The 72,089-nt window shown below is 39.9% G+C and overlaps 3 protein-coding genes across 5 annotated transcripts; 2 read left to right on the top strand and 1 right to left on the bottom strand.

Moving 5' to 3' along the window:
- Positions 1 to 1,190: 1,190 nt before the first annotated feature.
- On the bottom strand, positions 1,191 to 1,819 carry LOC117549285 (translation initiation factor IF-2-like). The gene has a single exon (XM_034221054.1). The coding sequence runs from the start codon at positions 1,722 to 1,724 to the stop codon at positions 1,203 to 1,205; it is 522 nt and encodes a 173-aa protein (XP_034076945.1). The 5' UTR covers positions 1,725 to 1,819; the 3' UTR covers positions 1,191 to 1,202.
- Positions 1,820 to 14,216: 12,397 nt separating this feature from the next.
- Positions 14,217 to 21,081, top strand: scamp2l (secretory carrier membrane protein 2, like). The gene is made up of 9 exons (XM_034221043.1): positions 14,217 to 14,401; positions 15,152 to 15,229; positions 15,334 to 15,420; positions 16,080 to 16,209; positions 16,322 to 16,450; positions 17,002 to 17,161; positions 18,152 to 18,253; positions 18,789 to 18,906; positions 19,795 to 21,081. The coding sequence occupies exons 1-9, from the start codon at positions 14,345 to 14,347 to the stop codon at positions 19,948 to 19,950; spliced, it is 1,017 nt and encodes a 338-aa protein (XP_034076934.1). The 5' UTR covers positions 14,217 to 14,344; the 3' UTR covers positions 19,951 to 21,081.
- A 551-nt stretch (positions 21,082 to 21,632) lies between these two features.
- bbs4 (Bardet-Biedl syndrome 4) lies at positions 21,633 to 34,914 on the top strand. 3 transcript variants are annotated; one of them, XM_034221033.1, is made up of 16 exons: positions 21,633 to 21,692; positions 22,864 to 22,906; positions 26,042 to 26,121; positions 27,547 to 27,610; positions 27,833 to 27,944; positions 28,199 to 28,271; positions 28,524 to 28,577; positions 28,670 to 28,797; positions 29,704 to 29,758; positions 29,882 to 29,950; positions 30,147 to 30,299; positions 31,268 to 31,439; positions 31,682 to 31,751; positions 31,857 to 32,001; positions 32,685 to 32,889; positions 34,171 to 34,914. In XM_034221033.1, exons 1-16 carry the CDS (start codon positions 21,633 to 21,635, stop codon positions 34,323 to 34,325), a joined length of 1,638 nt encoding a protein of 545 aa, XP_034076924.1. In that variant the 3' UTR covers positions 34,326 to 34,914. The 3 variants fall into 3 exon arrangements, with proteins under 3 accessions (XP_034076924.1, XP_034076925.1, XP_034076926.1); XM_034221034.1 differs by lacking the exon at positions 26,042 to 26,121 and having other exon boundaries at positions 21,667 to 21,692; XM_034221035.1 differs by lacking the exon at positions 21,633 to 21,692 and having other exon boundaries at positions 22,810 to 22,906; positions 32,685 to 32,907; positions 34,171 to 34,285.
- The last annotated feature ends 37,175 nt before the right edge of the window (positions 34,915 to 72,089 follow it).

Below are 72,089 nucleotides of genomic sequence, written 5' to 3'. Positions count from 1 at the left end.
CTCATCCAGCTGAGGTTTACAGGTATCCAACTCTGCTTCTGTCCTTTGCAGGTCTTCTAGAGTTTTCAAAGTCTCCAGTTGGGATTGTCCTAGCTTATTCTGGAGCTCGTTGTAACCTTGCTGCAGCGCCTTAGCGTCTCTACCCATCTCGCTGATCCTCTCCTGGTACTTGATGCAATCCCTCCCTCAGCAGTAGTGCTGGGGGGGAAACGATTATTTTGAAAACGATTAATCGGGCGATTATTTGATCGATTAGTCGACTAATCTAACGATTATTTTTCTGTTGTTCAATTCATAAAAAACGTAATGTAAAAAAATATTTTTTCACGATACTGTGTCTCAGGGGATCTTAATATTTAAGAACCTATTAATGTGTTATACCAGATTAACGGAAATAATCTCAGCTAACTGACGATACAAACCATGTTTACCAAAACAAAACACAAGTCTCATAAGAAGCATCTAAATGACCCCTGAGCGAAAAATGCTAACGGACATTGGCACATAACTCAAGATAAAAGTACCCTTATTACTTATCGTAGCTGCACATACAAGATATCCGATTAAAGCTGAGACTCCACAGATTATGTAGGTATATAGTATCATCACTGAGTGATCCGGACTCGCGACAGGGGAAGCAAATACAGTCATCACAACACGTACCTTCACAGAGCTTCTAGGGAGATCGTCTCACCGCCGTAGCTGTCAATCTGATCAAAAGACGTGTTCAATGGCATTAAAATGAGAAAAAACGCGGCTGAATCGGTTAATCCATAGGTTTTTAACGTCTATGTATAAAAAAATGATTGAATTTATAATCCATAATTCCATTTTTATGTAAAAATCGGAGAGCAAATGCCAGCTGCTAATGGTAGCCACCACAGCTAGCTGCTGCTTCCGGTCTAGGCTATGCAGCAGTCTCAGTGAGATATAAATATATAAATATCTTTGCGTTTTGGACTAACTTTAAAATATTCCCATGCTTTTGAAGACCTAGGGCGAGATGTTTTCGTTTCGGGGCTTCGTGCGCAATCCTGTGAGGAGGAGTTGGTAGCCGTTTCAGTCTCCATTGTGTTTGAAGTGCGATTGCGAACTGCTTGTTGCTTTGGGTGACCCACGTGTGTGTAGCGACGCGTCGACGCGGAAATATGTCTCGACGATATTTTGAAGTCGATACGGCACTACTCAGCAGCTCCTCCTGCTTACCAGACTCTGCTTCTGCTCTCTCTCTGTGCTTGCCTCATGTCCTCCTCCAGCCTGGCGGCCCGGTCGCTCTCGCTCTGCGCCTCAGCCTCCAACTCGGCCCGCTCCCTCGCCAACCGCTCCACCTCCCGCTGCAGCTCGGCCAAGTGCTCCCGGTTGTCCGCCGCCTCCTGCTGGTAGTCTGCGATGCTGCCGTTGAGCTGGGACAGCTGGTTCGTCAGACGCTCCTCCAGGTTGTCCTTCTCGGCTTCCAGGCTCCTGAGCAGCTCTTTGAACTGCGCCTCCCTCTTGGCACCCTCCTCCACCAGGCTCCTTTCTCTCTCTTTGCCCTCTTGGAGGCACTTCTCCAGAGAGGCCACAAGGCTCTCCTTCTCTTTACTCTCCTGGAGATCTCGCTCAAGAGAGGTCAGCTCCGCTTTGAGTCTAGCCTCCTGTTGCTGCCGCAGTTCCCTCTCTGCATTGACAGCTGCTTCCATCTCCCTCATTTTCTCCTCTAATAAAACTTGAACACTTTCAGTCATTTCGGTAACCCATACAGGCTTCTCCTCCACTCTGCAGCTCCTCACAGCCGGTGGTACCGGCCTTCCGTTGCTCCTCGCCGCTACACTCCACACAATCTCTCTCTACAGCCATCTCCAAGGCCGCCTGCAAGGACTGTGGATGCTGCAGCTGTACCCCAACCCTCAAGTCCGCAGGGAGGAGAGCCCTGATGAATTAATCACGTGCCAGCTCACTCTGCACTCCGGGTGGCATGTGTGCATATGCCCGCCGCGTCAGGCTCTCCACGTCGTTAGCCAACGCACGCAGCGTCTCTCCAGACTTCCTACAGCGGTTACTGTTAGAGTTTTGAGGTTTTTACAACCCCACTCGGCTCCGCGTGTCGTTTTGACGAGTCCTGCTTAAAATCATAACAGGAAGGAAATCAGACAGAGAACACCCAGATACCAGTTTAAACAATCTGTTTTAATTATCAAAGGTAATAATGCAATGCAATATAATACATTACAATACAATATAATACAATATACTACAATTATATTGTAATGTTTAAGAAGTAGCCGGCCCACTTCTGCCCTGTTCGCGTGCTGCGGAGATCCTTCTGTCCTGACAGCATGTGAAGAGAGGCCGAACTCAGGAATCGACAGGAGATATACCAGAACAGAGAAGGAAGGGTTTAGGTCAGCTGGTCATCTTTTCAGGTCCTCTCATTGGCAGACGCAAAATATGCTTTGTCACAGTGACCCAGCGCTGGCCAGCAGAAAACCAAACAGGCCCATTTTACAACAAAACACATCTTATCACCCAAGTCATGTGTTTCTTTATGAAAGCCATACTTGTTGGAAATAAACAGTCATTATCCCATGACATCCTCAGAACTAGCTCACCAACAACGCCTAACTGTCTTCATACCCCCCAATTATCTCTGAACTTGTATTCACCCGAAGTCAGCTCACCCATAATCTAGAAGGACCATTGTCTCTCTTAACTGTGTGACTAAATTCTCAAGGCCTGCAGGATGCGCATAATTAACTTAGGACGAATTTAGCCACTATATCTAATGGTTAACCAAGAAAAACACTCAAAAGGGTAATCTTTTCACTCAAAACAGAACTCACAAGTAATTCTGCATTTTACCCCTCAAAAATAGCCTAAAGCACCCTTTTGATGAAAAGGGTAAAAGTGAAAGAAAAAGACTATTGCGCTAATCTACTTTAAAGAAAAAGGGAACATTGTTTCAGGAATCTATAAAAAAAACTCTATATTTAAGAGGAAACATGTATTTTGTTCCTTCAACTATTAATACACAGGAATGTATATACCCACACATATATTAGGGATAACATGATAAAATACACCTCTTATATATTGGTGAGATTAAAATGAATATACCAAAAATATGCTGCATCACATCTTCTGCATAATACTCTTCATAAACTTCCACAATTCCCCCTTTTTATCTCTTTCTCCAGAGATAAACTTTAAACAAGGCACTTGAAACATATACCCACTGTCATTCTTTTCTACTGTGTCCGTCCCCCAAACATTGTATAAATCCATCCGAAGCTGGTATTTAGAGTACTTGAAACCTTCATGGAGACAGAACACCACTTTCCATGGCAGTGAAGGAACCATGAGGGGGCAGCTGGGTGCTAGTGCAGTCTCCTTGTGTGGTGAATCATCAGCCCCCCCCCCCCTCAGAGGAATACGCCAACAAGGGGCAGCTGATAGGGAGGGGGAGATGCGGCTAGCCCTTCACGGGTGGAACTGATCAGAGAAGTAGACTCCTCTGCTGCCTCGACAAGTCCCCTGTGCCGTCCTGGCTTGTCGTGTCTTTGTCCCCCCGATCCGCTGACGGCAGTTTCTGGGCTGCCTGCTAGAGAGATGTCTTCCTCCTCCTCCGGGCCGCTGATGGCGGCTTCCGGGTCGATGCTGGAGAGATGTCTTCCCGATTCTCCTTCTCCGGCCCGCTGATGATGCCTCCCGGGTCGACTGCCTTGACGAGGGCCAGGTCTGTCCTGATGTCGTCTAGGGTCCTCGCAGGTGTTTTCCCGACCGCACACTGGCTCCAGTGGTACCAGTTGTCCCCCTTTCCTTCTAGGCGGACGGCATGGGAGGTCCTCTGGGTCACTCGGTCGGGGCCGGAGAGCCTGGGGTTGAGCCACTTTGTCCTGATGACTTTCAGCCAGACGAACTCTGCTGTGTCGGCCTCGTGCTTCTCGGGTCCCCCTTTTGGCACCAGCAACCTGTGTGGAGAAATCTGATACAACTCCCTCAAGCCTACGCTCAGCTGTTTTGACCCACTTGGAGCCTGTTGGTGGGGTGTCTTGAAACAACAGCCGTCTGTGAACAGGTTTTCTAAATTAATTGTAGACCTCCTATCTGCCAGTACAGCTTCAGAATCTTAGTACTTGGATTGTGCCAACTAAATAAGAACCCCAACATCTTTAGGTAAACTAAATAACATATTTCAATAGCTCTGAATTTCTGACAAGCATCTGTGTTTATTTTTAAATGAAATCCTTGAGATCCTATTTAAAATCCAAATATAATATGAACTGCTAATGTTTCTGGTAAAGAAACACATTAATGTTATGGATTCAAAAACAACCAAAATCACGATGCTAACAAAGTGAATGATTTCCTGGTGATACTGCTTCTACCTGTCAGTGCCTAGATATTATCACGCTGAAAAAATGAATACAGAATTCCAACAAACTGTCATCAAATGTCTTATAAATTGAGATGAAATGTATATCCTCATAATGACCTAAACAATAAAGTCTATGGCTTTTACTTCTTCACCAGGCTAGTTACATGATGTTGTCTAAATTAAATGATGTCTCATTACACTACTATGTTTTAGTTTTAACTGTAATATGTTCTTTCTACATTTCAAACCTCAGTTACTTTTATACCTGTTGAAACATTACTCACAGGTCAACTTCTTCAGTATTCCATTCTGGAAATCACATCTCTCACAGTAGCCCCTTGGCCACTTATTCTGCATCTGTGTTACCTGTTATAACTCAACCAATATTAGAAACATGTCAACATTCATCAAACAGTATCTTATCCCCAGATATGGAGCAGGTCAATTCTAAAACCGTCAATCAATGGTCAGATTGAACAATCGAGTTGGGGCAGCCGTACACTCCCCCTTTTTACACATGACTCATGTGTAACCAAAATCCTGTATGGGAAGAAAACCTTCAGGTAATAATGGATTATAAGAAAATATCAAACATTTTTACCCAAATGTACATCCATCATTTCCACAGTAAACACTCCAGTGAAATGAAGTGTTTCTCTCCATCCTTCAGTCCTAAAAGAAACAGAATCTTCATGTTTTAGTTTGAGTTCCACATTCTGCAAACTGCCACCTCCTGTGGGAGTGCACAAGTGAGGTTTTCCAATTCTGTGGAATGTTATTGAGGCCCAGAAAAATGTGTTAGTCCAAAAACATGCTTGATTAGTCATTGTTTTAAATCATGCAGTTGCACTGATCACATGCAGACATACACTCACATTCACACTCACACTGTCAGGTTGTAAAGTCAAGTTTGGTCAGGTTCACCCCAGAGTCAGTCATTCACAGTGCCTTGTCAAGTTACACTGTCGGTCAGGGTCAAAGGTCAGTTGGTCTCAGTCTTTTTTGGCCATGTGTCGTGCTCTGCAGAGACTTTGACATTTCAGCATAGGCCAGTATCCTTTGTCAACACAAATATGTATATATGGAGCGCCATCATTTATTAATTCACAATTACAACTATAATGTTCAAGATATCTCTAACTTTTCATTGAGACAGCTGCTTCCCACATTCCCCGAAAAGTGTTTAGCCAAAAAATGTCACTTCCTTATTGTACTACTACTGCAGTTTATCAACACCTAATCTATATTCAAATGTCTAATAGATCTATTTCAGAAACTTGTGCACATAATTATCATCTTGAGTCAAACCATTACTATGATCTGTAAAGCTCTGCTATGTATTTCATAACTCATATTCATTTATCTTCAAATCTGGTCCACTTAAAGAACAATGTTAACCTCTTTAACAGTGCGTGGAACCTTGGGTTTCCGAATATGTAACAATCACTCCTTCCTTTATCAAGGATTCTAAAAACAGAAGTCATTTCATCAATGGTTTGTAGCTAAATTTAGGAATTATCACTTATGGTAGGTATGTTTTTACTCTTTAACATCTCTAAATGTCAGTTAATTACTAACTGAATTAATGTCCATTAGGAGGTGGTGACGCTAGTCTTCCAAACTCATAATCTGGTGCCGTGCGCTTCCTGTGAAGCTGCATAAGATTTTAAAAACCACTGCAGGGTGGGTCGAGTGACCCCTCCTCCCTATTAGTCGTCAATAATATGCACCATTACAATGGGTGATTGAAGGCCTCACATTATGTCCAATTACAGCATCAGTCTTCTTTACTCTAAAATGACTTTTTAAATAGGAATATTTAGAAATGGAACAAATATTCAATCTTCAGAAAAGTTCTTAACCAAAGTCTATCTAGTGAATAGCCAACATATTTGAAAATGTCAGATGTATAAAAATAAGCCTAAATACTCCCTTACCATCAAAGTCCAAATCTAGACATAAGGTGAACAGTTTTGGTAATGGACAATTTAACCTAAAAACAAAACTAAATTGGACTTGTGTCCTTGTTATTTGTTCTTCAAAATACATTAGCAAATACCTTGTGAAGTATTCGCAACATAACCAACCCTCTCTAGGATATAAAATCCATTCATCTTTTTACTCATAGTTAGTTTATATGTCAAGATTATTAGGTGTGACCTAATAATCAGATGTGTTGTTTGCTAAACAAGGATATTAAACTTTAATCTTTTCAGTATTCCAGACCATCGTTTAAACAATCAGCCTCCCTTCTCAAACACTAAACCTATTGTTGTACACCACCCTCTGGAAAACTCTTGCACAGTTATGCTGTAAAATCATCGCATAATTTCTTCAGAGTCTGAACGATCTGAGACAAGCCCGGTCATAATGTGAACAGTCAGTGATGCGTTGTCTTCTGCAGCTGTAGTGAATTGGATCAATGAAACTCTTGTTTGGCACTGGGATGTCCTGAGGGGGAAGGAACCTCTGGATCAATGTGGTACAATCAGCAGACACACGTTGTCCTCTGCACAGCAGGAATCCCCAAAAACTGCAGTTCCTCTTCACACCACTGTTGCCTCGGCAACAAGGCCCAAGCAAAATGTCAAACCCTCCTCAGAGATGCGTTCTTTGCACAGTTCTTCTGTTTCTGTAGTGAGCAACTCTTCACCAACACACTGATTCAGAGTACAACCCAAAGGTGGCGCACATCTATCCAGTGCTGCTGTAATCACAGCAAATCAGCAACTGGAGAAAAACTCAATTTAAATCTCTCCCCCAAAGGGTTACAAAATAAAACGGCTGAGTGTCTCTATGGTCAGGAATGCTGAAACATGTGAATGTTAAAACAAACCAATGGCAGTAGTCTACCCAGATTATTTACTCCATTAAAAGTAGTAAAACCACATTGTAAAATCTCTTGTCTAGTTTCTAGTGTCTAGTTTAATTCTAGTCAGAAAAAAATAAAATAAACTTCATCTTTAAAATCTTCTTTAATTTGAAACCAAAAAAGGTCTTCCTTCTCCACCCCGATCCTATTTCTACATCAAAGTCCAAACAAACTGATGATTTATCTTTAAAAACCATGAGGAATGACAGTTCTCATAAAACACTATTCTTCCTTACTTGATTTCCAAATCAAATGAGCCAAACAGGAAAACCTCCTTAACCACTTGCTTATTATATTATTTTTTTAATTGTTTATCTAAGTTGTGTTACAAGCAGGTTAGATTTGTAACAGAACACAAAACTAACTGTATTTAGCGCTATATTTGAAAAACAAGTAATCTGATTACAGTTAATGAATATATATTTTGAACACTTATTATTTGTGGAAAAGTTTCCTCACAAAATGTAATCTCCATTACTAAAGCTAAAACCTAAAGAAATCATCACGGAACAGTTTTTCTGTCCTTATCACTTAATTGTTTCAATACAAACTAAAAAGCGTTGTGAAAACTCCCACTCTTGAGAACATCTCAACACTTTATTCCATCTGAGCACGAATGTTTATGACAGACACGCCCTATTAATCCAAAACGGCCTTTAATGGTATCAATTGTGAACTTTCTTAATATGAATTGTAAATGCAACGTATGTTCTCTTTGGAACACAGATAGGACAGTAGCTGCTGAAACTAAATATATTCTTACTTCATGTTCACTCACAAAACAATATGACATTCTTCAGACTAGTAGTCAACTTTATATAAGTTTTACTCTCTCTGAACTTCCAAAACATCTACTTCTCCTGTCTCTCTCTCTCTCTCTCTCTGTGCCCTGCAGCTGCTCCTGCACAAGCTTCTCTCATCAGTCACCTCTCTGTGTTTAGCCAACAGTGTGAGATGGCTTTTAGCCTCGTGCAGCACCTCTGTCATGTTTAAACATGAACAGATCCCTCCTGTTTACTTTCTACTCTTTCTTCATAAACTCAAAAACACAATTAATGTCTACTAATGATATTACAAAAACTCCCTAATGACAAATACCACACAATTCACAATGCAATGCAATAGTAACAATCAGTTCTCAAAACTTCTCATGAAAACCACAATGTGACGTAACTGCATCCCACAAAAACTATGCTAAAAACGACAAATTATAGTTTCTTATTTATTTAAATATCTACGACACATTGATCTATTAATTGTCAATGTTATTCACTCCAACTTCAGACCAGTCGTTGATTATTCACTCCTTGTTTTAAATTCAACGCTCAGCAGCCATTTTTGAGGCATTTTGAGAAGAAGCACAAGCAGTCGCACTTCGGGCTGCTGCTTCAGCAATTAGAGGAAAGCTGTGAAGAAAAAGGGGGGCTTTCTTTAACCCCTGGTGACCACGCATTTCTTTATCTGACTTTTCTCCCTTATCTATTAGTAATTATTCCCAGAAAATTATTCCCCGTACAGTCTATCCAGCTTTATGGTGCGATGTTTATTTCAACAGATAACATAATCTCTTTATCGTCACGTTTGGCTAGATAGATTAACCCCACAGAACAAGAGAACGAGATTCCGGTCCTTTCAAAATGGTTATTTGAAATTTGCGTATCTCCCCTTGGATTCACTTATAATGCAACTGCAGCTCCTATGAGACTGGAAAACATTATTCAATTTAGTTCTGGATGGAATCATTAGAAACCACTGAACGCCCCCGACGAGTTAGCCGTATCGATTTCTGAAAAAAACGCACGGGGCCTTTCACCTTCATCTTACAGTCCTCATCGCTTCACGTGGAGCTAACGAGTTAGTCGTGCGATTCTGAAAAATCCACGAGGTTCCTAACCGTTGCTTTATTAATCTTATTATTCTTAGTTAGTTACCTACCTATGCTAAAATATGCATTGCATTATCTTTAGCGTGAAGACTAGACACTGAGAAATATTCCTGACAACTCTAAAAAATTTGAATATAGCCAAATCACAGATTTTGAGTGTAACGGGTATCCGTACTTACCTGATATTTTGTATAGAGCTCTGTTTTTAGTTGTCAGAAAGTATTTCGAGGTGTCACCCCTGGACAGCTTAGTCCGCTGGCTGCTGATGTGACTCCCTCTGAACGCCCACTCGTAAACGTCGGGGTCACCACTTTGTTGGAGTTTTGAGGTTTTTACAACCCCACTCGGCTCCGCGTGTCGTTTTGACGAGTCCTGCTTAAAATCATAACAGGAAGGAAATCAGACAGAGAACACCCAGATACCAGTTTAAACAATCTGTTTTAATTATCAAAGGTAATAATGCAATGCACTATAATACATTACAATACAATATAATACAATATACTACAATTATATTGTAATGTTTAAGAAGTAGCCGGCCCACTTCTGCCCTGTTCGCGTGCTGCGGAGATCCTTCTGTCCTGACAGCATGTGAAGAGAGGCCGAACTCAGGAATCGACAGAATATATACCAGAAGACAGAAGGAAGGGGTGAGGTCAGCTGGTCATCTTTTCAGGTCCTCTCATTGGCAGACGCAAAATATGCTTTGTCACAGTGACCCAGCGCTGGCCAGCAGAAAACCAAACAGGCCCATTTTACAACAAAACACATCTTATCACCCAAGTCATGTGTTTCTTTATGAAAGCCATACTTGTTGGAAATAAACAGTCATTATCCCATGACATCCTCAGAACTAGCTCACCAACAACGCCTAACTGTCTTCATACCCCCCAATTATCTCTGAACTTTTATTCACCCGAAGTCAGCTCACCCATAATCTAGAAGGACCATTGTCTCTCTTAACTGTGTGACTAAATTCTCAAGGCCTGCAGGATGCGCATAATTAACTTAGGACGAATTTAGCCACTATATCTAATGGTTAACCAAGAAAAACACTCAAAAGGGTAATCTTTTCACTCAAAACAGAACTCACAAGTAATTCTGCATTTTACCCCTCAAAAATAGCCTAAAGCACCCTTTTGATGAAAAGGGTAAAAGTGAAAGAAAAAGACTATTGCGCTAATCTACTTTAAAGAAAAAGGGAACATTGTTTCAGGAATCTATAAAAAAAACTCTATATTTAAGAGGAAACATGTATTTTGTTCCTTCAACTATTAATACACAGGAATGTATATACCCACACATATATTAGGGATAACATGATGCAATACACCTCTTATATATTGGTGAGATTAAAATGAATATACCAAAAATATGCTGCATCACATCTTCTGCATAATACTCTTCATAAACTTCCACATTACTCAATTCGTTCCGGAGCAGCTCTGGCGGGAAACACTGTCCAAACCGCCTCTTTAAAGCCCCTGCTAACGCTTCATAGCTGTGTCGGTCCTCAAGGCTAAGTAGTAGCAGACATGAAAGAGCCTCTTCTGTGAGGCACAAAGCTAGCTGTAGTGCTTTAGTCTCTACTGACCACCCCCCGGCATGAGCAAGCAGTTCAAATTGGGCATGGAAAGCCTCCCAGTCTGCCTTACCCGAGAATTTGGGTGTTTTCACTGACCCGGCGGCGGCTGCTGCGATGGGCGCCGCCATTGTTGTTTACCTCCAGCTTGGAAATGGCGCGAACTGCCGCAGAAGACGGAGACATTCCCGCGTCTCTAGCCATCCTCACCGCCGACTCTCTCAAGCGCTCTCTCACCTCCCGTGCACTCATGAACTCCTCTCTCATGTCCTTCGACCACCCGCATGCTCCATCTTCCTCTTCATCACTACTGTGTTCCTGCTTCACTCCCATCTTGCTGAACTTATTCATCCCCGCTAGCTTACCGGCTAGCTCCGTGACGCAGTTACGACTCTCGTCCGGAAAGACGTCCCTTGTTCGAAAAGTTCACTTCTGACACCAATGTAACGTTCCCAAGATGAGTCGGAGACAGGCTTGTAGTTATTAGGCTTTAATAACTAGTATTTGAAGACAGATGATAACAGGTCAAGTACACTTCGTGGGTTCTACCGCACACTCCAATATACAAGCTGTTAATAAACTTTTCAATCAATCAATCAATCAATCCACTCATCTAACTTAACTTCTACAAATACCCATATATAGCACCGTCTACGTCACAACTCCCCGCCCTCCCCCGTCCGCTCCACCAACCACAGGCCCGCACCTCAGACACCTGCCTAAGTGACACCCTGAGTAGCCTATCAGGATCGCTACACTATTAATGAAATAAATAACACTATTTATGAAATAAATAATAACCAAATAACCCTCTCTGGGTTCTTCACAGAAAAAAAGTCCATTGAAAATTACTGTAACTTTCTGTTGTGCCGTGCACAATCTTAACAGGTAAAAGTTTAGCTTAGTTGTCAGAGCAGAATCTCTCAAAAATAAACGTGGATTTACGTAAAAAAATATATTTTTTCGGGATTCGGGTGTTTTGTTTGATTTTAAACAAACAAAGTCTTGGCTTTCAGAATATGAAACTTTTATTTCCTATTTATTTCTCACTCGCAATCTGCTCTTCCGCAGCGCCGCCCCCTCCTCACTCCGCTGAAATTATGAATGTAAGAGTATAGTAATCATAGATAACACTGCAGGGTCCGTTACAGTTTGTTTTCATCTGATTTCAATTAAACAAAGTCTTGGCTTTCAGAATATTAAACTTGTTTCGGCAAATTCAGATGATAAATACAACTTTGAAGCTTCGGCATAATTACAAGCGGAGAACGGCAGGCATAACAACAGCCGGTGTTTCTCGTGAGTGTTTTCCCCGGGAAACAAACACAATACACACAAACGCAAAATCACACAAGCACACACACTCGCGAGCTTCCCCTCCAAACGAAAATATCTTCCCTCGGTAGTATTTTTGATAATTTGCTCCGCTAATAATCAATCAGATCGATGGATTCCAGAGAAGAGACAACTTTGAAGGCCTTTTTCTCAAAATGATGACTCGGTGACAGTCATTATATAATGTGACATATTTCGCTTAATATTTGAAGTACAAAAACAATCCTGATATCATTAGAAAGCTAAGAATATCCTCTTTCCAACAGTGTATACAACTCAAAAGGTGTCTTCGGGTCAATGCGAATGATTTCGATAGAGCGGGTCACAACATTTTGACAGGGGCTAGTCTAGGATTCGCGTGGCCAGACTGAAAAAAAATAAAAATAATAATAAATAAATAAATTAAAAAAAAAAAAATTAAAAAAATCATAATGCGTCTCTGGTATTGTTCAGGGGGCCGGGCCAAATGTGGAGGCGGGCCGTACCGCGGGCCTTAGTTTGGGGACCACTGGTTTAAGTCATACCATGTATGCTTTCATGGAAGAAATATCAAAGTATTTGTCTTTATAGATGAAAAACTAAGTTTATAGATATATTAAAATATAAAACACCTGTGTTTTGAATAAGTAAACACAATAATAGGTTGACATGGAATGTTCTGTATTTCAATCTCATTGCACCTCTAACTGCACAGTTGAGTTCTTAAGGGGCATATTATAATTATTTTTGGTCAATGAAAAAGGAAATGACACCTACCTAGTCTTCATCCTGGCAATACAGTATACCCTTTCAGTGCTCCTGTCCTCCAAAGTATTTGAACTGTTCAATTTAGAAAAGCAGCAGTTAGTCCGGATCATATATTGTTAATTTTAACAACGGATTAGGGCCTAGTTTTCCCTTGGGTGTAACCCGAAATTGTCTTTGCAATTACAAACCTATATTAAACTGCTCCTGGGAAACAGCGATTGAAGCTCTGCATACCTCACGTGTGGTCTTAGGATTGCAGATTTAGTTTTCATTCACATTCTGCAAAGCCCATGTGTTTAATTGCCTTCAGATATAAAGGCAATACATATAAATAAAAGCCATAAGGAGGCATTTTCAACAAGTAAAAGGTCAAACAACATGAAGTGTAATGCATCAATGCTAAGTCCAACAGGTGTTGTTAAAATCCTCCAACGTTAATGATGGTGAAGGTTATTGTTTTAGTTGTACTTATACTTTGAAAAAATAGTACATTTGATTTTGTGAGAGCAAAACCAAGACAAATTTACTCTGTGCAGCAGTTTTAAGTTGATTGCATCCATGAGTACTGTTATGACACTGATGTATGATATGTTTGTCATTTGTGATGTCCAAACATGTATTTACAGACAAACAAGGATAACAGTAGTAGAATGCAACATTGAACATTAACTCAAGCACCACACTTAAAATGTTGAGGTATTGTAATATATTGTTCAAATATAGCATGATATGTCCCCTTTAAGTATTTAATTTGTATTGTACTTTTACTACATTTATTTTAAAGTTTTTGTTTATCACAGACTAGGAGCATTAAAGCAATATATGAAAAAAAGTATTTTTTATAAAATATCATTATAGACTGAGAAACCCAGAAATACAGTAATTAAAATTACCTTCACCAGCTGAAGATTAAAATGCAGCAATGTGTCATCTGATTCTGAAATGGGCCATTCTGTATAATAGGTTGTTGGTACTATATATATGTATATGTGGTACTTTTGCTTGTAACAGAATATGTCTACCCTTGTATTGCTACTTTTACTTAAGTAAAATATCTGAGTAGCCTTCTTCCACACCTTGAAGTCAACCACTGGACATACACCTTGAAAGGGTTGCAAACAATTCAAATAATAACTTAAATACATTTGCGTCAAAATAAATAAAACAACCTATAATTGGGCATGCCTTTTAATATCCCTATTTTTCTGTAGATGACCCTTTACTGCGACATCACTTAAATGCAACAGTATGGCCCTAAACACAAAATCCGGTTTTAAAAATACCTCTTGTTGTACAGTGACCACAAAACATCTAATTTCTTGACACACGTGAGTGGCCTGAATTCATACTGTCACGAAAACCGCATAATTGAAAGCAATTGCCATCATTTCTAAAGGTAAAGGTAGTTTAATGTATCAGACTACTCAGGGACAGCCTCCTAGTGACGTCAGCCACGCATGCGCAGACACGCAGCGTCACAGCACCATCCGCAGGAGCAGCAGCAGCCGCCGCCGGGGACACGGGAGCTGTCGTGTTGTTTATTCCACACAACATAAACTTTTATCCACAATGTCGGGATTTGACAGCAACCCTTTCGTGGACCCAATGGATATTGAGCCCTTCCAGGTGAGTGTGTGTGTTTTTGTTTTCTGTGTGAAGTCTTTAAGAAGCTGTTTTCGTGTGAAGTGGAGACTGAAAGAGATATGCTGCAACACAAACCTGTTTGGTTGGTTGCTGGGTTTGGCCTCAGTATTTCCTGAGTAAGAATGTTAGGTATTAAGTAAGCCACATTGTATATTTAATATAATCTATTTATAAAGTGTATCTGTAAAATAGTGTGGTAACGCTGTACGTGGGCTGCTAGCTCACCTGCGCAGGTAAGCAGAGACACACAGGAGCAGGTGCCTGCTGATGTTTAGCCATCAACTGTGACTCCTTCACTACGCCATTGAAGGAAAAATGTAAATGTTGTAACCCTGATCCTCAAGGGGAAATGTGGAATGTAATGGCGCACCTTTTAGGCTTATAGCAATATTATTTGGTGTGCAATTTGTTTAGTATAATTACCACATCTCTGTGTTATAGATGTTAAAATGATATTACCCAATGGTTGTAGGTTAACAAGTGACTTAGTGACATGTTTACTTAAAGAAAAAGCACCTTTTATTGTTCAAATAATTACATTTTAACTAAGACAGATGGGCTCCTGCCTTGGGCTTATAGTACATTTGGTTTGGGACAAATAATTGCTCTTCTTTGACTGGTTGATATTCTGTGGATTACTGCCTACTCCAAACATGGCAGGCACCAAATATAAAGTGAAGGGTCATGGCTTCTCAGCACCTCATAACATCAAGGTTTGCCCTTTCTTTTCAGGATGCCTCAATCACACAAGTCACCAGCGGAGCTTCTGAAAACACTGGGGAGTTCAACCCATTCTCTGCAACTGACATGGTTAGCTCCTCTTCCAATTTTTTATTACGCTGTTGATGTCATTTATAGTTGTTTCATCAATGAAAGAAAATGAAGTTAATAAAAAAGCCATATTTGTTTCAAAGGGAACCCACACTGGTACAACCATCCCCATCTCAGCTGCCTCCTCTCAACCCGCCATCCTACCGACTTCTGTGGAACAGAGCGCACAAGTGAGTCAGACACAAACACATTAACACATAGAAAAAAACGTTAAATAAGCTGGTGTCAAATCTTATTTCAGCTATTTAGGAATTTCATTTGAGATTTACATAACCAAAGTGCATCCAAATGTTGTATTGTATGTTCCAAACAATAGATTAGGGGAATAATAAAACACAAAGCTTTAAGCTAACAAGTGCTTTTTGTCAGCAGTAAGTAGAGCAAACCAATTCTCTTTTTTTAGGCTGATATTGATATAACATTAAACACATATTATAAATTAAGTGGTGGATAAAGCATTCAGATCTTTCACTAGATTAAAGTAGAAATAAGAAAGCCTTAACTAAAAGTACATAAGTATTATAAGAATAATCTACCTAAAACATTTCAAAATTAAACGTACCAGTTATTCAGAATGCCTCATTTCTCAGTCTTACATGGCTGAAGTGTGGGTCCTCATTACCTGTAGTTGAGCTCATACATTTTGCATCACTAGATAGAAAAATCCTGCAGTTGGTTGTAGTGATGCAGTAACTATATTTTTCAAGATTCAAAGGTTTTAATGTCATATGCACATACGCTACAGTGTAGAAATGTCGATGAAAATCTGATGACCCAAGCTCCTCCACTTGCTAGCAGTGTTAAGAGTAGCTCTTCCTTCACCCACCAGGCTAATGCAGTAGCTGGCCAGGCTAACCTGCTCAAACAGCAGGAGGAGCTGGAGAAGAAAGCTGCAGAGCTGGAGAGGAAGGAGCAGGAGATACAGAACAGGGCTGCAGGCAGAGGGCTCAACACTGGCTGTAAGTATTTATTTAAGAAGTTGCAAGCTAACTTAGCTGTTGTACACGCAAACTATAACACACCACAAGCGCTCACCGTGTTTAACCACTTGTTGTTTTTTTCGTCTGTCAGCTAAAGAAAACAACTGGCCACCGCTTCCCAGTTTTTCCCCTGTAAAGCCGTGCTTCTATCAGGACTTTGAGGAGGACATCCCTGAAGAGTACCGCAGGATCTGCAAGAGAATGTACTACCTCTGGATGTGTACGTGCCCCTGCATGCAGTATTTATCTTTACAACTGTTATCTTTCAATATAAAAGCGTCCTACCTTGATCCATAACACAGTGTGATTCTGAGAGTTTGGTATGTTAACAAGTCTCTTGTTTTCTAACGTAAGTGATTTATTCGTTTAATTTACAATGAAGCATATATTTATAGTTCTCTATAAAGTATGGATCAATAACAGGCCATCTGATGACCCTGACATTTTGTAGAATTGCATGAAGCCTTTAATGTCACAATTATATCGGATCATAGACATACTGTTGATGGTTTTCGGACTTTTTCATTATATGATGACATTTGAACAAAAATGTATTCTCATTTTGAACTGGAGCATCTGTAGATAAATGCAGCCTTCTAATGTCTGTCAGACATTGTTGACAAAGGAATACTGACAAAATGACCTCACACCTATTCATTCCTCTAAAAGGGCACTAAAGGTTTTTTTCTCCCAATTACAAAAAACTCCTAATTTGAGCTTTTCCAAAGTAGAGATGTGTGTTTGACATTGGTTTCATGTGTGTCCCCACAGTCCACAGTGCCACTCTCTTCCTCAACGTGCTGGCCTGCCTGGCTTACTTCACTGCAGACGCTGAGTACGGGGTTGACTTCGGTCTGTCCATCCTCTGGTTCATCCTCTTCACCCCGGTGTCCTTCATCTGCTGGTACCGGCCCGTCTACAAGGCCTTCAGGTACACTGTTTTGCTTGCCTCGTGCTCACAAGGAAATGTTGATTGTTTTCCGTGACTTACAGGGCTTAATGCTTTTATTTCTTTGTACAAGTAGAAACGGCACATGTAGACGAGCTAATTAGCAGTGTTGTTCTTATCTTTCTCTATTTTACTTTTTAAAAACTTGGCAGCCTCATCATTCAACTCAACTAGAGGGGTTTGAGGTTAATGTGGGCCACCCTGTACTCCATTTAAAATATTAGACGTTGCTAAAATTAGATTCTCTGGTTCATAGCTCATTGCTTTGATTAATAAAAATACTTACAATCTTTTCATAGGATAATCATCTTAAACAGCATTACATCTTAACAAGATTCCAAAATAACTTCCAATTGGAGAATTATCTGCATTTTTAATTATAATCATTAAAGGTGGGGTAGGTAAGTTTGAGAAACCGGCTCGAGATACACTTTTTGTTATATTCCATGGAATGCTCTTAACATCCCGATAGCAATGAATATCTGAAGTGCTTTGACAAAAAATCCATACAAAAATGTCATCTGTGGAAGCCGTAGTGCTGTAAAAAGCACGACCGATCATTTTAGCCGGCCCGGCTAAGTAACTGGATGGCCTACCTGCCTGTCAGCCTTCCATCTGTGCACAAACTTATCTCGTGCCCTCATTGGTCATGTGCGCGTTCGTGTGTGTTGGAGGAGGGGCTCTGTAAGGAAGTGGCAGATTTTTTCCGGCTATGTATTTTCAAATTTTAGCGATCTCGAGCTGGTTTCTCCAAAATGACCTACCCCACCTTTAAGGTATATCTAATGAAACACAAGTCTTTAATTAGATGCTAAACATTGATGATGCTCTATTGATCATCTTTGTGACTTCTACAGTTGAATGTATTTAAATGGTTTACATCTTTATCGAATATTCTTGCAGCGAACAAACCTCTTGACTTATCATTATCATGAAAACATTTGAATTGTGTTTTCTATTTTCCCTCTCTAGGTCTGACAGCTCCTTCAGCTTCTTTTTCTTCTTTTTTGTCTTTTTCTTCCAAGTGGCAGTGTATATCATCCAGACTGTGGGGATCCCCAAGTGGGGAAACAGGTCAGTGCCAACCTTTATTATTTAAATCATCTTCTGCATGTTTGGTGGAAGTAAAGGTGTGGTGTAAAGTTGTTCAACAGGTTTCTATTCTCATAACTAAGACTGAGTGTGATTTGGGTAGATCTGTAGTAAATGTGTGTATGCACGGGTCCATCTTCATTCTCGCCTGTATGTGTGTGTGTGTGTGTGTGTGTGTTTTTGCCCTGTTTCTCCTCTCTTGCATCTCTTTGACAGATTCCTGCTGCCCTAACTTGTCTGGGTTGCTGCTTTGTAAGTGTGTGGAACTTTTCTCTTTGGGTTTCTTTTCTGTGTCATGTAATATATTAGGCTTTTCAGTTTGTCATTATTCACTTTTTCAAACTTCTTGCTACTCCATTGGTCACTTGGGCAGGTTACAATGTTGGGTCATTTCTCTTTAATTCAGCCATTTCCAGAACTTTTCAAATGCTTGAAGTTGTTAAATATTTAGTAAATGCTCATTGTAGAGAGAAATGTAAAGTTACACGTGTTTATTGGTTGTCTCTGTTTCTAACAGCGGATGGATCGCATCCATCAGCATGATCGGCAAAAACTTGGCTGTGGCTGTGGTTATGATGGTGGTGGCCGGTTTTTTCACAGTGAACTCTGTCCTGGCTGTCATCCTACTGAAAATGGTATGCTAATGTAAAAAGTTTACAAAGGGAAATAAAGCCATGACCCTAAAACAGCACTCTACACTTACTGTATGTTCGCAGTTAAATAAAAGATGGCAGTGCCTCACAATCAACTGAAGTTGCCTGAAAATAGAGAGTTAAACATGGCGCGCATTACATATATAAATATGTGTATTCCCACTTGGCTTATATTTGTTTTTAGCTCCAACTTAGTGAAGGTGCATGCAGATCAAAGAAAGAAACATAACGAGAGAAACTAAAAATGTAAGTGACACAGATAAACTTGCATTGCAGCTGAAAGTGAAAGGGCAAAGAAGGTATCGGAGGGAATGTCAAGATTTAGAAACCCTCGAAGGGTCAAACATTTTCAAAATTATCTAAGCAAATCAGTCAACATTTTATTTTAACACTTATTTAAGAATCAATCAAAAATACCACAATTCATTAGGTGAAGACATGAGAAAATACTGGGAAATACTTATTCACAAACAAACATAATTGTTTTAACAACAGTACCTTTGGCCATGGTACGAGATGTTAATAACTGATTCATTTTCAATCAAAGTAGTACAATTATGATCAATTATTAAAGAAGTTGGCTATTACTTTTATTTTGATGGACTAATTGTTGTAGCTCTATTCTGAAGAAAATGTTACCCTGCAATATTGGTTGCCAATATCTGCCATTGCTTTACACACATGCTAACAATTTTATCCTCAACATGCATTTTTTTTGGGGGGGGGGAGGGGGCGTGAAATACATTTTCCACTAAATGTCACTGACATTTAAGTTTTTCAACAATTGGGACTGAAAACAGGAGCTACTCATCTGTTGACCTCATTTATAACCTGTCACTGCCCTTATCTGTGCCTAATTTCCTATACTAGGTCCACTCTAAGTACAGAAGGACCGGGGCCAGCTTCACCAAGGCCCAGCAGGAGTTCTCCCACGGAGTCATTACCAACCCCACTGTGCAGACTGCTGCCACCAGTGCTGCCACCTCCGCTGCACAGGGAGCCTTCAGCAGGAACCAGAGGAATTAGATTGCTTTTCACATCCTTCATGCTACAGGCTGGTCTCTTCTCTGACCAACAAAGCCATGTCCTAACGTACTTCGACGGGTTTAGGAAATGGGTGTAATTATTTAGTGAAGAGGGCAAAAACAATCAACATGAAGAAAAGTATTGTCATTTGAACAGCAGCCTAGTGAAGTGTCCCCATTTTCCACTTTAAATAGGCTATGGTGTAGTACAGAAGACATTGGCAACTTCAACATCACAATATAACCAACTTGAATAAACTCAACATTATCTGACTAAAGATATACACGTTAAAGTATACGCAGTGCAATATGCAGTGTACTATTGAACCGGTCTGGGATTTAGTGATAACATACAATAATTAAAATCCTGTCACTGTTAAATACGCTGGCGGAAAGTGATAGGATTTTTCTATCTCACAATTTTGTTTAGAAATAACATGCTGGGGCCTCAAAAATCAACTTTAGAAGAGTTGGAATTATATAAAACGCATACTTGACCAGAGAATGTTTAACCATTATTGAATGATGGATTCACTTAGCTTGTATGTATACTGTACATGTTTGCCATTGCAGCAGCATGTAGAGCTTTACGGAGTAACTGGTTTATCATTCTGCTTTATGAGCAACCTTGATACATGCAGTACACATAATATGACTGGATGCCCTAGAAAATGAGATGCATCCTGTTACTATCTTACACGAAAACAGCTGCTGTTTGTACTAAATGTTATGTTTTCATTTGTATAACACTGTAAAAAATGATGGTTAATGAAGGTGAAGGGATGAAGGTTTTTCTTTTTACTGTTTTAATCACTGGTCTTGACGTGAGAAAAGCAAGTTGTTTTTAGTGGAAATTAAGTTGTTGTTTAACTGGGATTGTACATTTTCATTCATGTTGACTTAGGAATACCATTATGTTTCTTTCACAGTATGGAGCCTTTAAAATTAAACAAATGGTACAGGTTTCTTAATGTAACATTTCTGACATAGTATAGAATTTAGCTAATTTATGTAGTAAAATGTATTAATGAGCAGAAAGAACACAATATTTATTTGTTGATTATCCAGAATTTTGACTTGTTATCCGTAATAATTATACTGCAGATTAAAGTCATGTTACTGAATAGTCGCATATGGGTTGTCATTTTGAGTTGCTTGTTACCTACTTGTTGGTATTAGCATGTTCACGTTTGCCTGTGAATATATAGAATGTAGGTTACGATGTCCAATTCTGATCTACTGTTTCACTGAATCACGTGCTTGTAGTGTACCCTCAGTGCCTCTCAGCAGATGTAGTTCAGACATTTTTCCGTGGGGGTTTAAGCACAAGGCTGTTAGTGTTTTTGTTAAAAATGGTTTTGGTTTCATACTTAATAGAAAAAATTGTTTTTTAGGTGTGTTGTACATATTGGTGACTTATTTAAAACACTTCTCGATACTTGCTAGAAACTGGTTCCCTATAACATTCAATAAACAGTTCTGGCCTATTTCACAAAACGTGGATCTTGTCTAAATAGCTTGTTTAGTAAAGAATACTATAGGGAAAGTCTTAGATACATGATGTAAAATACACGTAGACGAATTAAAACCTTGATGATGTACATTGTATTGGTTGGTTGTAACAGTAAGTAAAATCATTCATAAATCCAGCCAGCCACTCCTCCGCATTCCACCATTGTATCCATGGCAACAGCTTCTGCTGTTGATCATCCCAAGATGGCGGACGAGGAGAATGTCACCGCGGTGAGTGCAATACTAAAGCTACTTAACGTTTTAATGGGTAAACACACAAAACGTCACTGGGAAAGTGTTATTCTGATACTCCCAAAGTAAACGTAACGATGTGCTTTTGAATACATGCTTCATAAAAACCCGTTTAATGTATGTTAGCTGCCTGGCTAACCGAGTGTAAATCGCAGCTTAGTTAATTAACCTACAGCTAACGGTAACTTTAATCTCACTCCTCCAAGGACAAGCTAAAACAAGAGAGCTAACAGCTACAGCTGGAGGAAGGGAACAACTACAGACATGCCTTGGCTTACACTAAGAGTGCTGCATCGTTAGCCCACGCTTTATGTTTTATCTTAGGTTAGATAACGTAAATAAATGTCCAGTTCTGCGCTAACTGAGGCTGGATTTACCACACATACTAGTTGTGGTGTGGCTATAACGTCTAGCGTTTATGACGTGGTGAAGTATAGACAATAGTAATGCACAACACTTCAGTGGCAAAGCAACCCACAAGTGAGTCGGATTTGGAGAAGAGATGCGAAGCAAAACATTGCGATTGAGCATGCGTGCGATCTACCTGACACAAGAAAGCTGTTTAATCCTATAGCCTGCAAACCACTGCATGCCGAAGTGTAAACAAAGAAACACAAGCTGCTCCTTCTGTTATGAATATTCAGAAACAGTGTTACACCTTTTTCGACCTTGTTCTCACATCAAGAAATTCTTGCAAAGCAGATTTGTCATTGATCAGATCTGTTTGTTTAACATACACTTTTTCTAGTCTGATAAACTGGCTCCATTTGTTTGCTATCTGTTGTATAATGTTTAAAACATACATTTTAACTATATTTGGCCAATTAATGACATTGACTTTTACTTAACAACATCAATACATTCCTAGGCTTATCATGTCCAATCAAGAAACAAATGTATTTATATTCTTTATATTTGTATATAACAGTGAACACACCTTAACTTATCAGCAGACATTTCAGCCAGTCTAAACGTTGACCTGTATTACCACACAGACTTAACTGTAAGAAACTGGGGGAAATCTATTTCCGTGTGGCCACAGCGCATGCTTCCTATGGGAACTCTGATTGATGGTGTCCAGTGTGTTTTGGCTGTAATGGAGTGTATGGTGCTTATTACTTATTTGTCTGTTGTATTTTATATATTTCAGCTCCCAGTTGCGACTGAAGCCAAGAAACGTCGGGCACCTAAAGGTACAGAGCATTAACACTTGCATATCATATGACACAATGATTCAAAAACACAATTTCTCCCAATATTTAAATTTCTCACAATAAACCTGTAACTGGAACAGGATACTCAAAGAGTGAGTGGAACTAATCGTCCTGCAGAGGTCACCCTCACCCTTCTTTCTGCCATCACCACTAGGAACAAGCTTCTTCTTCTGTTCATCAGTATGCTGCTGAATGTGTTCAGGACATTTCTTTGTCTGGAAAATGTTTGTTAATCACATTACACTAGGATATTGTGTCATCATAGATATGGCTTAATGACCCATTAACCAGTTAAGCTGCTATTCATGACTAAGCTTTTTAGTTTTTCTTGTTTGGCAATGTTTGGTAATTAACATCAGCACTGCTCAGAATGCGACCCCTATGACAGCAGTTGAGGAAATGCTTTGGTATTATATTGCATAGTATTATTTTTCGTGCATGGCATTCAAGCCGGTACTGTGGTGTGCTTTCATTTAGTTTAATTTAAGGAGGTTAAACCAAATACAATTCTAACTACATTACTGTAAGATGAGTAAGTGATGAAAAAAAAACATTCAAATATCACACTATTTGCAATAATAATAATAATACCTTTGAGTTAATGGTACCTTTCAAAGCACCCAAGGACACCTTACAATTCATAAAATATTCAAAAAACGAGGTTAAAAAATGTACAAAAGGACAATAACAGGGAGTACTACAGTGAGTAGGCTGATCTGAACTGGGGGGTTTTGAGGAGGGACTTGAATGTGGAGATGGTGTCAGACTGTCGATGTGTGGTGGGAGGGAGTTCCATAGTCTTGGAGCAGTGCAGCTCAAAGCCAGAGCACCCATGATGACGAGGCCTGGGGTGGGGACAGATAGTAAACCAGCAGAGGGGAGGAGGAGGTCAGCCAGTGCAGTTGGATGGGGTGATATGGTCAGAGGATTTTTTGCGGTGATGATCCAGCAGCAGAGTCCTGAATGGAGTAATCATTTAACACAATACAACTGATTGTTAAATAGAATAATAAGGAAATATAAAGCTTTGAATGTGACGTAGAGACGTATAGGAAATCAAAACATACATTACTTAAAAATACATAATAATTATTTACACAATGTCTTGAGGTACTTGCTGAGTTAACACATTTAAACAATCCACTTAATTAACCTCAGGGAATTTTTACTTAATTGTACTACACTCTGAAAATGTGAAATACTTTTTTTAAAACAACTTAACTCTCAGTTGAATTGTCTCCTTAAGCCATTTTTCATTCTCTAACAACCACAAAATGTAATTAGGGTTATAAAATGCACACATAAAAATGAATTGTTAACAAGAAGTGTATTATGATATCTTCTTACATCTTTTGTAATTCAGTTCTACATTGTTAGCGGGGAAGACCAAGAAGGTGTTTCAGAAATATGAGCATGCCTCCAAGAAATGCCTCTTTTTTTTGCGACAAATACGCTGCCAATGGCTATGCTCATTTTATTCATTTTTTCGAGTACAATATGTTTACATTTTGTAGAATCAAATGCAATCGGCCTCATTTTGACACTAACTTCTGTCACATTTACGGGAAGAATAAGTGTCTGCAGCTGAGTATGAGACTTGACATGACCAAGGGCTCTTAAAAATGTGTGCGTGAAACTTTCCCCCCAAAAAAGATTCTCGTATTATTCATTACATTCTCTCCATGTGTCTTTTGATCTCAGCATGCTTCTGCTTTGCTCTTATCCCCTTTAACCAGACAGTTGAAGCACACGGAAGCCAACTCTGCATTAGCATTAGCCAGATCAAATATAACAATGAAAAAATCCCTCCATGTTTGGGAGGATTTAAAAAAAACTTTATTTAGAACACCTCATGCTGTGCTCTTCTTCTGAGCTCCTTTCTACCCTTCTTTCATAGTTATTACAGGAATACATCACACATGTATCCCGTCTTTCCTCCACCCTGCTTTGTGTGTGTGGACACTGGAGCGCCACAGGGCCCCGTCTGAAACCCAGAGACAAGAATATTATTGCTGTCTCAGCAGGAAGAAAGCGGATTAGGGTGCTACAAATAGGGCCCGTTCCGAATCTTGACGGGGCAAACGTGTGAAACCCATGCAGTTTCACACTCGGCAGTGGAGAGCATCCTCTGAAGTTTTTGGAAGAGGCTCTAGTTCTGGTGGCAAATCAACACAGTACCGCTTGAAGCGCTGACAGAAAAAAACAGAAGGCAGCTTTGGTATAATTCACACTGTATTTTTACACAGCCAGATCATTAATGATATCCCCTGATGTCGGTGGCAGACTCAAAGCGGAGAACTTCATTCCACACTGCCTTGAGTCCTATTTTTATCCTAAGAGGAAAGTAGCAGGTCTAAGATAACAGGATTACCAGAATCAAACTCGCTCAAATAGGAATTACGCTTTTTTTCTTGTGGAATGAAACGTTGTATCACGCTGAGAAGTCTTGGAGCATTGTGGCTGGGTTCTTCAGGTTACCTAACCCTTTCTGAAGCTGGCTTTGTATCGTGCTGCTCATTCCTGCAGCCTCGCTCTCTCAGTCTGTCTATGTACCCTCTCTGTTCTGTCACCTGGCTTGCGAGATACATTGTTGCCCTGGCAACAGGGAGAAATTCTCAACCTTCCGAGACGAAAAGCAGTGTTTGTAACGAACAAACTTGCTTACAAGGTGACATTTACAGCATGGCTGGTGAATTGATTATTGTTTAGCCCGGGGTTTTTGGGTTGAAGTGTTAACATCTATGTTACTGTCAGATCAAAGACCTGCTGCTGGTGACGGCACAGGGAGGAGGCTCTCAACATTATTTGTTCAGCTGCCAAATACAAAAAAGTCTTCATTAATTTAAAAAAGAGTAGACATAGCTCATGAGGCTGAGCTGTCTGATTGTGAATAACAACATTGCAGTTTGATTGGTGAATTGACTTGGATTTACGTTGAACAGTTATATCTGTGTTAACTGTCCGATCAGAGACCTGCTAATGACTGCCAAAGGAGGGAGCTTTCAGGATTAATCATTCAGCTATCCACTAAAGAAGACATTATTTGAACAGTCAAGTGTATCAAGCTTTAAAGTGTGCCTGCTTTGTATGTAAATTATAGTCTCTTCCTTTCAGCTCCAGAGCTTCCCATTGTTGAGAGGAGAAACTGGCTCATCCACCAGCACTATATCCGTAAAGACTATGATACCTGTAAGGTAAAGTACCGTCATTCCTCCGCTGTCCCAATGGCTCAGTCTCATTGACCTTTTAAAAAATAATGAAGATAATGAATGCCTGGCATGTACAGGGTTCTGTGTAACACTGTACTTTATTATGATCCAATTCACTGCATTGACCTGCATATGTGCACATGACACCCGTAGGTACTCACTTAAGTCTCTGAATACATGTCTGGACTTGTAAGATATATGAATGGAATCCTCTTGCACCAAGCAGTGAGAAGCATCTAGTTGTGAGTCTTGGGTATCCCAGCTAACCTGCTCTTTTGGTTCGCTGTCCGCCAGTCCATCATTAGCAATGAGACTAATGATGTAAGTCAATCACAATAACATACAGTGGCAACAAGAGCTCAACACATTCAGAATGTGCTTCCTCAGGAATCATACTGTTGCTTGGATGGTGGGAGCAGCACGGTGTGAGAACACCACACATCTGCAGGCGGATGGTGGGGGTCCAAGGAGGATGGAAACTGTTAATAGAAATCTATTTGGTGAAGCGTTTCATATAATCGCAACACTATTACATCATGTCTTAAACTTGGCATAACAGCGTTTGCCTTGTACCCACATTTTTAAAAAGTTTGATGGACGCATGTGATTCCCTGGATTATTAAACCCTGTCAGGCTCATGATCGCTTTCTGATGACCCTGAAGAAGTGTACACGCAGAAACACGGTGGTTTTACAATAAGGTTGTTCTATATTCTACAGCAGATAGCAGGACGTACTCTTTTAATCAGAGGCTAAACATTTCTAAACATAAAAAGAGGACCTTCATACTGGATTTGCAACTGTAATTGGACAACAGAAACTGTACAATCCCTAATAATAATTTAAAGACAAATGCAGATTGATTTAGCTACTTTCAACAAATTGATGGCCATCTAAATACAACGACTGGCTGGAGAATGTTACATTTTCATATTGTATTTATATTTTAAGCAATATTTTATTATTGAATATAATTTGCTCTAGTATTCTTGTTTTTTTGGACTAAATGATCAGGTTGGCAACCGACCAGAAACAGATCAGAGCTCTGAGACGTCTATTTTCAGCACAAACTCTTAAGCCACATTTTACACCAAAACAGTAACACCAACAGCTCGCTATGCACTGCCTCATTAGGATGAACCTCCCTCCTGTCAGTGACTCTCCTCCCATCTGTGCACCGTGCGCTCTGCACTGGGCACCAAAATAACACACAGCTGGGCAAAACACATTTTAAGGTCAGGAAAATAGCAGAAATAAGGCCCTCAATCTGTTGCAAAGCAGATATACAGGGGTTGGTATACTACACATTATCCATACAGGCAACATAACCTTTGCTTTTTGCAGTAGTCCTATTCACACAAGTTAACATCCACCTCAGTTTTAGAATTGTCTCTCGTTCTGTGTCCCGCAGGCGATCATCAAAGAACAGCTGCAGGAGACTAATGGGATGTGTGAATATGCCATCTATGTTCAAGGTGAGCCGTTATTTTATATTAACTCTTTCCTATCACACGTGTGTCACATTTATGATCTTAATATAGTGCCACACCAAATGAAGGCTCTGTGGTTGTCCTTATAACATATTTTCCTCCAGAATCTGCTCTATAGTGCCTACAGTATGCTGCCTGATTGTTAATGCGATTTTACTTCCTTGTGTTGATGAAGATCCTCTCTTTTTTGTGTTTGAATTACAACAGCACTAATCCTGCGTCTTGAGGGCAAGATCCAGCCGTCCCTGGAGCTGTTTCAGAGCTGCGCCATCCTTAATCCCAGCAGCACTGACAACCTCAAGCAAGTGGCCAGATCACTGTGAGTCCAACAGCCCGAGGCAGGGGAGCCTCAACCCACCTCTATTAGCTCACAAGACAGATATAGGAGATACATACTTAGTGATAAAAGCCCACTGTGGGCCAGTACTATTCATAACAACCGTAGGGAATAGTTTAATCGACCCCCGCTGACTATTTATCACTGTTAAATAGCTGTAAGAATAGTTATTCAGCATGCTGTGATAGGATTGATTCAAATCTCATATGGATTATTGTTGTTTATTCTTTCCGCAGATTTCTCCTGGGAAAGCACAAAGCAGCGATTGAATTCTATCATGAAGCTGCAAGGCTCAACGAGAAAGACTGGGTAAAAGAAAAGAAGACTAGTACTGAGTTTGTGCTTTGCCTTAAAGTGGATGTGTTTTTCGGCCTGGTGCCTTTCACTCTCAATGAAGTTGTCCCTTCTAATTCAAATGACGGAAATACTGCAGAATTTGTTTTCCACAGAGCTGTTGTCTTAAATAGCTTCAATATTTGGAAATTGAATTAGGCACAGCCTTCATCCCGCCCTGTTTAATTAAGCATGCCCCATTTATAATGTGACATTTTCTAACCCCAGGAGATCAATCACAATCTGGGGTTGTGCTATTTCTTCATCAAAGACTTCAAAAATGTGAGTATGCCGATCTTTGTGTCATTATACATTACAAAGTGTATTTATTCCCAAGTGCTTTGATCCTTGTTTATGTTATCTGTGTCTGTCAGGCTGAGGAGCATCTTAACATAGCTCTCCAGATAAACAAGCACGACAAGAGCTTCATGATGCTCGGGAAAGTTCATCTACTGGCCGGAGAAACGGACAGGGCCATTGAAGTGTACAAGAGGGCAGTGGAGTAAGTCAAGTTCAAATGTGATATTAAGAAATCAATGAGGATTTAAAGAGAAATCTATAAAGTAGCATTTTTAAACACATTCTAGGCGTTTAGTTCAATATTCTGTGGCTATGGTTCTCTGAATACATGTTTAAACAATTCAGACATACATGTGCATTGATCCATGATAAGTGTTACATTTCTGGTGTAGAATGTTTTTTTCAAGACAAAGCTTTTTTCATTTAACCCAAAACTTAAACTAATCTTTAATGTATAGCTGTTCATACTTGCACAGCCTCAGCGTGACATGTCTCTTTATGTCTCAAGACACTTACAGAGATAACAGACATAAAACATGCTGTTTTAGAGAAGGTTAGTTATTTCCGAGGGGTTTTGTCTTGATGTATCTACCGCCTCTCACTCTGTGGAGCTCTTTTTAATAAGTGCCTCTCATCCGATCTCACACAAAGCTCCAGTTTAGCCACAGTTTAACCTGGGGCCTTTTTCTGTTCTGTATGAATTATTTTCATTTCCACTTCTATTCACATGTTGAATATTTAAACATTAAGCCCTATAGTAAATAGAGAAATGACATTGATGTCTATAATAGAGCTCATTATTGCTACCTCCTGTTGGGGTTAAATTAATTAATCAACCACCCTGATGCTAATGTTGCTTTGAATTAGACATACCACTGTGAATCCTATTTTAATGCAGATACGCCTCTTGTCTACCATTTATATTTCCAAGCCCCATCATATCCCCACAGGTCATAATTAATACTCCACAATTATGCTGAATCAAACCATGATTGAATCAGCAGTTTCCTTGAATATCAACTATGTGTGCCTAAGAATAAGTGCAGGAATTAAATGTGATTACAGGCATAGATAAAGTTTCATTTGCCTAGTCTCCTTCTTTATTCAGCTTCTCTCCAGAGAACACTGAACTCCTGACGACTCTGGGCCTGCTCTTTTTACAGGTTGGTGGATTTGTAATAACCTTTCAAGTGAAATGAAGTGTAAACAAGATAAGAGTGGCATTCACTGTACGACTCAGAATAGAAACATCTAAATGGTGTTTTTTAATGTTGTGTTTTTGCCAGCTCGGAAAATACCAAAAAGCATTTGAGTACCTTGGAAATGCCCTCACTTTTGACCCCAACAATTATAAGGTATGTGGATGTTTGTGGGTAAACGCATCATTCTTTGGTATTAAAACAGTTTCCTACTGAGTGCATTAGATTCTTTTAAAGCAGCTCAGTTAAAGTGAAAGGTCACTCTCTGTCAGGTGGCACTGTCTCTCATCATGTGCACGATCAAAGGGTGCATCTTCCTCTAATACCTCTCTAATGATTGTTTTCATGTCAGGCCATCCTGGCTGCAGGCAGCATGATGCAGACCCACGGAGACTTTGATGTGGCCATGAACAAGTACCGAGTGGCGGCCTGTGCCGTGCCTGAGAGCCCGCCCCTCTGGAACAACATCGGCATGTGCTTCTTTGGGAAAAAGAAATACGTAGCTGTGAGTAAGACTGTCTATTGGTTCACTGAAGAAGTTAGTTCTCCCAATAAAAAGAGGTTTACTTATGACAGTGCCTATAGAAAATCATCATACCCCGTTGAAATGGTTTCTTTATTTATCGTACAGCCTGAAATAGAAACCCATACAAAAAAAGAGACTTTTCCCACTTCCTTTACAAATGTAGCTTTACAACATCGAACTAATGAGAAAAGAGGCGACAGTTCTGAACATTAACAACATTTAAAACTAGAGTAACAAGGTTGGAAAAGTCATCTGATCCCCTGATGTAATACTTCATGTGGAGTCCTTTTACAGCCATCAGATTTCCTTCAGGGCTCTGACTTGGCCACTTAAGGATGTTAAAAATATGGAAAGCATTTCCTTTTTAAAGTCTAAACCTGCATTGTTTATGTCATCCATATCTTCTAGCATGCAATATTCTTCTTGTTGGCGCATTAGTGTGTACCGTATTACTGCCCCCTGTTTTTCACTAGAATAGTATCTAACCCTTATTTTTGTATCGTACACATTCATGTGCGTCCTTGTGTGATATGTCAAAGCATTGTTCCATATCATTAATAATGGTCACAAACTAAACCTTTGATTAGGATGTTGAATGCAATACTTTAACATTGCATTCATTGTTTTACTTGTTGTATTGAAAGTTATGCTTACTTACTTTTTCCACCCCATAGTCCATAAAGACAACCAGGAATACATCCCTCCTCTATTGGCCAAATTGAAACACGCTCATCAGCGCTGACCTATATCATTTGTACACTGGGGCTTTATTCTTTGATATACTCTAATAGCATACCCAGCTCAGGCATTTTACACTGTGCTGTAGGTTGGCTCTCGATGCTTACTCCCTCTCCATTGCTTTTTTGAGGTTCTTCTTGGGATGATATATGATTTAGATGAACATCTGTCAGCTGTTTGATTCCTCTCCTAACTTCATGTTTCCACAGGCCATCAGCTGCCTGAAGCGGGCTCACTACATGTCTCCTTTTGATTGGAAGGTGTTGTACAACCTGGGTCTGGTCCACCTGACCATGCAGCAGTACGCCTCTGCCTTCCACTTCCTCAGCGCAGCCATCAACCTGAACCCACGCATGGGCGATCTCTACATGTTGCTGGCAGGTACTGTGGCCAAGAAATAATTCATGACTGGATTGGGCTTGCTTAAGAGAGCAAATAGAAGAGTGGTGGGAAAATAGTGGCAACCATTTTTCAGTTTACTGTTTCACATTGATTGAATTATTTACAAAAGGTGCATACTATACCTTTTGTAAAGCACACACAACACATAGAGCATGAAGAATCACTGAACAGTTCCTGCATGTGACAGTATTTCAGTTTAAACTCAAACTAATTCCTAACAGTGGCTCTGACCAACTTGGAGGACGTAGAGAATGCCACCAGAGCGTATGAACAAGCTGTGACCATCGACCAGTGAGTCTAAGCCGCCTTCTACTTGAATGTACTGTGAGTCTTAATTTGAGACTTTAATAGTTTCATGTTTTATTTCCTTCTCCCTCTGTGATCATTTATGTACAGATCCAACCCTCTGGTCAACCTGAACTTTGCCATCTTCCTCTATAACCATGGCGATAAGAAGGCCACTCTGGATCAGTACCAGGAGATGGAGAGGAAAGTCAACCTGCTTCGAGACAGCAGTAGCAGCTTCGAATTTGACCCTGAGGTAAGATAAGATAAGATGGACCTTTATTTATCCCTGTGGGAAAATGCAGGCGTTTCGAGGGGCAACCGGGTCAGAGTGAAGAACAGGATTCACACAAGGTCAAAGATCAAATAGAATACAAATGAAAATAATAATAACTCAAATGAAAGTGGTAAAGTGACTGTTGAAACAGATATCACAGTAAAACATTGAGCATTTGAATGGACATATACACACATTTGGATTGTAATTTAGATCCTGTTGATATTAAAGGTCCCCTATTATACTGTTTTTCATCAATATATTATAGGTCTCAGATATATACAAAACATGTCTCTGAAGCGTTTGGCTGGAAAACCAAACAGATCACCCATTGCAGCATCCCATAATCCCCTCTGTTTCAGCCCGGTTTCAAAAGTGCTGATTCTCTGTCTGTTACTTTGGTTACACGAGCCACAAATCGTTATGACATCATAAAGTGGCCAAAATCAGCTCATTTTCAGACAGGTTTTTATATAAATGGATTAGGACAAAAAGAGAGAGAATCTTTTTTCCTGAAACCTTCAGAATCTCTTTACACAGAGGGGACACATGCTTAAGTATAAAAGACATGAAAAAGAGGATTATGCATAATAGGTGACCTTTAACTTCTGAAAATCAGCAGTAGTTACCCGTACCTTAAGTGGTCTACTTGTCACCAACAGCTGATGGACATGGCTCAGAAGATGGGGGCTGCCCTGCAGGTGACAGAGGGCCTGGTGTGGGCTAAACCAGACAAGGAGTCCAAATCTAAACCCAACTCTGCAGCAGCCACCAAAGCCCCCGGAGCTGCTCTTGGAACCAACCAAGCTCTGGGCCAAGCCATGTCTTCTGCTGCGAGCTACAACAAGAACATGCAGCTACCATCAGGTACAAACCACCATTAAGGTTTGTGGAAGGTGTCAGGTAATATTCTGTCAACTCGGTGTCTGGTTACGCGTTTAGATATCTGACAGAACTGCGATGAGCCAGTGCAAGACTGAATGTCGTTTTTCTTATCAGAAAAGTCCAGTGTTACACCCTCAGTGCAGGGCATGAAGAATTGCACAGCCTCCACCTCTCTCCAATAAACCAAAGCCCAATTTTCATTTGAAATGGAACCATGGACATATCTCTTCTGTGTGAGCTCCCAGCTTCTCACCTGCACTGTAGCAGAGTGAATATATGGGATCAGGCCAAATGGAATATGGAAGGGAGAAAAAGCTAACCTCCAGCCAGTATACTCTCTATTATTGGCAACAAAAAGAAAGTCAGCGGGCTGGAACAAAACAAAGTTAAGCAAATAAATTCAAGGTTACTCTGAAATGATAGTCGTGGCTTACAGCTCTCAAATGTAATTGGACAGGAGTGTTTTTTAACCCGAGCCTGCAAGCTGTGTTTTCTATAACCTTTATTTAGCTAATAACAGCAGAACAATGCATCCATGTTCAGTGACATTTTACACAGCTCTGATCTTCTATCTGCAATTTGTAGGAAATGTAAATAAAGCCTGTACGTTCACTTTAAAACCTAGTTAGTGATTAACAGTTTACTATTAGTGCCAATGATACTGGATATTTAAAGTGGAGCTTGTACCTATTTACTGGTGTCTGTAATTCATGTTGTGGCAGGATTCCTATATAACTTTACTGTGTCTTTGTGGTTATGAAGATGAACAACTTAACCCTGAAACTTAGTTTGGGTTTGAAAATAAATATCTGCCAGAGCATTATGAGTTGAAGTTATTTGTAATGGTATAAATCTTTTAAAGGGTAACTTCTGGTTGTACATGTTCTTTTTCGCAGGCATTCAAAAGCCCACTACCTCTAACATTTTACATCACCTTTTACACTGTTTTACTTTACAGATGATTCAAAGGTAACTTAGAAAATGATCCTGTCAGAAACATCGTTTGAGCTGTTCTTAAGTCTAAAACAAAAATGAGAAAACATTTTAGACTACTTAGAATAAATTCTAAGAATGTATTTTCTTCTACATAATACGGTATATCTACTTAATTCAACTTCACCAAAAGGAGAACTCTGACCTGCGAGTTCGAGCTGTTTAAAATAAGAAGTGGAAGTCAATCACATGTTTAGCTATTTCATCTGTGTAGGTTTTAAGCAACTAAATCATTTTCCGAGCAATGTATCGACTCTTTGTTATTCTCAGGAGTTTCCAAAGGCCCCTCCATGCCCCTGGAGCCAGAGCCCGATGAGGAGTTGGCCCCCAGCCCCCCCGATGATCCTCCAGGATCCCCGCTGCCTGCAGAGTCAGAAAACCCCAAACCCAAAACCTCCAAGAGGAGATCTAAGGTGGAGGAATGAGTTTAGCTGCTATCTGCATCTTACTAGATATCTTTGTCATAAGATCACGCTGGTTTTATGGAGGCAAATCAAGGTTCTTAAACAGCACTCAAGCTATTTGTGGTTTTCTAGCTCCTTGTAGTTAGACATGAAGGCTGAGGGGTTGTGCTTCTGGTTTGAATACCTGCTGCACTGACATTTGTCCTCCTTTACAGTGAAAAGGTCAACTATTATGTGCAATTTGTTCATACTATTTATTGCTAGATTACTGACTGTCAGTAAACCAACACCCTGCTTCATGCAAGATGAGGAAATCAAGTGTTTCTTGTAGATGTCGATGTGGCAGGTTTGGTGCACATGTCCAACACATTTCAATGGAACTTTAGGAACTTCTCTTTTCAACAAAATGGTTATATGAACATTGTTAAGGAACTGCTTCGACAATCACTGAGATCTTAGGACAGAAATGGATGTTATGATAGTTACAGGTTGTCTGTCTGATATGGCTCTTTTTGAGGGTTGAGTGTAAATAGGGACACGCTTTTATATGTGGATACATGGTATGTTTATAGAGAGTAATGTATTTAATAAAAAAACAAGAGACTTTAAAGAGAATGACTGTGTCGCTTCTTATTCAAAGTCCAGTTTGTGTCTTGTGTCATGCTTTGCTTTCCATTATTAAGCTTTGCAGACAACAGAGGACAGAGTTGTTTCAGAGCTTCAAAGTGAATCTGTTATCTAACACTGATACATGTTCTGAACAAGGAGGACACCCTACACATAAATAATGAATCCTTCAATCCTAAAACTTTCAACATCTTGGGTAAAGGCATACGGTGGAATAGGTGTTGATATATTATTATTATTAAATAAATAAATCTGAAACCACTGATGTTTTGGTTTAGAAGTCAAGAGACTGAAGGACTGCTAAAAAAAACAAAGAAATATAAATAGAACCATTTCAAAATGTAAGAATTATACCCAAACACTTTCAAAATGTGTTATAATAAATACCAAAAGAGCTTTCATAGTAACAATCACCTCCCAGCTCACTGAACTCTGCTGTGAACTGTTTGGAGATCATTAACTGTAAGTTGGGTGTTTTTTTACAAATATTTATGTTGAATGATTATTGCAACTCAAGTTTATTTCAGAGATTTAAATCAGTTTTGATATAATAGTGCTCACGAAGTTTCATAATTTTGTCTGAGGCATATGGAACAAAGTTAGGACTCTGCGTCGCACTGCACCATGGGATGTCTGTCATCATGATGCAGTCATGGCTGGAGATTGTGTGCAAAGACATGCTTGTGCTGCAGTGCAATGCTTTGGTTTTGAAAATCTGTGTCATTGTGTATTATTTGATTACAAACCTTTGGGTCAGGCAAAATGGAATTTGTCATGAGTTATAATATACACCTGGGCCAAAAGTTATTTTTGAACAATAGACAATCGTTTCTGCCTCAGTGACGTTCATCAACATCATCAGTAGTTGTTTAAGTATGTTTCCATTGCAAAAGAGCCCACTCAGTTCAGCCTTCCAAATACTTTGTTTCTGGTTATGTTTTGTATAAAGGACATGATTTCCCTCAACAATCCATCCTACACAGATATTGAGTTTTGCATCAATTATCTTTCAGTATGTGGCAACTGAGGGTTCCTGTAAAAACACTGCAGTAATAACCGTGGTAAATGTACTTCTAGATTTCTCTATACATGCTCTGACTGAATGGAGGTACCTGCTGATCAGTAACATGAACTACATTCGAGGATTCTTTTTTACTAAATTATAAGCTTTTTTCACTTTTACTGATGGATGACACTCATACATGAGAATGTTTTGACGTGCTGCAAAAGTATACATTTCCCTTGTGGGACACTGAACAGAAAAATTCCAAAACATAATTGCCGTTTATTATGCTTACTGTTTTTGGAATCCCATTTATTATTTAGACATCAATTTAGTTTCTTTGTTTTTATTCATGTTAGGTTGCACTGAACTTAATGTGATGCCATATTAAACAGAATGGTATTTAAAGCTAAATATATTGTCTTAATCTTTGAATCCTTGCAAGACATACTTTTCTATTTTGACATATTCATTTGATACTTTATATAATGTTCTTATCTAAAACAGGAATCTTATTGGAGGCTGATAGTAATACAGTCTTCCTTACAGTTACCTTTTGTCATTCAGGATTAAATGCAGCCATCATTTGACTCTGACGCTGACACACAGCAGCGGTCTAGATCTACCTTCCTCATCTTTCATACTTTTCTGATGGAAAATAGAATTGACATGTGTAGCTATTATCCCCAAAACACTGTCGTTTTTTATTAGGTTCTTGTTAAACTGTGCATGCCCGATTTGCCTGTGTTCATAACTTTTAGAGGCCAGCTGATGGCTGCTGATTTACTGCTGCAGCAGATGTGGAAAATAGGTTTTCACTTTCTCGTCTCCAAGAGGCTTGTGGAAGCCTCAGTCTCAATACTTCGAATATGAATAAAGGTCAATACACTGTGGCTCCCTTAAGTGTGATTTATTGGCAAATCAACATGTTTTGTTTTGATCTGAATCCATTTTTCAAGTTTCTTTCAAGTCATCATGGATCCAGGGAATAAGTGGTACTATTATTTTATTTATGTTTTTTGCCTTTCAGATTTGACTGTGTTAGGTATATATCGACAGCTCTAAATAATACACTATTCACCAGGTTTGTTTTTTTATAACTTGAAATGTATAATAAGGCCATATTTTTGTTTTGTTGCAGCACAAAGCTGACAGATGCCTTACTTGGACAAAGACGTCATTTTTATTTCCACACAGTCTTTCTTATTTGAGTTACAGTGACATGTGGTGATTTGATATTTGAGGATTATGGATGTCTGGATTTCATATAAGCTATAGCAGTTAACCTTAACCTCATTTTCCTACTTTGCAGATCTACCGTATAACCTTTTAGCTTTTACATCCCATACTGTAATTCTGTCCGCACCTCCTCATACAGTGTCTGCCTCTCGTCTGGCCCTTTTAAATAGTTCCCCAGATAATCGTAAGCTCTCAAGTATCTAGCTCAGCACCGGCCACTGAAAGTCCTTCACACACTCCTCATCATCTTTCCTTCCTACTTACCTCAGCTACATATCATGTGTGTCCAGTTTCCCCTGAACTCAGCACAGCCTGGCCTGCCTCCATACGTTCAGGTCCATACTGAATGTTAAGAGTAAAGAGTGTATTCTCATCTTTATAGATTCAGTCATAAATATGCATATTTAACTGTTTTGTACTAGGAAAGTATTCAATGTGTGCAAATACAATCCAACTTCAACTTTAGAATGCCACTACCAATTAAACCTCAAACAGAGACAAGCAAAAAACGTAATCCTAAATACATTAGTTATTTCTGGTGTTACCTGAGGTCTAATTGGGGCTGTTATTTTTACCAACATCCACAATTATTTTTTTCCAGCTGTGAGCATCTCTTTGATTTCCTTTGTGCATTACATTTGGTAGAATAGCGTCTATCAACAGTGCACTCAAAAACAGTTTTTAGTAGCCTATGATTCTTGTCCTTTATCCATGCTAGCAGCGGGGTCAGTCAGTCAATGATTGGTCCAGACCAATGTTCTCAACAAACCTATTTGATCATTAACTGACTTCCCTGAGGTTTCCCTATAACCCCACCATGAGCTTCTCATTTGTGTTTTTGTTGTGAAATGTCTCAACAATTATTGGAAACTTCCCCTCTCAGGAGCATGAGCTCAAACATTTTCCAATATCTGGCTTTCAACTACAATCCTGTTAAATGAAAATCCTAAAGACAGTGCCTTCATTCTTAACTTCGATATGTTTGAAGTGCTTTTTAGCGGTTATTTGCATGTGAACTAAACTAAAATGGTGAAAGCCCCTCTGTGCCAAACCACAGCCGCATGCACTAACGCAGCTGTAGACTCTAAGTCGTGTTTGAATAGCCTGTATGTGTTTTGTCATTTATCCATTGTGAACACACTACAAAACCTGCTGAGGATTAGCGTATAGTATAATGTTGGGATGCAACTATGCAGTGCAAATCTTTGTTTGTAGCTCTTGAAAGGCAAATAACAGTGCTCATGTCACAAAAGCTGCCTCAGTTGCGCTTTTTTCCATTAACTATAGCAGTCAGGGCCACTCAAACTCCCTGCCTGAAGATCTGAGACTCATTATCGCTTCTCCAACTAATCTTTTGGATTCAAGCAAGCAACTACATTTCCAGCATGTCCTACATTTTGGCAGCCCTGAAAGATATTAAAGCCTCAGTTGGTTTTAACGTTTCTTCTGATAAATAAAGTGCATGTTTAAGCAGTGAAATTATTATTATTATCATTATTGTTGTTATTATTACCCTGAGACCTTCCAATCGTTCCCAGTCACCTCACTCTCTTTCACCTTCTCACCAGTTTTCTCTTTACTCATCAGCCCTGCCTGCATTATAATATTCCCATTTCTTCTCATTCCATGCACGATTGTGTTGCGCTGTGCCTAGTTTACAGCTACCTCAACCTGAACCCTGAAATCTGAGACTTGTTTCTGCCTGCCTGTACAGTATACACGTAAGTAACTCCACTTGCTTATTAAATCACTAAACTCACGGATGATGAGTCAGATGACCTGGGTTTGAGGATGCTGGGAAGAATGAAAGAAGTGGACAAGTTGACATCAGTGTGAAGGTCACATGGTTCCTTTCTACTTCATCATCGTAAGCATCTCTGAGCTCCCTCTTTTAAGTAATTCTGTCCACCTGTATCACGGAGTGATTTATCAATATCTCAATAGAAGTATTCTGCCCTTAATCTTATTATATATGCTGAATTCATGTTCTGAAAGCTGATATGTGCGCAAATTACCTGCACCCTCATTCATAACAATCGGGACACTAATGAATCTATATTGGTATCTTAAGATCATTTTTCAGTTGGTTCGTTTGATTTATGAAATCATCTGAATGAAGCTGAGTCCGCCCATTTTTTTTTGCACCTGTATCATTAAACCATCCTGCGGATCGTAACAAATGATATATTCCTTGGCACCATTGGTATCTGTAATGTGTAGAAACTGAGATTCAACCATGAGCGGCATCAACAAGAATGAACTTGTTTTGAAAAGTAATACTAGCACCATTAAACATGTAGGGCACTGTGTATCAAAATATTTACGCAGCCCGCATGCAGCTCACCACGGGGGGGTCACATGTGGCTCTCTCCCCTGAAGAACCCTCAGCACAGCACGCAAACAGTGTGCTACAGTATGTCAGATCTAAACCTTTTGGGATTGATGCGTGTCAAAATGATGTTTTACAGTCTTTTTATAACACTACTAGAGCATTGTGTGAATGGATACCTTTAATTGTATTGCAGAGTTATAGGCTCAAAGGCATTATTATCAGAGTCATGTTGACTGAATTGTCAGAAATCAAAAGTGTTTTCAATTAGGCCTAGTTAAACACTGAGTCTTAGAAACAGGCTAGACCAGGGATGGGCAATTGGCGGCCCGCGGGCCGCATGCGGACCCCGCCTCCTCTTTTTGCGGCCCTCAGATTAATTTATAAACAAAGTAATTATTTGTTTTTACTTGTAGTGCTGATACCGTCCACTAGACTCCTAGTTACGTCGCGAGCTGCGTAGATGATTTCAAATACCGCGAAATAATCTGTGACGCATTTGTGTGTATTGTGTTTGTATCCCGGGGAAACTCTCACAAGAAACACCGGCTGTTGTTATGCCTGTTGTGACGTTAAGTTGCCTCTTGTAATTATGCCTTGACAAGCTTAAAAGTTGTTTTTATCATCTGAATTTGGCGAAACAAGTTTAATATTCTTAAAACCAAGACTTTGTTTATTTGAAATCAGATGAAAACAAACTGTCACGGACCCTGCCGTGTTATCTATGATTACTACGCTTTTCATTCATAATTTCAGTGGGAGGGAGGGGGAGTGGTGCTGAGGAACAGCAGAGTGCGGGCTGACAGGTGTCTGTGTTGACATTCCCCTTATTGTGGAATAAGGGGAATGCAGAGACTGGCTACAAGTGTTTTAGGTTCAAGTTAGACAACTAATGTCTGGGTTAGTGTTCATCACTTCATGTGTATGTCATCTAATGGTTAATCTCAATACACACACATTTTCCGTGCTTTCCAATAGTTTAAAATACTTTTATTCCACTGTTTAATAACCTGTGCAATACAAACATGCCACTTGTAAAAATGAAATAACATTTCTGTGAAATTATATTTGTTTAATGAGCTTATTATAGGATGTTCCCATTTTTTGGGGATGTTCCCTTTGATTGTAAAATGTCAATGAAGATGTCAGACTTAGTATATTTGTTAATAATTACATACAACACATGGAATTTGTGTGTGTGTGTGTTCCAAGTGAATCTGCGGCCCCCTGGTGGCCAGTACATCAATGATGTGGCCCCCACCACCATCAAAGTTGCCCATCCCTGGGCTAGACACACTGTTGTTTAAACATGGGGATAACGTTCCAAAACGGCACTATCTCCTGGGATTCAACAATGTAAAAATAGAGCTACATAAAAATACAAATCCTGGCTACTTTCTTACCTCGGCACAGTGTCTCAGATTGTTTTACCTAAAATAAAAGACATTTGCAAACTCATCCCTGCAAATTATATTTTACGCTACCTGTTTTTAAGACTTGTAAATCAGTTGGACCAATCAGGTTGGACATAGTGACAAAGAGCAGGTGAGTTGGAAAGTATTCAGAAATGGACGTTGATGCAACAAAAATATAGAAAAAGCCAGCAATCTTTATACCAATGTTTGGTAACACTTTATATTAAGGTACACAAATTAACCATCAACTAGTTGTTAGTTAGCAATGCATATTAGCAGTATATTGGCTCTTTATTAGTCATTATAAAACACCTATTAATGCCTTATTCTACATGACCATATTCTACAAGTAATAAGCCATTAGTTGAGTTTTTCCTCAATAACCTTCTAATTAGTGCTTATTTATTGCAAATAAGGAAGTTGTTGTGCATGAGTTTTGGTCTTAATATGCTCTGCTCAATATGGGCCAATAAGGCAGTAGTACCACAAGAATAGTTATTCTCCCATAATAACACTTAACAAATATGATCTATTCTTATGTCACAAGACATGAAACTATAAGTGTTAATTGTGTCTAAATAACTCAAAATTAGGTATTTCTATCTAAGAATATGTTCCCTATTTTAAAGTGAAGTCTTGTTCATAACCAATAAGCTATTAGTTTGACTCTAATTGACCTGAACATGTTCCCTATTCTAAAGTTGCTTCCTCTTCACACTTTGTAAATACATTATAGCACACAACTACTGAAATTAACCTCAACAGTTCATGAACAAAGTAGGCACACGTTGAAATATCTGTTTTATTAATGAACCACTAAAGAGAGGTTCAGACACATACCAAAACATGTCAAGTTTGTCCAAGGCTGAGAACACATGCAGCCTGTACGTTTTAATAAAAACAGATTTTTTTTAACAGATTTAATTTTTATATACATATATATATATATATATATATATATATATTACATTACATTGCATTTAGCTGACGCTTTTATCCAAAGCGACTTACAATAAGTACATTCGACCAGGAAGACACAACCTTGAAGAAAACAGAATCATATAAGTACATCAGGTTTCATAGAGCCAAACATTTCAAGTGCTACTCAACTGGCTTTAGGTAAGCCAGTCCTTTATTAGTATAAAAGTGCTTCGTTAATAGTTCTAACGCTCAAAGTGGAGTCGAAAGAGATGAGTTTTCAGTTTGCGCCGGAAGATGTGCATATATCTTAGCTCTTAGCTTGACATGCTCGACGTTCAGTTAGCATGTCAAGCTAAGATATATGTATATATCTTAGCTTGACAGATGGAACAATGTATGTACTCTAATTTTTAAATATTAATTGAAGGCGTCTTTCACATTTGAATGTTTCTTATTTAAAACATGTATTAGCTGCTATACTGTAGACATGTAAATATGTATAATTATTATTTTAAGTGTGGTTTAAAGTTAAATGGTAGTTATTGGGTAGAGCCAAGTAACCCAGGTGGATGCAATCAGGTAATTAGGACAGAGCCTCTGTTTTTAGATGGGGTTTGTGCCCATGCTGTAGGCCTGACATTTAAACTAGCTGAAGGGCTTTCTGTTCCAACCACAGTGAAATCTAGAGGTTGTTTTGTGCATAACATATCAACCAAAGAGTAGAGCTGGCTGAATCAGATGGAGTTAAACTTTTTCATTTTTTTTCCAACAAGATATCAAGACACAAAATGTGCTCTACCAAATGGTGGCGCTGGCAGTTAAAGGGTTACCTTCTGAAAGTGAGGAAGTATGACCAGCTTTGTTGCATGGGATTATACAGGCCAGTCCATTGCTGCTTGTTTAAGGAGTTAACTATTTCCAATATTAAAGTCACTTAAATTGTATTCTATTTTATTCACCTATCGACAAACAACACAACACTCCGTGATGGAGCACGCCCAGAGCTCAACAAATTGGACTCGGACACCTTCCAGTGTCCATTTTGTGAAAGGACCGGGTCACACCCTGGTCCGATGGCTCATTTGCAGAGCCACCAGAGGTCACTAGTGAAATATGGAGGTAAGTTAATCTATAATTCTATATGATCATTGTATACTTCATCACATTACATGTTACTTGTTAGATGTGTTTAATGCCTCACTCATTACATGTGTTATTTCTGTGCCCCAGGACATCCTTGGTGTAAATTAATTTTGAATTAGAAATTGAACATTAAAAATTAAATTATATTCAGGTTATAAATTGTTAATAATGCTCGAATAGTATCCTTATTTGGGGTAGGCACAATATGAGCATAATCACACATTCAATCTGCAAAAATTCAGTTTATAGGCAAACATATTATTGTTGGTGACATGATTATTTATTGCTCTCGCACAAACACCTTGTTTCAAATAGCATATTTACAAGAAATTCATTTTGGTTTGTTTCTAGAATCCTCTAAACCACTTTGTCTCTTTTTTAGGTTATAATGTTTATAAATGCCATCTCAAATGTGTGGCCAGCAGCAATTATCACTGTGGCTTTTGCCCAACAATCATTGGGAGAAAGGAGATGTTCTTTAGTCACTTTAAAAACTGCTGCACCGAACATCCAACTACGTTAGCGGCGGCCCTAGCAACCACAACGACTCCTCCAGTGATGGCCCAGACGGCCGCTCCAGTGATGGCCCCGACGGCTGCAGCAGCATCATGGCACAATATTTCAGCCCCCAAAATTGATGTCAAAGCGCTAAACCACAACATGTTGTTTTTGTAGCCTACAACTAAAAAGGAAAAACCTACAAATGCACATACAAAGGCACCACTCATCCAAAACATCGGACATCACAGCAAATCGCCACCTAAAATCACAGTGCATAGATAAAAAAAGGGGACTTTTTGCAGTTTCCAGGACCTTTAAGGGTCCTGTGCCGTGTATTCATGTCCAAAAATCTAACTTGGGTATCACCTGTCAGTTGGAAACGTGCAACAGGGCATATGACTATGCACAGAGAAGTGGGCTAGTCAGGTTTGACTGCGTCCATGTCCAGTCCTTGACGTACAGCCCTCTGGCCACCAATTCACCTATTGTTCACAATGAAGGGATTCTCACAGACATGGTAGTGGGTTACTACTCCTAAAACACATACTACATAGAACTTATGGTACATGCAACATTTGTTTTGTGTGGTACTGTGTCATTCTGAATCGAGCCTGGATCATTTTTGGAGGAGTTAAACCGTGCATGTCAAAATAATGGTTGACTGTCTGATGCCCCTGGACACTGACGAGGACCACTCCTATAACAGGAGGCCTTACAGCTTCCTTCCTAAAGAGTCGGTTAGTGAATGGACACATTAAAGTGTACAACCCCTGATGCATGTGATTTTATAATATTACATATATGACTTCTTTATACCATCTTGTCTTATCAGTGAGATGGAACTTTGTTCTCATGACCTCACCATGAACATGAGTGAGGAAGCGCACCAAAGGCTGAAGGACTTCAGTGAAAGATTCCGAGGAGTTTTTAAATAGGCTTTAAACTCCTGCAGGTCAATATTTTTTTAAGTTGACCAGCTCTGATTTTCCACATGATGTTCTGTTAAAAAAATGTTCATTGAGGAAAACGGTATCAGTGTCTTATTTTATATACATCACAGTGAATGCTGAACTTGCCGGACCATATACTGTAGTTGAAAGTACACAATGAAACACTGGCTTGCTTGTATCAAATCAATACAATTCCCACATGTCCTACCCCGGAACCTGTGGTCTTCAGACTCTGGCCCCCCGCACCAACCTGCAATCCTTCGGGGACAGAGCCTTCAGTATGGCAGCCCCCACTCTCTGGAACGCTCTCCCTGCGGAGATCTGCAACATCCCCACGCTTGACGCCTTCAAAAGGGCCCCTCAAGTCCCATCTGTTTACTAAGGCCTTTGGCCCCAAATCTATTTGTTGTTTTGTCTGACTGCCTTTTGTTATGTTTGTTTCTACTCCTGTTCTTCTTTTTAAAGGGACCATGGGTCTCATGAAAGGCGCTATATAAATCCAAGTATCCAATTATTATTAATACATCATTGGAACGGTAAGAATCTCAGCTACAACACTGACTAAAGCCTTTCCATCTCCAGTATGCCTACATGACAAGCATTTTTCTAATATACAGTAAACATATCTTTGACTTTTGCAAAGTTATAAAATAAAATTCACCCCTGCTGTCATTCTGGCTTTCACTGTTCAAATGAGATGTCAACCATCAAAATGGGATAAGGGGTTCTCAAACTAATAGTTGCTTAAAATGCTACAATAACATTTGCAATTATTTTTTAATCTGCCATGTCAGATGTGGCCTCTCAGCCACCGTAGTGTCGTGTCAGGTGGGCGTGTACTGCGGCCGCAGCTAGACCCCTACTCCCTCATCTGACAGCCCAGCAGCTGATCTCAGAGCACGCTCCCCTCAGGGGGGCAGGGGGGCGTGGTCAGCTGCAGCTCACAGAATCAGCCCCTGCAAAAACAGCGCTGGAAAGAGCAAATGGAGCGAAATGAGGCATGGCTAAAATGCAGGATCTTTTTGGTATTTTGAAAAAAAAACGATATTTATATACTTTATATAGGTCGATACAGTAGCCCCTTTTTTTAAAATAGTTTTTATAGGTGTTGCTATCTGTTTTGTGTAGCGTGGTTCTACAAGCAAGTCAGTGCATTCATTGGGTGGTATCAGAGAGTTACACGGGTCTGTAAATGCAATGAAAACAATTGGCCACAGCAAATCATTTATATTAAACATGTAATTTTTACTTTTCAATACTTCAGTACAAAGGATGTATTGAATAATTTAAGTGATATATGTGTACACATATAAATCATTAGTCAAAACAGGGCTACATTTGATTTAATTATAAAAGGTATAATATGTGGTAAACTGAAGAGCCGTTTGGGAGCCGAAAGAGCCGGCTCTTCTTGGTGAGCCGAGCCAAATGATCCGGCTCACCAAGAAGAGCCGGAATTCCCATCACTAATTCATTCAGTTCACTTTCTCCTACTTCCTGTACCCGGTTTCCTGTCTAACCTTCAGTACACATTTTAGAAATATATAAATGTGCAAATATGAAACATACAGGTCAATATCACCTAGCTGAACTGTCAATACCCTAACACATATTCTTAGATATAAATACCTAATTTTGAATTATTTAGACACAATTAACACTTATAGTTTAATGTCTTGTTAATAAGTGTTATTATGGTAGAATTACTATTCTTGTGGTACTACTGCCTTATTAGGCCCATATTGAGCAGAGCATATTAAGACCAAAACGTACAACAACTTCCTTACTTTTAATAAATAAGCACTAATTAGAGCGTTATTGAGGAAAAACTCTCAACTAATGGCTTATTACTTGTAGAATATGGTCATGCAGAATAAGGCATTAATAAGTGTTATATAATAACTAATAAAGAGCCAATATACTGCTAATATGCATGTTAATTAACAACTAGTTGATGGTTAATTTGTGTATCTTAATATAAAGTGTTAACCAATGTTTTAATATCTTTCTTTTCTCAAACCACTTAGAAAGAAACTCCTTCTTTCCCCTTGTTCTAGCTCCAGATGTCCTTATCGCTGCACCATGACTCCGGCAGGGTGTCTGCACAGAGTTGGGTAGATCTGGGATGGATGTGAACCTCCAATGTGCAGAGAAACAACAAGGTATTGTAAAATGGTAAACCCCATAAAGGGTCAAATGAGGTGGAAAGCAATATTGCAATAGAAAGTTGCCAGAAAGAGGAGAAGGGTAAATATGAGAAGAGTACACTGACACAGACACTGAAGAAAGCCCTAACTGTGTCCTCTAATTATAACATCAGTCTCATCTAGAGGACATGAGCCTCTCTCAACAGCCACTAGACTTCATCTCCACTAATTCCCACCATATCCAAAAATTCCCGACGGCATCAAATACAGGTGCTTTTACCAGATATGGGCTTTTGTTGTGCATTCGCTTTTTGGTCTACACACATTTAGTAGGCTACAAATGCTTCCTGGGAAAAAAGAAACTCATCAACATTGCTGTTGAGTGAAAAGGGGATATTTATTTAAAAGCAAATCTTATGCTTTCTTTGTTTAAAGGTCTCCGATATATCATGCAAAATGCACTTTTTTATGTCTTTTATACATAAATATGTGTCCCCAGGGAACTCACGCAGTGTCAGAAAACAAAACCCTCTCTCTTTTCCTCCTTACCCACATCTCTAAAAACGGGGCTACAATGGAGCTGATCCAGATTTGCTGCCGATATGACGTAATATCGGAGATGTGGGCTGACTTTACACCCACGGCCCTATCGAAAACGTCGCTGTATCAGAAATAATGCACAACGTTTTGGAAGTAATATGGTCTTTGTTTACATTAGCAAGCATCACTAACACTCAGAGCTAACCTGTACTGGAGAGATGTGCACAAAAGCAGGTATAAAAAGATACTCACCTTGTGGTAAACCCGCGGGAGAAAAAGCATTTCAGCTCCATACTGTTTCAGAAATAATCCTTTATATGGTTTGGAACATAATATGCTGTTTAATCACAGCAGCATTTAGCGGAGTATCTCGTTTTTCTTTTTTTTTGTTAAAGCTACGGACCCAGATCAGCACTTCTCTAACAGGGCTGAAACATAGGGATATGAGGCATGGCTAGAATGGGTGATCTTTCTAATATTTTGAGCAAAACACTTCATATACATGTTTTGTATATATCTGAGACCTACAATATATGCCTAAAAATTGTATAATAGGAGACCTTTAATGTTGTCATGTTTCACATGTAAACCCTCTGCTGAGAGTGTTGGCAGTAACCAGATATCTGATGTATCTTTTTATCATCAGTACATATTTCCAGAGGTGGAAAAAGTACTCAGATCTTGTAATTAAGTAAAAGTAAAAGTGTATGAATACTCTGTTAGAAGTAAAAGTTCTGCATTCTAAATGTTACTCAAGTAAAATTACAAAAGTAATATATCAGAATATACTGAAAGTACCGAAAGTAAAATTAGTCATTGTGCAGATTGGTCCATTTCTGAATAATACATCATGTTTTGATTATAATTATAGATATATTAAAGTGTTTACTAAAGTCTTATTGAAGAGTTGTTTATAATTCACATTATTAATCAAATTCTGCAAAGTAACTAAAGGTATTAACTAAGTTGTGGAATTAAAGAACACTATTTACCTCTGCAATGTGGTGGAGTAGAAGTACAAAGTAGCAAAACATGTAAAGACTCAAGTAAAGTACAAGTACCTGTACCTAAAAATGTTACTTAAGTACAGTACTTGAGTAAACCTACTTAGTTACTTTACACCACTTCATATTTTATAATCCGCAGCGTCCTTGAACAGTAAAGTAACCTCTAACCAACACATTGCCCTGACCAGAGGCTGAATAGGGTATTTTCCTATGAGATATTATTAAGTCATGAAACACTATATCACTAGAACACTATACTTAAACACTGAACATCCCCAGTGACATTATGTATGGCAGATCGAATAATTCAATATGTTTGATTTGTTTTTGTTTTTAGGATGTGTAAGTCTTGTCAACCAAGGACAAGCAGAGACTTGGGATGAATACTTATTTTTCTCTTTGCTGCACTAAGAATGATTTATTTATTAGTAGAAGCACAAGTAACTATGTGTAAGGTTGCTTGAAGTGATAAACCTCAGACATCTCACCCAACTTACACGCTATTGAGCATTTTAGTGTGTTTAAATTCTTTTTTGGTTTTACAGCCCTAAATTGTATTGTTTTTGTTCACTCTTAAGACTCTCATCAACTTCATTAGACAGCTGATGGAAAGAGTTAGCTACATGGTGATTATACTTCAATATTTAGCAGCCCAGATGCAGATATTTTCTCTTTGGAGTTTGCGGAGAACAAAGCTGGACTGACATTAGTAACAGCTTGTTGTGAACTTCTGTTTCCAAGTGGCAACAGAAATTAATGCAGATGTATGGAGTCAGATTTGGGTCAATATTCTAACGCGTAAAACAAGCTACTCACGAGTGGAAAATGTGCTTTTACACGCGCATAAAATGACTCTCGCGCACAGATTAAACCCCCGCGAGCGGCTATGCGCTCGCTCGCGAGAGAGACAGCCCTCTTGCTCCCTCGCGGGAGTGTCAGCCTCACTCGCTCGCGGAGTCTGTCTACGCGCGCGTGAAAAGTTTCTGACACTTTGGGGCGGAGCCACTGGACTTTGATTGACAGCTGCCAGGAACCCCGGAGTTGCCAGGTTTGATAAATGCCTGAACTACCAAGAGCCGAGGAGTGACAGCTGCATGATCAGTTGGACGAGATTGAATGTTAAAGTTGTCCATAAAAAACTATTATATTCGTAAAGTGTACAGCTAATATATATATATCAATTCATTTGATATAAAAAAGACATTAATTATAGGAATGCAATACTTTTACAAACACTATAGTAATAATATGCATTCACTATGACAATATCATGCTATTAGGAGTGTTCTATAGTGTGTTTAAAAAACAACTACAGAAACACTATATATTATACTATTTAAAATAATATAGGAATACTACAAAGATCTAGATACAGAGTATTACTATTGAAATATTATAGGGCTACTATAGCTAATAAAATGGCACTACAGAAAAAACTATAGTAATACAATAGCTGCTGAAAAATACTACAGAACACTACAAGCTTACTATAGGACACTATACAACTCTTATAGTATACTATAGTAATACTAGTTCATTTATAGTTCATTTCGTAAGGGAGGTGCATACAGCAGACTGTATAGTAGAAGTTTTCGACAGATACAGCCCACTCAAAAATATATTGTTTTATATACAATTAATTAATATATATATTAGCTGTACACTTTACGAATATAATAGTTTTTTATGGACAACTTTACCATTCAATCTCCTCCAACTGATCATGCAGCTCTCACTCCTCGGCTCTTGGTAGTTCAGGCATTTATCAAACCTGGCAACTCCGGGCTTCCTTGCAGCTGTCAATCAAAGTCCAGTGGCTCCGCCCCAAAGTGCCAGAAACTTTTCACGCGCGCATAAACAGACTCCGCGAACGAGTGAGGCTGACACTCCCGCGAGGGAGCAAGAGGGCTGTCTCTCTCGCGAGCGAGCGCATAGCCGTTCGCGGGGGTTTAATCTGCGCTCAAGGGTCATTTCATGCGCGTGTAAAAGCAAATGTTCCGCTCGTGAGTAGCTTGTTTTACGCGCTAGAATATTGACCCAAATCTGACTCCATACAGATGTATGTAATGTAACATTGTATACTATGCACTTCACCTCATTTAATCTCCTGCACATTTCTAAAAGAACTGCCTTGACTTCCAAGAGCTGTATTCTATTTCTCTGCTTCACTCTCTTATGTGTCAACATCAAGAAACTCCACAGTATCTCTGAGGTTTGTATTATTAATTTATTACAGCTCTCTGTAACCTTCAGTCCTGTTTCAGAGGAACATGGGCTTGTGCCTGGGTGAGACTTCAAAGCAGCAGGGGCCATAAAACAGTTTGCTCAAGGGGAAATACAAAGGGCTGTAATCAAAAACCTAATAGCACAGCAAATCAAGACTTAATTAATCAAAACCCACATCATCTCTGCACATTTGTGATCAAAAGATAATTAAAACCACTGAATCAAGCATGTTTAAGTTCTTCATGAAAAGCCCTTCCTGATTACTGTCCAACTGTAGGCGGTTGTTTTTCCTTCCAATAAGACATGTTTATAGTGTGGGCTGAATTGCTTTGCCCCCTCTGGATGCATGCATCATGTCTGTGATCTGAGACAACAAAAACAATTTCCCAGTGGAGTGCTTCTTCTTTTCTCAGCACGTTGGTGGAGATCTGGCAGGCTGTAAAGAACTGAGAAGAATCTGAGCCAACAAGAAATGAAATAAGAGCTCAGTGCTGAGACTTTAGAAACAATATATCGTTCACGGTCATGATGTGAAGCAGATGTGCTAAATGTTCTTATCTCGGAGTAATACTGTGTTGGTGTTGTGTTTCAGCTTGTGTGAGCGGCGCCTGGAGATCTGACCTGATTACACTTTACTAACGGCATCAAAGGAAGGGATCAACCTAAATAGTAAATAACTCTAAAACTGCAGTATTGTATTTCAGTGAAAAGCAGTGAGGACAGCTATTTTATTTAGCTATACCTATTTATCTGTAAGAAGTATTTAACTTCTGGTTGTTTAATTGGTTGGAATCTTTCTTTGTTTGCGTAACGTTTACATGTCAGCCCATTTGGAGTTAAGCAGTTTAATGAGTTGTTCAAAAGTTTGAAAAATATGTTTACTTGCTTTGTTGATGAGAGTTTACCCGGCCTCAAATGATAAGAGTTCTGCTCTTTGCTCACTGAAGGGTTCAGAGTTTTTGGATAGAAACAGAGAGTTAGTTTCATTTATATAGTTAACTCAAGTTAATAAGATGTGTACCTTTGTGTTCACTAATTAAAACATATTCAAACAAAATGTGTTGTTCTGCATCACTTTTTATTGACGGTGAGCAGGGCTTTCCTGGAGTCTTGTTGTCGCTGTCAGAATCAACACCATACAGTGGTGCTTGTTGGCTAATTGTGTAACATTTGTGCAAAGCCAGGCTAGCTTTCCCCCCCCCCCCCCCCATGTCCCTTCTAAGCTATGCTAAGAGGCCGCTGGCTTTAGCCTATTTAATGTATTTAATTAATAGTTAATCGTGTCCCTGAAAGAGTTTGTCAGGATGTACAGTAACGACGCTTTACATTATTAAAAAATAAAATGCTTCTAAATTCTACTTGATATTGTCTTGCTACTTTCCCTTCAGTGGTTGCCCTTTTATAATTCCACTTGGATTGACTCAAACCAGTGTTTGGGATTTGGAGCGGCAATACAGTAGATGGATTAGACCGGAAAGAGAGAGCGAGGCGTCAGAGCCAGTGTGCCTTTGAGGTGCTGTTTCATGTAATTAATCTGCCTGGCTTCACTACACTCTCTCCATTTTTCACGATGACACTAATAATGCCTAATTATATTATGTTGTTCAATCTTAGTTGGTGTTTAAACATGTAATTTAGGTGGAGTAATGGAGCATATAATGTATTTAACTTTTAATCACTGGGTATTTCGTGAGGAACTGAAGGAGTGAGGCTTTGCATTTCAATAAAGCCACTTGATTAGGGAGTATGGTTGTTGCTGTTGTTGTTTTTTCGCAGATACTGTGTACTCTATAAGCTCTGCCTCCCAAAATTCCCCCCCTCCACCCATCTCCAGGAGACGGCTCAAAGACCCCCTGCTGGCAGCTCAGCGGAGCAGCTTTACCCGGGTCCTCCGCTCTGCCGTATTTCCAGAAACCTCGTCTCAATGTGTCAGCCACAGGCTTCAAGTCACAATCACACGCTGCATCTTTGGGATGCCATTCATTAGAGCATCAGCACCCCTCCCGCCTCAATAAAGGTTCACTGTTTTATTTCCCATCAACCCATGTGCATGTAAATTAATATGAATAAAGAGGCAGTAACTTTAGGATGCTTTGTTAACAACGGTTAAGGGACTTAATGTTCGGAGCAACAGAGAGAATTTTTAAAGGGATCTCTTCAAAAGGATATTAAAATGCTGTGCACTTGCAAAGCTAGAATGATATTTATCCTGATAGCAAAATATGTGCAATATGACCACTAACAGTTAAAAATGCATGAAGCTACAGCCAGCGAATCACATCGACTTGTGTTTCAATGTCACCTTAGCTTTAAATGTTCAGATTAACGCTAAATGGGCTGTGTTAATGCCTTTTCAGATCTTTGTTTCCAACATAATATAGATTTCAGTGGCTCAGAGGAGAAGTTATTGCCTTTGGTTATTGTAGAGTTTGCCTTTGAAAAGTGTTCACAGATAACTAAGATTGCAATGCTATAACAACAGGCTGCTGTGTCCAGGGAAACCGATCAGAAGCATTATATGAGGAAAGACAAATTAAAAGGAAACTTTATTTGAACCCTCCTGAACTATGTAGCTTTATAAGACTTGAAATTGCTGATGTAATTTCTCCTTTTAAAACACCGCACAACAGGAGATGTGCACACCAACTAACCCTTTGTCAGGACCCTTAAAAAACACACAACTGCAACTTCTGTAAGGGTTATACAAAGTAATTACAAATGTGTGAATGCTGCGTATTTCACCCAAATTCTATATTTGAACATTACTTTTGAACAGCTTCCAACTACAATTTTTAAATGTTTCAAGGTTATCTTGGATAAAGTGCATTTTGCATTCAAAGCCCATCTTTGCTGGAACACAGAGCCAAAACAAACCACGTTAACTAGTCATAAAAATGTGAGGAATATTTTTTTTTTAAATGGGTAAAGGAATCACAGGGGATTTATCATATTTCAGTTATTTATTTCCTCGGGTGCCATTTTTTATGGCGTGTGACTTACTGTATTAGAAATACGTGAAATGTGAGAAAAGTCCCGGCCGGTTTCTTCTCATTATAATGTGATTTTTTTTCCTCAAACATGCTGAACCAAACTACTTTTTCAAAGTAGACATTTGAGCTTGGTGTTAGGTTATGAGCGCATGACTTGACCATCTGATTTATGTTTTACTGCCTAAGAAAGAACACTTCCTTTCATAAACTGGTTGCAGAATAAAATACTGTTCTTTTAGTGAATTAAGCTGGTTTGCTGAGTCATATAAAAGGAGTCAAACATATATCATAAGCTCAATCACCCCTTCCTTCCTAAACCCCCATTTTGTCTGTATTTCCCCACATTTTTACAAGGTATGTTATTGCCCTACATGAGCCCACTCACACTCTCCAATTTATTGTTCCCCATCCCTCTCACAAGCAGACGGTGAGAATTAATTTTTACTCATGTAAGCAAAATTCTGTCACTGCAGTAATCTGGTAAAAAAACGATGTACTTCCTTCCTCTCTGGCAGTATTAATCTGTGGAGCTATCTGAGCCCTGTGGTGAGATTGTGTTCCACGCAGAGTCCACGCAGGCAGGTAGGCAGGACAACTGCAGTGTAAACCAACATGTCAGCCATCCTGTCATTCAATAAACCCACATGAGCACATTAAGAATAGATTCAAACACAATACTTCCTGTCACGGATGTTTACCTGCTGTATTTGATAACTGGGTTAAAGATTTTAAACACTGACCCCCTGTATTCTCACCGGGTGAAACTGTCCGAGACCACATTAAAGTGTTTGCTGATTCATTGTGTTCCAACAAGGATGAATGCGAGCAGGACAATGATGAACAAATGTTCATACCTAGAAGTTACCTGTAAATCAGGCGCTAGGTTAAAAGGGGCAAGGATTAGGACTTTTGTGAAAGACGTGCAACTAATATTGAAGAGATTTTCATCCTAGCATTGACAAGAGTGTCATGCCATGCTAGTGGCTCTGTGAGGCTGTAGTAGACAGATATTCAAAATAAAGAGCACGTTAGAATTGTATCTGGGAAGCCAAATATAAGGTTGCAACCCGGTATCACGGCAAGACGTGAACATGTGACGATTTACCATGCTGGGAGACGTGAAGATGTCACGATTTCGTCCCTTCAAACGTGACAGTTACACGGTATTGTTAACCCATGCTAACCAGTGGAGAAATACCCGGAAATGCCAAGCAAATGCTACCCCGACGGTCGGTTGTTATTGTCAATATTAATATAATGATGATTTATTTTTTAATAGTCACACTCGATTACACCGATTTTCTTGTTGCCCCAGCTGGTCGACACCTCTTTTAGCAAAAACAAAGGCTACATTAATGTATTAAATCGATGTTAATCCATGCGTGTGGATGTGGAATCAACGGACGTGACGTTGTGCGATTGCGTTGCCAGGCAACAGCTTCGGTTCATGTTCATTTACAAACTCTTCAACTACAACCGTAGTTATATTTAAAAACATGTTAGAAGGCCTCACGAAATACTTTAATGTAAATTTAAATGTGAAGGAATGTGTGCATAGGAAAATACATCTGTCATAAACTAAACCGGAAACAGACGTAGGCAAGATCCTCAGCTCGATGATTGGATGGTTTAGCCGCAATGCACTCTGGGATTTGGTGTTTATGCGATGTTAAAAAATAAATCATCATGTAGCATTTGCTTGGCATTTCCGGGTATTTCTCCACTGGTTAACATGGGTTAACAATACTGTGTAACTGTCACGTTTGAAGGGACGAAATCGTGACATCTTCACGTCTCCCAGCATGGTAAATCGTCACATGTTCACATCTTGCCGTGATACCGGGTTGAATATAAGTATCAGATTGATGTGTTTAAAGGTTTGTGGGATGCCAAAAGTCAGCAAAGATTTGTAGGATCGTACAACTCTGTAAAAGTTATCACAGCATGTTGTGTTATGATAGTTGTTAGGTTAGCAGTTAGTAACATTGCGACGTCCACATTACAAAGTAATCCACTGTCAGAGCCCTGCTGAAAAAACCAGCATAGACCAGCATGGTGTTGACCAGCAAAACCAGCATATGTTGTGTTTTGGTCACTTGTATACTGGTCTATGCTGGTCACCAGCATAGACCAGCATAGCATAGACCAGCATAGACCAGCATAGACCAGCATAGCATAGACCAGCATAGACCAGCATAGACCAGCATACTAGCATAGACCAGCATAGACCAGCATAAGTGACCAAAACACAACATATGCTGGTCTATGTTGAGTAAAAGTAGAAGTACCAGAGTGTAGGAATACTCTGTTACAGTCTATGGTTATAAGTAAAGGTCCTGCAATCAAATGTTACTCAAGTAAAATTATAAAAGTATTGATGTCTTAATATACTTAAAGTACCAAAAGTAAAAGTATTCATTCTGCAAAACAGTAACTAAACGTGTTAATTAAATGTCAAAGAGTAAAAGTACACAATTTACCTCAGAATATAGTGGAGTAGAAGTACAAAGTAGCTAAAAAATTGAAAATGTCAAGTATCTCAATTTTTTTTCTGTACTGTCCTGTTTTTCACTCTAACTCTGTTGCTGCTTTATCTCCTGAATTTCCCCACGGGATGAATAAAGGTCCATCTTATATTAACTTATCTTAAAGTACAAGCATCTCAAAATAGTACTTAAGTACTTGAGTAAATGTATTTACCGGTAGTTACTTTACGCCACTGTCCACTGATAATAATAGCTAGCCAGTATGTAATTGGCCAACGCAGGGGCTTGTATGAGGTTGTGTTGCATTGCAGAGAAACTCGAACCGGCTTCAACTTTCTTTCTTTTTTTTGCTGGATTACCCTGCATTGTTAACTTGACCTGGCTCCAATGCTGCGTTTACAGATTGGTACATTTGGAATGAAACATAATCAAATTGGTCAAAGTGCAGCCTTAGGCACAGCAGAACTAAACACATTCAACATTTCAGTTTACAGTGTTAGCATGCTAACGTCTGCTACAATGACTGAATCATCGATTCTGTATTTTTTAAAAGCATGTTCCATATATGATAACTACCATTGAACAGCAGAAGGCTTCAATTAATCTTTGATGGAGTTAGCTCTGTAAAGTTAGTTAACTTAAGTTGGAAAGATGGATCAAAGCAGCAGCTCTTCAAAGCTTTAGCACTTGTCATTATAGAAATGTGAATCGGTGATCAGAGACTAAAATGTCCTCGAATGCAGTGTAGTGAGACTTGAAGGTAGAGTGAGAGCCAAATCAAAGGCTGAAGTAGCTTTTGCTGAGATTTCAGACTCAATATTTTACACACAACACTCAGGAGTTACCAGTGGTGTAGTGGGCGTTGGACGCGGGGGTACGCCGTACCCCCACTTATTTGGAGCACAATCTTTTTTTTAATAGTCTAATAAATATAAAATCATTGCCAGTGTTATCAGTTGTAAGTGTGTATTTGTTGTAATAATGACAAAAACATAATACATTTCACAGTAATTATAATACAAAATAAAAACGATTTCCTTAAAGAATTATGATTCATCATCACGCTCATGACCCCGCGGCGAGCTGGGACACACCCTAGACGAGCCAGCTCACTGCCCGCCGATTTTGCGGTAGCTCTTTCCCTCAAGAATGCTAACGAAAAAGCTCTATAATGGCAGGCTAACATTTTTTACTTGACTTCTTTTCTAAAAAGAATATAATTCACAAGAAGAAAGAGGCTAGCAGCACCGAAGCTACAAGTGAAGTTGCTACTAGTATATGCCTACATCACCAGAAGAGCCGCCTAAAGACGTGGATAATGCTAGCACTAACGTCAACGTTAGCTGCGCTAGCAACGTTCCGCTGGCTAGCTCAAGCTCACCTTTCCCAGAGGTATGGACGGAGGAGATGTGGCAGAGGAAACAAGAGGAATACCCGTGGAGACTGCAAAGCTGGGAAACTGGGCTGCAAAGTTTGTTCATCCATTTCGGATTTATCAGTCTTCAAAACGCAAGGTGTGTGTGTGTGTGTGTGTGTGTGTGTGTGTGTGTGTGAAAAGCAGCGCTGTCTGCTTATTTGCAATGTAGGCTAGGCCCAGGGGCGGACTGGCCATCGGGAATACCGGGAGTTTCCCCGGTGGGCCGGTGCTGTGCATGGGCCGGAGGGCCAAAACAATAAATACATTTTTTTTTAAATATTTTTTTTTTTAAATATTTTTTTTTGCCTAAATCCTACCGGCCCATATTTGTGAGTATACCGGCCACTCCCTTTTTTTTTTTGCTTAACTAAATCCTACCGGCCCACATTTGTAAGTGCCCACATTTGTAAGCGTTCCGGGCCGGCCACTCCCCATCAGGCCCGTAGCGGCTGTCACTGCGCAGTGAAAGATCAGGAGTGAGTTACTGATGGATAAACAAGCTCCAAAGCGTAAAGGAGGTGCACAAAAACTTAGGGATAAAAAAATGAAAGCACTTGAGGAAGGTTCAGCAAAATAAAAATAAATTACAGACTTTTCGTTTGGTCCTGCAGCTGGTTGTAGTTGTAGTACAACCACCACCGGAGAAGCTGATGTAACGTTAGCCGACACAGCGGCCATTCCCAGTGGCAGTGAGTCCAGCAATGAAACTGACACAGCACAGCGGCATCTAGAGCCCAGTACCAGCAGTGATATGATGGTAAGTTAATGTTATGATTGATGCTGAAAGTGAAAATCCTCATTTGGTTAATGCTAGCTTGCTTTTTAATGTAGCAGATGAGGTAATATTAGCTAGCTAGCCTATTTCTAGCTAGCTAGGCTATTGCCTACGGTACATTGTGTGTTCACAGGGACAGGGTAAAATTAACAACATTCACTGACCAAATTCTGGTGAAATATGCAAGCTGCTGGTAGATTTGCTTCACTCATTGACAACGGTAATCTATTTGAACATTATAGCCACTTGACTTGGGCTGGTGAATCAATGAGACTACGATGATTGCTTATACTGTCTTTTGTTTGATTAGCTTAGACCAGGCATCCTCAAACTACGGACTCCGGTCCGGATCCGGACCGAACCACCACTGTCTCCGGACTCTGAGCAAATTATACTTTTCATATGTATTATCTCTCTGTATTATATGTGAGACATCGCCACAACGCATTCGCAACGAGTCAAAATTCTCCGCTATGTCCACTGCAAACAGCGCTCTGCATGTCTGACTGTTCCACTGTGTTCCACCTGTGTGTGTCAACGCTTTGGTCCAATCACATTCAGCATCCAGTCAGCGTTTTTTTCCCCCAAACAATCTGCGAATCAGAGGCACAGTAGGTGGGTCTTCGCGGAATGCGGGTGGGAACAATTTGTGTGTCTCTTTCAACCTGTCTAAGTCAGAGCGAGAATTAAAAAAAAAAAAATTCAGAGCGAGAGTTAACAGCTCATCTAGTTCCATTTGTACTGTAGCTAGTAGCCTAGTTTCACCTACCGGGGTGGCAACTGACACCCTAAAAATTGGCCTTGCCACCCCAGCTGCCACCCCAGTTGGCAGCTTTGTTTTGAAAGAAAAGTTGTGGCTCATCGGACATTTATGAGAGAAAGTCTCTAATGTCCGAGTGCAAGTGAATGCAGCACAAGATGCACGTCATGCACGTCCCCCGGTCCTGGCGCGAGCGTGGACATACGATTGGCGGCGATTTCATTTTGAACTGGACGGCGCAAAACGAGAAGCATTCGGACCCAAGCACTGAAGGAATGAGGTATTTGCGGTCTACACTGACAGAGAAGAGACTGTCAGTTTGACTGTACTCAGCATTGAATCAAAACGCACTAAAGCTGTTGATCTTAATACGTTTGTGAGGCGTTTTGCTGAACAAGATGGTAATCGCCGCATTCAGCTGTAATAGACATGTCAACTTGATGCTCTGCTCACGGATGAGCATACACAACTATTAAGATGATGACCTTACGTGTGTAAATATATATTTTTCTTTGTGGGGGTCTTCCCCCAAAAAACAGTTTTAAGTCCTGAGAAAGTCAAATAAGACGGTGTGTAAAACTACACTGCCCAGCCAAAAAAAAGTAACCACTTTGATTGAACTAGGCCAGTAGGTAAGGACTTTCCACTGGATAATAACTGCAGTATAAAAGAATGCATGACTGAAGTGATGGCGACCATGTTGAAGGCAAACAAAAAGAGGAAATAACAGGTCAAATCAAGCAAATCCCCCTCTCAGATTCCACAGCAACCAGAAGAACATAAATACTGGCTGGTGATTTGATTCATCAGCTTTGTGATGGAATAAAAAATGCACAGTGCCTTTCCTTAGCTGTGGGTGAGTCCACTGACACCACTGACAATGCTCAGTTGCTGGTGTTTGTGAGTTGTTATGATGAGGCAAAGGGGGAGTTTGTTGAAGATGTGTTGGGCCTGACGAACCTCAGTGGACGCACAAGGGGGAATACATTTATAAAGCAATAATGGGAATGCTGAATGAAAGAGGGTGCAGCTGCCTTTATTCATAACTGCAGCTCTTACACTGCGACTCTGAGGGGTCAAGCACAGACACAATAACAATGAAAACTGCTGCATACAGATTATTTTAGTTTTTGCAACCTCGTGTTAAGAATCTTGTTGCAATTATTTAAAAGTTTGAATGACCGTAATAAACGGACCTTTGTCTTATTGAAACATTTATTTTGGACCTTTAAGATTTGTATTTGAGTACCCCTGGCTTAGACGTTAGGTTACCTTATTAATACTACAAATAATAAAGGGTCCATTATTTGTCAACCTGCAACTAAAGTTACTGTCTGGTGGAAATTAGCCTGTTACTGTCTTTAAGACTTTACTTGGTTTACATACATAATAATAACATGGTGGTAACATAATAACGTAACATACTAATCAATACTAATCATTTATGTAGGCTGAAGATGATCCTGCTGCTGACACTGACAGAGTTAGTCAAGGCCAGGATGTCAGTGCCACCCCAGTTGATTATTTCACCAGGCCGATGTCAGGCACATTAGACCTATTCTTCCGTTTTCACCCCCAGCAGAAGGCAGACAAGGCTGTAGTGCAGAGGGCTTTTTTTTGCAAAGACGGCACAAACAGGAAATAGCTATCATACAGTGAAGCCAGAGAAGTACTCTTCTGCTCCCTTTGTATGGCTTTTGCTAATCCTAGAGATAGCAACTCCTTCATCACTGGCATGACCAACTTCACACACATACATCAGAGAGTCGAGGAGCATGATCAGAGCCATGCTCACAGAGGTTGCGCTGAGGCATATTTCCTCAGATTCTCAAAAAACACAATTCAGGACCTTCTCATGGGACCTCAGATGTCACGTCACAGAGAGGAAGTCCGCAGGAAGCGTCAAGTGTTGGAGCGCATCATAGATGTGTTGAAGCTCATTGGTCAAAGTGGTTTGAGCTACAGGGGCACGCAGGCGGAGGCATTATATACACAAGATGATGACACCATTGATCATGGTAACTTTTTAGAGATGATTGTTTTGCTGGGAAAATATGATGTGTGTCTCAAGGAACACCTCACTCTCTGTACAGAGAGGGGTTCAGGTGGAGTGGCTGCACCCGTAGGATAGAAAAGGGGGAAGTGACGTCTGACTCAGAGGTCGCACGGCTGTGGAGAAGAACGTTCATTCAGAACCCACATTCTGTTACTGAGTTTAGGCTAGTTAGCTAGCAGGTTTATTGTTCTGGGTGCAGTCACTTTTGCCTCCACTTGCTGTTCAAATAAATGTTGAAAGAAAAAGTAAATCTGTTTACAGTTCTGTTTCATATTGGTGTTGAGAGATGTATCCATAGCTTTAGTCCCTAATTTTGCTCTCCAAATGCACCAGATTGATGCATTTAACTTCAACATTTTAAAACAAATCTTCCCGGGGGAGCTTGCCCCCGGACCCCCCTAGAGGAGGTGAGGTCCACCACCTGCCCACACCCCCTGTCAAATTGTCTCACCCACATTGAGGATGCTTCCTACCCCCATGTTTTATTCCATGCGTCAAGTCAGGCAAATTGGGTCCAAATGTTATTGCATCAATGATCTGTTAACATTAAAATCACTAAATATATGCTGTAACTATTTTGCTTAGGCAACTCAAGGGCTCAGGTAATGTGATGACTATATGAATAATGGTCCAAAATAACATAAAATGCATAGGGTTTTTTGTTAAGTAACATACTTTCGTCGCCGGCCGGCCGATACATGCCGCGCATTAAGTGGGCCTGTCTGTCAATTAATCCCCGGGCCACTTTTTCCCTCCAGTCCGCCCCTGGCTAGGCCTAATCAGAATAATTTCAAGTCCAGATCATCGTCTGCTTAGTTGCAATACTGTAGTTTATGCAATTTAGGCCTATAAATTGTTTATGTAATTTATAAGCCAGTGTGTCCATGGTTTTGAATCTGTGTGTGTGTTGAGCGCAGCGCCGTCTACTTTTTGCAGTACAGCAACTATAGGACTAAGCATGCCGGTAGTTTCTTTGGGCCTGTCTGCCCGTGTTGTGAGTGCACTTCGCGCGTGCGCACTTGTGTGGCATTGTTTGGGATTACCTAATTAAAATAGCGTCCCCCCAGTAAAAAAATCCCCACTACACCACTGGGAGTTACAGTGTGTTAAAATTGTCCTGCAATAACAGCTTTGTTGTAGCTTAACACAACAGGAGTTATCTCAAAGAGTAAAGCAGCATTTGGTTTGCAGAGAGGAAGATAGCACATCAAAATAAACTCCTGTGATTTAGAGATTGCATAGATGTTTTTCAACCTGAGTACATCAAAGTTGAAACATTCACTTTCAGCGGCAGGGTTACATATTAAATGTTTTTGAACACAAGAGGAAGGCCTCCTACATAGCCATCGGACTTGGGAAAGCTATTAAATAGAGCTTGTAATCAGGCAGCTCAGTTGGAGTGTTCACGGCTCCACAGCCTCGTTTCACTCCCAAGGGGAAACTCCAGCAAAGAGAGGATGTTAAGTCATATGGAAAGAAACCTTTGAAACCGCAAGATGTGAAGCATCGGGGGGAAACATGTTTTTCTCAGTGATATCATGGATGCAGCAGAGCAATGTCTGCACACTCAAATGAGTATCAGTTAAAAAAAAGCACTTAAACAACTTAATTATGATGAGTAACAAACTACAGCAGTTCTATGACCATTCAGCACTCACACATGTACTGTAGGTGTTGTTGGCTTCAGAATTCCAGAAAAGACAGACAACTTTTAAGTTTAACTATTTATTGTAAAGAGAGCAAAATATATATATTACTTGGCCAAGGACTCATCACGTCTTTGGGAATCACAGGCAGCAAAGCTGTAATCTGTAACCACCAAATCCGTCAAGAGCCTCGAACCTCGTGCGACAATACATTTTATTACACAGGGCGTTGCCCGTACATTTATGATTGGTCAAGACTAGCTGAAGAGATACCACGGTTTAGACTTGGTTCTCTTTGGTTGGTGCGCAGACTCAGATAGATTCTCTTGGCAACACGATCCTCCAATCAGCAGTCGGCCGGCCTGTGGAAGTCCCTCCCTACTCTGGCACCATCACACTAATTTGTTTTCTCTAATGTTTCTTCAGATATAGCGGGAAACCATAATGTTGCTTCCTAGCTTTGCGAGGGAGCGCAGCTCCCATACAAAGTGAAGGCCGACTCCACAGTGTGATGGATTTAATATCCTCAATAAGTTTATTGCATAAATCCTGCATGCAATATGCCACTTAAAAGGGACTTGATCAGTCTGTCCGGTCTTTCCTAATATTTTGCAAACTGGCTGCAGGAATTTGCTAAAATCATCCATAAGTAAGATCCGAAAATGACGTAAGGAGATATAAGATCTGGCCATATAAGTTCTTCAACCCAAAAGCCTGAAAACAATCAATACAAAGTAGCCTACGTATGTCATTGCATGTTGTAGCATTAAACCAGGGGTGCCCAACCAGTCGATCGATCGCGGGGAGATTCCCAGTCGATCGCGAGATGTGTCTAAAAATAGAACAACAATATTCTGTTTTATCGTTAATGTCCTGTAACATAATCTTCCTGTGCCAGAATAATGCACTTGAACGCATCAAAGCTTTGTGATTGGCCGGCGTGACCCCATGTGTCGGGGCGTGGCTGGTGAGCAGTGGGCAGTGCACTAGTTCGCTAACGTTGTCCGTGTCAACAGGAGTGACAGTCCGCACACACACAAGACCGCAATTATGGCAGAAGCAAAACATATATAATTTTCACTCCGAGTGGGAGGATGATTATTTTTGTATCTATTCCAATTCAAAGTCCATCTGTCTCATCTGCAATGCGAGCGTGGCTTTATCGAAGAAGGGTAATTTAGGAGCGGCATTTCAAAACAGTGCACAAACGCTACGAGACGGAATTCCCTCCTAATTCTGCCCTACGCTCCCAAAAGGGGAGGGGCCTGAAAGGACCGCTAAATGCACAGCAGTCCATTTCCACCAGGCCCAACAACAAGAGCAAGGCTGCTACCAGAGCATCTTATCGTGTCAGTCACGTTCTTGCGAAACACAAGTCTTTCAAAGACGGCGAAGTTGTGAAAGAAGCATTCCTGGAGGCTGCCGATGCGTAATAAAAATAACAGTAGCATTTCAACAGGTTTTTGATATGATAAAAACTCAAGTTAGATACCGTTATTAATCAGCTGTAAGTTTGAGTTTGTTTGAACTTATTAATTATAATTATTGTACAAAATGGTATAAGAATGCAAACTTAAATTGATTATAGTCTATTATCAATTCAGGTTAAGAAACTAGTTTTGCTTGCATCCTATTTTTTTTAAAAAGGCATTTATTTTTATAATCTACTAAAATGCAACAAAAAAAGGGTTTGATTCTATTAATTTAGTCTTTTTTATTGCACTTTGGCAGCAGATTCCTGTGTAGCTTCAGATCTGAGTTGTCTTATTAGTAAGCCTCATTTATACTTTTGTAGCAACACTATTTGTATATAATGGCAAAGAAAGGGTTCAGAGTATTTTCTTTTCTTCCTGTGTCATATGTGGCAGCACTGTTCAATGTTTCTTGAAAACATTACCCACTGTAGTATGTGACGTGTGAATAAACTCCAACTCTGTATCAACAACACTGTTGTGTAACTTCAGTTAAATACTTGTATGTGTGTAGATTAGAAAGAGGTAAGATAAAGGATCTGCAGTATTTTATGAAGTATTAATCGTACAAAGGTCAGTTTTATACAAGTAGAAGTGTGTATTTACCTGGTAGTAGGCTGTCAGTAATGGCTACGCCTCTCTATTTGGACTGGTAGATCTCGGCAGACTGGCAACTTTAAAAGTAGCTATCGGTTCAAAAAAGGTTGGGCACCCCTGCATTAAACCTACATGTATGTAAATGTAAAATACCGAAATGATACCAAAATGGTTTTAATGCTACATTGACTTCTATTAGGGAGAACGGTCTCTCTGTCAGTCCCACTCTGTGCCCTGAATGCCTTTTCTCGCACTCTGAAACTTTGTTGAGCGATTCGTAGAATCTAGCAAGGGGAAATTAGTTTTAGGGTGGATATTTGACAGACATTCCCTCCAGTGGTGTCTTCATACTCAGTTTCACAGACTGTCTACTGTCAGAGGCGGTTAGCTCATCAGAGCCCTCGCTTCCTAAACACTAGTGCTGGGGGGAAACGATTATTTTGAAAACGATTAATCGGGCGATTATTTGATCGATTAGTCGACTAATCTAACGATTATTTTTCTGTTGTTCAATTCATAAAAAACGTAATGTAAAAAAAACGTAATGTCAAACATTTTTTTCACGATACTGTGTCTCAGGGGATCTTAATATTTAAGAACCTATTAATGTGTTATACCAGATTAACGGAAATAATCTCAGCTAATTGACGATACAAACCATGTTTACCAAAACAAAACACAAGTCTCATAAGAAGCATCTAAATGACCCCTGAGCGAAAAATGCTAACGGACATTGGCACAGAACTCAAGATAAAAAGTACCCTTATTACTTATCGTAGCTGCACATACAATATATCCGATTAAAGCTGAGACTCCACAGATTATGTAGGTATATAGTATCATCACTGAGTGATCCGGACTCGCGACAGGGGAAGCAAATACAGTCATCACAACACGTACCTTCACAGAGCTTCTAGGGAGATCGTCTCACCACCGTAGCTGTCAATCTGATCAAAAGACGTGTTCAATGGCATTAAAATGAGAAAAAACGCGGAGCCCTGAATCTGTTAATCCATAGGTTTTTAACGTCTATGTATAAAAAAAATGATTGAATTTATAATCCATAATTCCATTTTATGTAAAAAATCGGAGAGCAAATGCTAGCTGCTAATGGTAGCCACCACAGCTAGCTGCTGCTTCTGCTAGGCTATGCAGCAGTCTCAGTGAGATATAAATATATAAATATCTTTGCGTTTTGGACTAACTTTAAAATATTCCCATGCTTTTGAAGACCTAGGGCGAGATGTTTTCGTTTGGGGGCTTCGTGCGCAATCCTGTGAGGAGGAGGTGGTAGCCGTTTCAGTCTCCATTGTGTTTGAAGTGCGATTGCGAACTGCTTGTTGCTTTGGGTGACCCACGTGTGTGTAGCGACGCGTCGACGCGGAAATATGTCGTCGACGATATTTTGAAGTCGACGTCGTCGACGCGTCGCTACAGCACTACTAAACACAGGATTTCACTTATAGGGATCATCAAAAAATAACTGTTTGAATGACAGGCTTAATATTAAAATAGAAAATATATCATATTCTTTTCAATAGAGAAAGCGACTCTAAATCCATACCAGAGACTATAACTACACTTTACAAATAAGAAACACCTATTATTATTCTATTTCATTGGGATTCTTATTCTAGTGTCTAACTTATACAAATATTGTTTTTGAAAATTCTGCTTATTTTTTATTTAGGACTCTTGACGTTTTAAATAGGTTCTGTATCATGTGACCCATTGTTACACATGGCAGTGTGCTACTAATACCCTGGATGAGTAAAACGCACACATATTTGTATTGGATTTGAGTGCTACTTAAAGGAATGGTATGCTCATGACACTCATTTAAAAAAAATTATCCTCCGATAAAACAGACCAGTCTATGCCAGTCTCTCTCTTTTTTTTAAAAATCCGATGACATTATCAGTGATTTTAAACTGATTAATTACCGAAATAACATCAACACTGTGGGCGGCGCCATTTTACCGGACGTGACGTAAACCATGCGTTTGGTTTCGAGGACACGTTGATGTTCATGTTATTTACTGTAGTTACTCTCTTCAAATATGCCTCATTGTATCGCGAAACATTGCCACAATTCTGATAGGAACAATCCACGGAATGCTCGGTTCCATCTGTTGCCAAAAGGTAAGCGTAGGAAGTACGTTCGGAGGCAGTGGCTAGCGAAATGTGGCCGGCCCGAACCGAAAGATCCACAGGCGCATGTATGCAGCGAACATTTCAAGTTTCCGGACGACTACTCTGAGAGGATGATAAAACATAACATGGGATTTATTGAACAACCATTACTTAATGGAGATGCAGTACCATCGGTCTTTCTGGTGTCATCACCGACCAGGACACCAGTTCGGCCAGTTGAGAAATCGCCCTCTGCAAGTGTGAAGCGACGGAGGACCAGAAGTAGTGCTCGGAGTAAGAATAAGGTATGTTATGGCGCATTTCCATTGCAGCGGGTAGCCCCGTTTAAACGTCCTTTATCGTCCAGGCCAGGCCAGTTTTTGGTGGCCTTTCCATATAGCGCAGTACCGGCTAGTGGGTATTTCCCCCCAGTTTTTCCGGCCCCATAAAATCGTGGTTCTAGGGCCAGGGACAACGAGGCTGAGTATGCTAAACTAGAGAGGGAATCGCTAGCAAGGGTGGTACCACATGCATACATATCTAGTAATCAAAATCATTGTATCTACTAAGTAGTACTAAGTAGGCTCGAACCTGTATGGCTGAATTCCCCCTTCCAATCTCTTCATATTGCTCAAAACTTCGCCATGTTTTCGTGTGTTTACCATAGACTGTATATGGTGTTTACAAAGTGAACGCATGGATGACGTCACGACCATCACGTGACTACTGAAAATGGGCAAAATGGCAGCGGCCTCACGGAATATACAGGTTTTGATAAAAAAGAGCTATAAAATCATTATTTACCGGGGAATATCGCTGATTTCTTCAGGGTATGGTTTAAACATAATGTTTCACTAAATACTGAAGTTTTGATTAATTATCTAATGAGTGGAGCATTCCTTTAAGATAATAAGATAAGATTAGATGTACTTTATTGATCTCAAATTGGGAAATGTATTCGTTGCAGCAGCATGTAAGACAAAGTATTGCACATAATTAGATATAAAAAAAAGAGAAGAAAATAAACAATTATACAATATAAACATCTCCAAATAGAAGATAAAACAGAACTAAATCAGTGAAAATATAAAAGTTAACCGTGAAGATAAAAAACTGTAAACTATCAGACAAATAAAACACTATTGAAGAATATTATATGAATATTGTTATTGTCGAAAATCCAGGTTATTCATTTTGGATTGCTATGTCTGTGATGTTGCACTGGCCAAGATAATGATATAATTAATAATACACCCTAGGTCAGAGTAAAACAGAAAAAAGATGGGTTGAATTATTTTTATAAAAGTATAGTTTAGTATTAGTATAGTCCTTCATACCTTGATCAGGACTGAGAGCGAGAGGCTGTTGATGATAGCTTCTCCGACGAGTGGTACCGAAAAGATTTTACACTTTGTGAAGTGAATTCTGTGAAGGTGGATCACACTTCCTCCATGTTTTTAAATTCATGAATACAGCGCGTGATGAGGTATTTAGAGAGCAGCAGTAAAAAGAGTTGAATTGCCTCAGGCCAAGGGCCAGATCCGGTGAATAATTGAAAAAGCCCTGCCAGCCTGGGTCAGGCTGTTTCCTCTGCTGGGATCAAGAGTGACACCATGTTCAGGTCGAGTGATGAAGGGTGGCTCTTTGGGATGCAGATTGTGATAGGTGTGCTGACGTTCTGTTTGATGGTAACGTTGTTAAAAGATTAGTTCATATTTTCTTTCAAATCTGTCTTAAAAACCATATTCACCTGCTTGTTTGCACATTTAAACTGTTTTTGTTCCTTATAATAACTATTTAGTGTCAACAATTATTTGTTAAATGTCTTTCAATAGCCATCATCTCCAGTGCAATACTTATTTCTGCTACTGTCATGTTCAAACATATAAACAAGATGCTGTGTTTTGTTTGTTTACTGTTAAAAGGTTAAAATGTAAAGCTGTTAGCTTTATGCCGCTAACAGCTTTACATTTTGGACGGATAATGATAAGCATGAAGTGTGCCATGCCCTAAAAATACATAAAAAAACTAAAAAGTATCTATTCTTCTATTCTTCCTATCCCTCCTATGTAGCTAAACAAGAAATAATGTAGTATTCTTGAGTGTTTAAGCCTGTAATAAAAACAATAATTTACGCATGTAAGAACAAGGATGTTTTGTCCCCCATTCCCCGTATTGAAATGGATTTGTATGAAGGATATATTAATGGCAAGTATACGGTAAGAAACAATTACAACGACCCTCATTTCTTTCAATTTTTTATATAGGCAAGAAAACATGAACCCGTCCTTTAACAGCAAATGCCTCCAGCAGCTAGTGTTTACGAGCAGCTCTCCTACAGGATTAATTGGCCTTGGTAAACACAATGTTAGTGAGGAAATGTCAATGATAACCTCTCTGTATTGGTGTGTGTATGGGCTTGCAGACATACCAACTACTGCGTTTGTCATGTCATTCATACGGGTCATAATTCAGCCCTGGCCTGGGTTTAATTGCTCCCTGAGCAGCCGTTTATTGTTTTAAATGCCTCTCCACCATTGCATGGCAGCACAATAACTTTTTGCTCTAAGGTTTTTTAGACAACCTAGTAAAAAATGCCGCCAGTGGTGCTGGAATTGCTTTCTTGAGACAAGCTAAACAACCAAGCATAGCATGCTTCTTCACAGAATCGATCCGTGCGAAAGGATGTTACTTAAATTAGGCGTCTTGCTTGGAGACTGTTTCTAAGCACTCGAATGGTGCAATGTTTATTCATCAGCCTGGGCTCTTTGTCCGGGGGATAGGAATCAATGAATGAAAAAGAATGGGTCCATTTTCAAGAATACTCTTATTTGCTTAATTAGTTTTTCCAGCCAGGCAAACTACAACATCTTAAAAACGTTTACACTTTTATGTAATCCCTGCACCTCCTTTACTCCTTATAAGACCTGAGTAAATATTGGCTCACAAACCCCGACCTAATGAATAGTTAACATGCATGGCAAAAATCTAACTGGACCAGCATAATTTAACCCTAACCCTTATAATATACTATACAATTACAATATAGACAAAATAATATACATTTTTAATAAAAATGGAGGAGTTTTATGTACGCGTGCAGTTGAGGTTAGTACTCAACCCGTCTGATGTTATAAACTACAGGCCTGTCTCTCTCCTCCCGTTCCTGTCTAAATCACTTGAACGCGCTGTCTTTAAACAACTCTCCTGTTATCTCAATCAGAACAACCTTCTGGATCCGCACCAGTCTGGTTTCAAGGCAGGTCACTCCACAGAAACTGCTCTCATTGCTGTCACGGAGGAACTGCACACTGCCAAAACTGCATCCCTCTCCTCTGTCATCATCCTGTTGGACCTGTCTGCTGCATTCGACACGGTGAATCATCAGATCCTCCTTCGCACTCTCCAAAAACTTGGAGTTTCAGGCTCTGCACTTTCCCTCCTCACCTCATACCTGAAAGACCGTACCTACAGGGTGACTTGGAGAGGGTCTGAGTCCGACCCTTGTCAATTAACTACGGGGGTCCCTCAGGGCTCTGTTCTTGGTCCCCTCCTCTTCTCCTTGTACACAAACTCGCTCGGATCAGTCATTAGCCCGCATGGTTTTTCTTACCACTGCTACGCTGACGACACCCAATTAATTCTGTCCTTTCCCCGCTCAGAGACCCAGGTCGTCGCACGCATCTCTGCTTGTCTAGCTGACATCTCTCAGTGGATGTCTGCTCACCACCTCAAGCTCAACCTTGACAAGACTGAGCTGCTCTTCCTCCCGGGAAAAGATTGTCCAACTCTTGACCTGACAATCAACATCGGCACCTCAGTTGTTTCCCCGACTCAGACTGCAAGGAATCTGGGTGTGACCCTAGATAACAACCTGTCCTTCACTGCAAACATCGCTGCTACAACCCGTTGCTGCAGATACACGCTTTACAACATCAGGAAGATACGTCCCCAGCTGACACAGAAAGCGACTCAGGTTCTGGTCCAGGCTCTCGTCATCTCACGCCTAGACTACTGCAACTCCCTCCTGGCTGGTCTACCTGCATGTGCCATCCGACCTCTGCAGCTCATCCAGAATGCAGCGGCTCGTCTGGTTTTCAACCTTCCTAAATTCCCACACCACTCCGCTCCTCCGCTCCCTTCACTGGCTTCCGGTAACTGCTAGAATCCACTTCAAGACACTGGTACTTGCTTACCGTGCTGCGAATGGATCTGGCCCTTCCTACATCCAGGACATGGTTAAACCGTACACCCCAGCGCGTGCACTACGCTCTGCATCAGCCAAACGACTCGTTGCGCCCTCGCTGCGAGGGGGACCCAAGTTCCCATCGGCGAAAACACGTGGGTTTGCTGTCCTGGCTCCAAGATGGTGGAATGAGCTCCCCATTGACATCAGGACGGCAGATAGCTTGCACATCTTCCGGCGCAAACTGAAAACTCATCTCTTTCGACTCCACTTCGAGCGTTAGAACGATTAACGAAGCACTTTTATACTAATAAAGGACTGGATTACCTAAAGCCAGTTGAGTAGCACTTGAAATGTTTGGCTCTATGAAACCTGATATACTTATATGATTCTGTTTTCTTCAAGGTTGTGTCTTCCTGGTCGAATGTACTTATTGTAAGTCGCTTTGGATAAAAGCGTCAGCTAAATGCAATGTAATGTAATGTAATGTTAGTGTAAAAAAATAGGGACAGCAAGACTAGGAATGTGATTTTTTTGAAAATGCATAAGTTTAAATCTGCTATAATAATTTTTTGTATTAACAATTGATGAAGTAACTTTGTGTAATATGAATGGTGTGGCTTGTGTTAGATTTTCAGCATCTTTTAGCTTTGTATTTTCTGTATAAAAACCATTGTTCTCTACCTGCACAGCTATACATCAGACGCAGCAAGAGACTAGCTAGTGAACAGCGTGGAGCTTTTATCAGTTAAAGAGACAGATATTTTTCTCAGGAATTAATGGAAACCAAAACCAGACTTAAAGGGCCATACATTCTCACAGTCATCAGGTGGAGACCAGGAAGGTTTCTCATTTCTCTAATTCCCCTCCTCAACTCCCCTCCTCGACTCCTATCCTCATGTCTTAGTCCCGCCCACAGGAGATGCGAGCGGAGGAGTCGAGGAGGGGAACCGAGGAGAGAGGAGTGGAAGCAGCAGGCGGTTAGAGAAATGAGAACTCCTCTCCTCTGAGCGGTTATTTTAAAGAGACGTCCATTAATGATGACAGGAGGCACAGCAGCCCTCTGTCTGATGGACAGAACTGTGTTCATATATTTACTTTTAATTCATTCACAGTGCGGTATAATGAGACAATAACAGGCTACAGATGCGGAAATATACACACACATTTATATAAATATATATACAATTTCAGAATCAAACAAGTATGAGAGCACTCT

Source organism: Gymnodraco acuticeps, unplaced genomic scaffold (assembly GCF_902827175.1).
Source record: "Gymnodraco acuticeps unplaced genomic scaffold, fGymAcu1.1, whole genome shotgun sequence".
In the NCBI taxonomy this organism is placed as follows: Eukaryota; Metazoa; Chordata; class Actinopteri; order Perciformes; family Bathydraconidae; genus Gymnodraco; species Gymnodraco acuticeps.
Note: the sequence above shows the minus strand (reverse complement) of the source record. Positions and strands in the feature narration are given on the sequence as shown.

Coding starts and splice junctions, on each gene's coding strand:
- scamp2l (XM_034221043.1), top strand. CDS start 14,345: ATGTCGGGATTTGACAGCAACCCTTTCGTGGACCCAATGGATATTGAG. Junction 15,230..15,333: donor CATTCTCTGCAACTGACATG/GTTAGCTCCTCT, acceptor TTTGTTTCAAAG/GGAACCCACACTGGTACAAC. Junction 15,421..16,079: donor CTGTGGAACAGAGCGCACAA/GTGAGTCAGACA, acceptor TTCACCCACCAG/GCTAATGCAGTAGCTGGCCA.
- LOC117549285 (XM_034221054.1), bottom strand. CDS start 1,724: ATGACTGAAAGTGTTCAAGTTTTATTAGAGGAGAAAATGAGGGAGATG.
- bbs4 (XM_034221033.1), top strand. CDS start 21,633: ATGGCAACAGCTTCTGCTGTTGATCATCCCAAGATGGCGGACGAGGAG. Junction 27,611..27,832: donor ATATGCCATCTATGTTCAAG/GTGAGCCGTTAT, acceptor GAATTACAACAG/CACTAATCCTGCGTCTTGAG. Junction 31,752..31,856: donor CAAGCTGTGACCATCGACCA/GTGAGTCTAAGC, acceptor ATTTATGTACAG/ATCCAACCCTCTGGTCAACC.